The sequence below is a fragment of the Podarcis bocagei genome (genome assembly GCF_964188305.1).
Source record: "Podarcis bocagei genome assembly, chromosome: 8".
NCBI lineage: Eukaryota > Metazoa > Chordata > Lepidosauria > Squamata > Lacertidae > Podarcis > Podarcis bocagei.
In genome coordinates, this window is record NC_138133.1 from 75,981,298 (window position 1) to 76,049,806 (window position 68,509).

General features: G+C 44.5%; 1 protein-coding gene and 1 long non-coding RNA gene across 8 annotated transcripts; one reads left to right on the plus strand and one right to left on the minus strand.

The window, feature by feature from the left end:
* Positions 1-20,614: 20,614 nt before the first annotated feature.
* LOC308593186 lies at positions 20,615-22,839 on the minus strand. The gene is made up of 3 exons (XR_014010826.1): positions 22,804-22,839; positions 21,998-22,130; positions 20,615-21,886 (listed from the first exon to the last, which is right to left on the minus strand). It is a non-coding gene; the product is annotated as an uncharacterized lncRNA (long non-coding RNA).
* Positions 22,840-32,445: 9,606 nt separating this feature from the next.
* On the plus strand, positions 32,446-48,389 carry MED30 (mediator complex subunit 30). 7 transcript variants are annotated; one of them, XM_081205918.1, is made up of 5 exons: positions 32,446-32,601; positions 33,190-33,371; positions 34,465-34,623; positions 35,379-35,489; positions 47,027-47,820. In XM_081205918.1, exons 2-5 carry the CDS (start codon positions 33,198-33,200, stop codon positions 47,039-47,041), a joined length of 459 nt encoding a protein of 152 aa, XP_081062044.1. In that variant the 5' UTR covers positions 32,446-32,601; positions 33,190-33,197; the 3' UTR covers positions 47,042-47,820. The 7 variants fall into 7 exon arrangements, with proteins under 7 accessions (XP_081062044.1, XP_081062043.1, XP_081062038.1 ...); XM_081205917.1 differs by lacking the exon at positions 47,027-47,820 and adding an exon at positions 44,751-47,020; XM_081205912.1 differs by lacking the exon at positions 47,027-47,820 and adding an exon at positions 47,827-48,389 and having other exon boundaries at positions 32,447-32,601.
* The last annotated feature ends 20,120 nt before the right edge of the window (positions 48,390-68,509 follow it).

Sequence of the window (68,509 nt, forward strand, 5' to 3'; positions counted from 1 at the left end):
TCTCTTACCCTTTGCCCAGTCATTCGATTTCACCCTCCAACCTTCCTTTCTTTCGCCAGTTGCTTTCGTTCAGCTCTCACTAGAACTATAAAATAAAAAATATCCTATTTGGCATTTTGCCTCAGGGGCAAAAAATATACCCAGCGAAGCTACAATATAAAAATGCAGTGGCATGGAACAAAGGGAAGACGAAGGAAGCATTGTGTTGTGTGAAGATCTTCTGTATATTGTGTTCTGGGACAGCCGTACATATCCGTGTGGTTGCTGGAACCCACCAGGGTTGCTTAGACAGCTTACTAACAGTGAAGAAGTGACTTTCGCCCTTCCCTCTGGCCTGAGGCACCCAGACACACAATGGGATGTATTCAAGGCTGGCCCAAGACATTTTGCCGCCTGAGGCAAAGGGCAAAATTGCACACATGCACACCCCTTCCAACATGTTGTTGTTGTTTAGTCATTTAGTCGTGTCCGACTCTTCGTGACCCCATGGACCAGAGCACGCCAGGCACTCCTGTCTTCCATTGCCTCCCACAGTTTGGTCAAACTCATGCTGGTAGCTTTGAGAACACTGTCCAACCATTTCGTCCTCTGTCGTCCCCTTCTCCTTGTGCCCTCCATCTTTCCCAACATGAGGGTCTTTTCCAGGGAGTCTTCTCTTCTCATGAGGTGGCCAAAGTCTTGGAGCCTCAGCTTCAGGATCTGTCCTTCCAGTGAGCACTCAGGGCTGATTTCCTTCAGAATGGAGAGGTTGGATCATAGAATTGTGGAGTCAGTAGGGTCCAACCCCCTGGAACGCAGGAATATTTTGCCCAATGTGGGGCTCAAACCCATGACGCTGAGATTAGGAGTCTCATGCTGTACCATCGTGCCCCTTTGCATTAGCAACTCCTACTTCAATACTAGCAATGGGGTACTGCAGCATGAAGCAAGTGGATGCATAAAAGTTCACTCCTTTCAGAATAAAAATTGTCCAGACCCATAATTATTAATCAAAGCTTTACTAACCAGAACTTCTTCAAAAACGGGTGCAAAAACATCAACGATACATCCGGAAAGTTGTACAAAGCATATGCATATTCAAACATAGGTTCTTCTTCTTAAATATATTAAGAAATTATGCCCCGAGCTGAAATCTAAGCTCTGTATGTCCCATAACTTGCTAAATTAGCCGGCATCTAGCCTGATAAGGCTATGCAGCTCCTGAAGAGGCAGCTTAGCACATCCTTCTCTCACTGTGCCTGGGAACAAAAAACAGAGGCAACTCCCTTTCAAAATGGCGAATTTGCAACTGAATACCTTAATCATGTGATCTAAGGTTAAACTCTTCTGTAGGGCTGCCATATTTCAAAAAGTAAAAAAGGCCTAGGCACCGCCTTTGAAATCTTGGATATGAAGGTTAGCAGAGGACATCAACAGTTAATTATCAGCTCAGCTACAAGCCCAGAGAGCTCTTCCAATGGAATTTCCAAGTGTTAAACTCTTAGCAACATACAGACATTCTCTATTTCGGTGTGCAATTAAACAATTATACTTAACAGATGTCTGTTGCACCAGTGGTGCTGCAACACTGCATATGGGCCTAAATGTCTGGGTAGGCTTCCCTAAGCAAAAAAGATTTTATCAGGTGCCAAAAACAATACGGCAGATGTGCCTGCCTAATATCTATAGGCAGGGACTTCCAGAGAGTAGGTGCTGCCACATTCAGGCCCCAGACCTGAGGTTCCCCACACTGACATATACAACTGATGCCTCCATAGGACTAACTTATTGTGGGTGAATTCTACAACAGGTTTTTGAGACAACAATAGAGCGTGAATAGTGTATTTGTTCTGCACGAGTTTGTTCTGCGATGCTCCTCCAACCCTGTTGCAAAAACAAACCAGAATCATAGAATCATAGAATCATAGAGTTGGAATAGACCACAAGGGCCATCGAGTCCAACCCCCTGCCAAGCAGGAAACACCATCAGAGCACTCCTGACATATGGTTGTCAAGCCTCTGCTTAAAGACCTCCAAAAGAGGAGACTCCACCACACTCCTTGGCAGCAAATTCCACTGTCGAACAGCTCTTACTGTCAGGAAGTTCTTCCTAATGTTTAGGTGGAATCTTCTTTCTTGTAGTTTGGATCCATTGCTCCGTGTCCGCTTCTCTGGAGCAGCAGAAAACAACCTTTCTTATGTTTGCGATATAAAAAGTCTGGGGATTTTGAGGAGCACTGGTTGGAAATGAAGCAGTGCAGACCCCCCGAAATGTTTGCAAGCATGAACAGTGTTGAAAGTGTGAATGGGTGAGACTGCCCTGTGAGCAAGGATGTCTGGAAGGACCAAAAATGTCAGCCCTGGTTTCTAGCTGTAAGCTTTTGCTTTGATTTTGCTTTCCCTTGACTGTTAGCGTTTTGAACACCAGGTGGCACTGGCATCTTACAGGTTTTTCGTTGCCCTGTAACTGAGACTCACAGAGCGACAATTTGCTCTTCTGGTCAGTGAGATTCTATGCAAATATCTGGAAAATAAATTATATATCGATCCTTCCCTAATGCGGAGGATTTTAGTAACATCCCAAAAGGAATCTCAAGCTAATTGGTTTTAGAAACATGCACATTGCAATACTGCATTCGACGATGTTTCTCGCTGTCGGATACTTCAGAGAAATTAATAGAATTGCTGCACAATGGATGCTTTTAAAGCGCTGAAAGAAAATTAAAGGCAGTAATTTTATTTTGTGGCATTAAAATGGTCCTCTTTCCTCATCAAGATAGCTGGGAAGCTGCAGAAAGGTGCGAGGCTTACCTTTCCCAACTTACTTTTGAATACCTTTCTGATTTTACGGTTCATATTCCACTGTCATTTCTTGTAAATGTTATCTCTGGTGATTTATTATTCTTCTATATCCAGGTTTTAATATTGATGTTATGCTTATTTGTAAGCAGCCCGGAGGTGGTGACGAAGCTGGGCAAATAAATTCATATACAAATGAAAGCTTCTCTCTAATTACCAGTCAGATTTAGGAAGGGAGACAAATAAAAGAATGGAAATGAAAGGATAGCCAGATTATGTGGCTGGCTATATTAAAAAATAAAAAAAATGTACAGAGGGGATGAAAATATACAGGGACTGGAAGAGAGATGTAAAAAGGCATATATCCGGAGTGGTAAATATCAAATGTAGAAATGGTTTAAGTATTATTTTTATTATTTTCATTTTCATACCGCTTTATATTAATTAAGAAAAAGAATCTCGTAGAGGTTTACAGCACATTAAAACGTCAAATAAAACAATCCACGATAAAGCATTACTGAAGAAAGCCAGATATAAAGTATACATTCAATGCAACATAACTGAAAGGAAGTTAAAATATTATCTTAAGGAGTTCAAAATGAATTATTGCAAAGGAGGTCAAGTGCAGAATGCAGCAAAGTTAACAAAACACCCACCCACCAAAAAACCATTATCTTAAACATTTCAAAAGAAACCATTACTAAAGGAAGTCAAATATAAAATGCACATTTAAAGCAGCATAGTTAAAAAGAGAATAAGATAATTTAATAAGAAGGGAGCCTATCTGCTGCCATTACTGCCAATCCTGCCAATGGTGGTTCGTGCCGGACAGTGGCTATGGAAACTCAGGGTCAATGACTAAGGTGGTCTCTGGCCTCTTCAGCCGCCTCAGCTTTTGTAGCTGGAGTCAGTCAAGGCCGCACCCTCCAACACCAGGTGGAAAACTTTTCTGTGTTAAATGTGCATTCCAAACTTGGCATCCTCTGTAAGGCTTTCTTTTGAAATCTTAAAGATCATATTTCAGTTTCCTGTAAATTATGTTGTTTGGAATGTATACTTTATATCTGACTTTCTTCAGTAATGCTTTATTGTGAATTGTTTTATTTGATGTTTTAATGTGCTTTCTATTTGACCTTCTTCAGCTATGTTTTATTCTGGATTGTTTTATTCAATGTTTTATGTAAACTGCTTTGAGATTTTCCCCTTCTCAAAAATATAAAGTGGTATACAAATGAAAATAATGATGATGGTGGTGGTGGTAGACATTTGCGCTGAAATGCTGACAAATTTTCATGTAGTTTTTTGTTGTCTTTTTAAGCAGAAATGTATAATTGAGAGGAAATTGAAATGTACCGATTTGCCCATCCCTACTGCAGCCACAAAAGCTGTTTCTGCTGCTCATGGTATCCAGAGTCCATCAGGGTGAGATATTATTTTAAGAATTGCTGCTGGTATCAATACTTGCTTTTGGAGTTGGAGTTGCGTGGTTTTTTCTTTTCTTTTTGCTGTTATCTGGATTACGTGTCTATTTATTAGATCTCCTTATGAGTCATCAGTGGATTGTTCCGTGTTATGGTCTATTTATTAAAATGAGATGTTTTCATTAGTCTATTGTTGATATGACCATTTAAATTTTGCATCTCGTAATTGTGAGAGAATTATCTTATGTAAATTCCTCGGTGCCGTAAGCTGCTTTGAGCTGGATTTACCAAGGAAAAGCAGAAATGACAAGGGGACATTTTATTTGCAGCCAGGCTCCGAGCTTTGCATTCTCCAGAGTGCTACTGTACTGTATATGTGTGGACGAACAGCCTCTTACCTCTGCTATGACGAATAAATCAAACTGCAGAATGCCTTCAGTACCTGTCAATCCCCTTCTGGATGGATTAACCAGGCAGAGACATAATCTTGGCACCCATCTCGACTGCTGTTAGGTTGTCTTCAGACATATTGGATTCAAAAGGCTATGGAAAGCAAGCAGTGAGCTAAGTAAGTAGCTGGGCGCAACAAAGCATTGGCTCAATGAGCCCAAGACGTCCCGAGGGGAATAGTATGGAATAGCGGTCCATCTCATAAGTGCATGTCACATAGCAAAAGACAAGATTTGACAAGAATCAATGCAAGCAGGGAGGGAGGGTTTAAAGAAGATCCCCCAGCCCAATGCAGCAATTCTCCAGATGCAACCCTCTTCGTACTTGTAGGGGCTTAGGGGGTTGGACGAAGACCCAGGAGACTAAGGTTCAAATTTCTACTCAGCCATGAAACTTACTGGGTGACCTTGGGCCTGTTGCCATATCTTGGCCTGGCCTACCTCACAGGGTTGCTGTGAGGAGGATAAAATGGGGAGCAGGAGAACTAGATACTACTACTACTACTAATAATAATAATAATAATCTGAAGAAGTGTGCATGCACACGAAAGCTCATACCAAGAACTAACTTAGTTGGTCTTTAAGGTGCTACTGGAAGGAATTTTTTTATTTTGAATAATAATAATGTTGTTGTTGTTTAATCGTTTAGTCGTGTCTGACTCTTTGTGACCCCATGGACCAGAGCACGCCAGGCACTCCTGTCTTCCACAGCCTCCCACAGTTTGGTCACTCATGCTGGTAGCTTTGAGAACACTGTCCAACCATCTCGTCCTCTGTCATCCCCTTCTCCTTGTGCTCTCCATCTTTCCCAATATCAGGGTCTTTTCCAGGGAGTCTTCTCTTCTCATAGTACAGTGGTACCTCGGGTTACATACACTTCAGGTTACATACGCTTCAGGTTACAGACTCCGCTAACCCAGAAATTGTGCTTTTAGGTTAAGAACTTTGCTTCAGGATGAGAACAGAAATTGTGGTCCGGCGGCATGGTGGCAGTGGGAGGCCCCATTAGCTAAAGTGGTGCTTCAGGTTAAGAACAGTTTCAGGTTAAGTATGGACCTCCAGAACGAATTAAGTACTTAACCTGAGGTACCACTGTCCTTTATTATTTCTAATAGTATTATTTCTAATAGTACTTTATTATTTATACCCTGCCCGTCAGGCTGGGTTTCCCCAACCACTCTGGGTGGCTCCCAACAATAAAACATCAAACATTAAAAACTTCCCTAAACAGAGCTGCTTTCAGATGTCTTCTAAAAGTCAGATCGTTGTTTATTTCCTTGACATCTGGAGGGAGGGCGTTCTACAGGGCGGGCGCCACTACTGAGAAGGCCCTCTGCCTGGTTCCCTGTACACCACAAACCGCACAGAATAAAAGAGGGATGATAATAAACAGACAGACATAATAACTCTGCCATCTTAGTCTACCTTGTCCAGCATCTTGTTCTCACACTGTCCAGCCAGACTCCGGTGGGTTGCCAAGAGGAGGAGATGAGTGCCATAGCCCTCTGTACAATTGTGATTTCCAGGTAGAGTGGTGCCCCGCAAGACGAATGCCTCGCAAGACGAAAAACTCGCTAGACGAAAGGGTTTTGCGGTTTTTGAGCTGCTTCGCAAGACGAATTTCCCTATGGGCTTGCTTCGCAAGACGAAAACGTCTTGCAAGTTTGTTTCCTTTTTCTTAACACCGTTAATACAGTTGCGACTTGACTTTGAGGAGCAACTCATAGAACGCAGTGTGGTAGCCTTTTTTGAGGTTTTTGGTGATTTTTGAAGCTTTTCCAAAACTTTTCCGACACCGTGATTCGCAAGACAAAAAATTCGCTAGGCGAAAAAACTCGCGGAACGAATTAATTTCGTCTTGCGAGGCACCACTGTATTGGTATTCAGAGGCATACTGCTTCCAGTCATGAAGGTAAAACATATATGAAGAGAGGGTTTTTCCATCTCTGCAGGATACCCTGTATAATTTTGAGGGCTGGTTCAGCTGCAGCTCATTATAGAGACTCAGAGAAGGGCAGCAAAGTCGATTCTTTATTGAAGGACACAGAATACAAACAGGGAAACCAACGGCGAGACTGGCCCCGGTGAAGTAGTTGCCAGAATGGTCGATCCCCTGCCTCACATTTCCCCCGAAGTCTCCTCCCCTTCTGGCTGTTTCCCCAGCAGTCTTAAACGTCAACAGGAAGGGAATCCCTACGCTCTCAGTGCTCTTTGCTCTGCTGCCTGCAGAGCCCTTCAGGCCCTTGGAGACAAGGGAAGAGGGGAGCTGAAAACAGTAGGACCGGCAGGTTCCTGTGAATCTGTTGTAGCCTCAGCCTCCACCGTCTCCTCAGCTGCCTGTCCTATGTCCACAGTGCTTTCTGCCTCTTCTTCCTCTCTCTCACTTAAGCCTGTTGCATGTTCATCACCCAACCATTCTGCCCCCTCCTCTTCATCCTCTGACCATATCCATATCCATATGCCACCATCACTCCCCTGGCTTGAAGCCTTCTTCTTCTGAGGTTTCCCTAGTGGGTTCTCTGGCTGAAGCTCCCCACCACTCCTCCCCATCCCTGACACTGAGGTTCTTAAACGGCAGGTGGTCCCTTCCAGCCCCTTGCAATGCAAAGGAATTTCACCACAAGGTCTCCCATCCAGTTTAAAACCCTACTGGACCCTGCTTAGCTTTGTGAATGTGCCAGCAGTTTTATAGCTGCTACACTCATCTACACACACACCCTCACGTGTTTATACTCTCACTGCTCTGAAGAGAACTTCACTTGGGAATGAATCCCATCGAACTCAATGAGACTTCTTCTTTCGTCAACATGGGTAGGATTGGGATCTCCCAGCAGCTTTCCGTCATCCTTGATGTTTTTGTCGGTGGAAAAAGTCTTGGGATCAAGTCTGCCTTCTGCACAATTTACAGATGATCAGACGAGGGGTTTTTTCTATTCTCTCCTCTTGGTGCTTGCTATTGATATCTCTCTGCTTCACACATAATCGCTGGGACTTGCAACAACATGTTTCAATCTTATTTTTATTTGGAACACTATGCTGCCCTTCAGCTGAAATTGTTCCCAGAACGGTTTCACAACCAGATATAAACAGCAATACGAAACCTCGCTGTCTGTTCCTATTCCCCAACAGGATTGCATGGGGGCTGCTGCCAGTTTGGGGAACAAGGGGCTTATGGTTGAATAATTCCGGCGGGGATGAATGTTCTGAGGAAAAGGGAAATGGGTACTTCCTCCCCCATCCATGGAACCCTTTCCTTTTATGTGATATAAAGCATTAAACAGCCCTGGTCGCCCCATGCTTGAACACTTCACTGCTATATAACGGTATAGAGGGAAAGGGTGAAGAGGCCCATTGAACCAGACATATTTCAGAAAAGGGCAACCAAAATTATCATGAGGCTAGAACAACTTCCCTATAAGAAAAGGCTGCATTGCGACACTTGTGGCTTTTTAGATTAGAAAAATCTAAGAAGAGAGACATGGTAGAGGTCTACAAAATTATGCCTCACGTGGAAAAAGCAGGCGGAGATATGGTTTTTCCTCCCATAATAATAGAACCTGCGGTCATCCAATGAAGGTGGATAATGGAAGATGCAGGAAAGACAAAATAGTCTATTAAGGCTGCAATCCTAAGCGAATTTACTCCACATGGAGTTCAGTGGGACTTACTTCACACAGAATCATAGAGTTGGAAGAAAGAGGGTTGCCAGATTTTGAAGAGCAAAGAAGAGGACACATTTGCCAACTTCTCCTTTTAGCTATGGATCACTATGACGACTCTACCCTTGAAAAAGAGGACGTGTCCTGGAAAACAAGGACCTATGGCAACCTTAAATCCTGATGGTCATCCAGCCCAACCCCCTGCAATGCAGGAAGCTCAACAAAAGCATCCATGGCGTATGGCCATCCAACCTCTGCTTAAAAACCTCCAAGGAAGGAGAGTCCACCACTTCCCGAGGGAATCTGTTCCATTCTTGAACCGCTTTTACTGTCAGAACGTTTGTCCTGGTGTTTAGTTGGAATCTCCTTTCTTGTAACTTGAAGCCATTGGTTCGAGTCCTACCTTCCAGAGCAGGAGAAAACAAGCTTGCTCCATCTTCCATGTGACAGCACTTTAGATACTTGAAGGTGGCTATCATATCTCCTCTCAGTCTCCTCTTTTCCAAGCTAAACATACCCAGCTTCCAGACACTTCATCATCTTGGTTTGACTATTTTGTGCAGGTTATTTTCTTCCCCTTTCCTATATAACACAATACACCTGAAAACAAAGAAACTATGCTTTTTGCTTCTGAAATATTGTTTTTGCCTGTATATAAATTTGATTCATCAACTAAGACCAATGGTTTGGATGCTAAAACCAATACAGTGGTACCTCGGGGTAAGAACTTAATTCGTTCTGGAGGTCCGTTCTTAACCTGAAACTGTTCTTAACCTGAGGTACCACTTTAGCTAATGGGGCCTCCCGCTGCCGCCACGCGATTTCTGTTCTCATCCTGAAGCAAAGTTCTTAACCTGAGGTACTGTTTCTGGGTTAGCGGAGTCTGTAACCTGAAGAGTCTGTAACCCGAGGTACCACTGTACTTTGGACCCTAGCCAGATGCCTGTGAAGAGAAAGACTCCTCTCATTTGCATCTGGGAGCTGCTACTAAGATCCCACCTGAGGATTCCTCTGGCAAAATGAATTAAGGGAATTTTCACCATATACCTCTGATCTCTGCAAGCCCCAGCCCCATGTCTCATGCTGTTCTGCGAGGTCCCCTGACCCTCCAAAGCAAAGGACATGAGGAGCTGCAGGTAGAAGGGAAATCGGTGGAAGTCATTCCACCTTCTGATGAAAAGAATGTCCCATGAGTAGAACTGAACCAGAGAACCCTAGATAGGATCCAAGTCCTTATAATCAATGAATTACCGTATTTTTCGCCCTATAGGACACACTTTTCCCCCTCCAAAAATGAAGGGGAAATCTGGGTGCGTCCTATGGGGCGAATGCAGGCTTTTGCTGAAGCTTGGAGAGCGAGAGGGGTCGGTGCGCACCTACCCCTCTCGCTCTCCAGGCTTCAGGAACATATTTGCAGCCTAGGCAGCCCTACGGGAGGTCCGGCAGGGATGTCTAGGCTGCAGATAGCAGCCTGCCGCTCAGCGGGCGGGGCGCCCTGAAGCAGAGCGCCCCCCGCGCCAGGCAGACATCCGCAGCATGGGGAGCCTTGCAGGAGTTCCCGGCAAGGCTCCTCACGCTGCGGATAGCAGCCTGCCGCCCCGCAGTGGGGGCGCCCTGATGCAGAGCGCCCCTCGCGTGGGGCAGACATCGGCCAGCCCCACAAGCTCGGGGGACAGCAGGGAGGCGCAGCGCCGCCATCCCGCTGTTCCTCGACCTGGTTTTGTTTCCCCAACCTGCTTTTGGGGGGGAAATAAAGGGAAAATTTTTTTTCTTTATTTCCCCCAAAAAAACCTAGGTGCGTCCTATGGGACGGAGCGTCCTATGGGGCGAAAAATACGGTAAAATGCATCCAGGCAGATGGGTGGGGTATTATTATTATTATTATTATTATTATTATTATTTAATTGGTTGTTGTCCTAGGGTTGTCTCCAACAAAGGTCTACTCAGAAGAAAGAGACCCTTTGAAACTAATGGATCTAATTTAATCATGCCCATTCATGTTGATAGGTCTGCAATGAGTATGACTAACATACTCTAGAAACCCCTAGATATTAACAAAAAGTAGATAATTTATGAGTGTGTGTGCCTCGGAGCTCAGGAGAAAATCCCTTAGGATTAGAAAGCAAGAAGCACATTTCTGGGGGAAAGGAAAATAAAGCGAAAGGACGCAGTAGGAATATACCGAGCATAGCCACACTCGCAATCTAGTTGAAAGGATCAAAGGGAGGAATAGTTTAACTTGCCAGGCCTTTCTAGGCTGCAAAAACATCCTTTGTTAGCATTCTCTGAGGATTGTGGGGAGAGGGGCATGGTATTCAAGAGGGACGCATCCTTTCGCTGAGGCCTGAAAAAGCACTGCAGAAAGTTGCCCCTCTAGCAACGGATGTCTAAATCCATGAAAAAGAACTGTTGGCAGATAAGGATGAAGTTTGGACAATGAGAAGCAAAATGGCAGGTTGTCACAAGCGAGCAGTTCCCTGGCTGCAAAGGCCGTCCCGAATTCTGCAGAGAGGCTCTCGTGCCCGAGCCAATCTTGTTGTTTTGTCAACGTGTCATCTGAGAGAGATTCAGATCAGCTGCTCGTCTTGCTGAATAATAATAATAAAAAAAGGAGAGAGAGGGAGAAAGTGCACTTCAAAGCCAAACAATAGAGATAAACAAATATGCTAACATGAGTTTCCCCACTTCCCTTGACAGAACGGTTCCTGGAAAATTCTGCACATCAGTACAACTGTATTAAATAAAGCAAGGGTGGGACTCTGGCAGCTCATAAACTGGATTCAGCCTCCGAGGCAATTGCATTTGGCTCTTGGTAACCCCACCAAGTTATGGCAAATATATACCGTATTTTTTGCTCTATAAGACTCACTTTTCCCCTCCTAAAAAGTAAGGGGAAATGTGTGTGTGTCTTATGGAGCAAATGCAGGCTGCGCAGCTATCCCAGAAGCCAGAACAGCAAGAGGGATTGCTGCTTTCACTGCACAGTGATCCCTCTTGCTGTTCTGGCTTCTGAGATTCAGAATATTTTTTTCTTGTTTTCCTCCTCTGAAAACTAGGTGCGTCTTGTGGTCTGGTGCATCTTATAGAGCGAAAAACACCGTCTTTCAAGTTTGTAAGATGCATAGCACTTCAAAGCTACATCTCTCGTTTAATTTTTTTAATGTAATATTCTTATGACATTGATAACAACCCACCTTTCTCCCATCACAGAACCCAGAGAGGTGTAGTTTCTAGTTAACACACCACCACCACCCCGCTCTTCCAGGTTGTTGGTATCCATCTGTCTCGAGAGACAATGGAGTGCGCCTCCAGGGGTGAAGTCAAATCGATGGAGAATCACAGCGACTGTTGAGGCTGCAGAAATCGGCAACTCGTAACTGTTGCCTCTGGTGTGGTTTTTGCTGCATTAGCAGCACCGAAGTGATCTCTCTGGGGCGCAAGCCTGCGCAGTGTGTATGGAGGTCCTGGGCTGCTGAGACGACAAGACTCCACTCTCTGCCTCACTGGTGTGGTCCAAAGGAAAGCAGAGCAATGCGTATGGCACCAGCTTGGCTGCGGGAATTGCTGGAAGGAGTCGTACAAGACACCATCCAACTGCCTTAGGGACTCCACTCTGGATTTGTGTAGGGTTTATTCCTTAGCCTTTCTGAAATATACTCAGAGTCGAGAGTGGATTTCATGCTCTTTATTCAGCTCATAGTGGTGAGGAGGAATGGAAGTTCCCCCAGAATGTCTGCTTTATATACATTATTTACACAATGGGCCCCAAGTGATTGGCTAATTCCGGGATTCTCCTGTAGGCCAATCAGGTTGCAGATTCACTTCCACCTGGAGCTGGATTGGGTGGCTCCTGTGGCCCAATCAGACTGCTGCATTCTGGGTCCTATTGTTCTAGGACCAATCAGACTGCTGCATTTTGGATCCTATTCAACTCAGTACATAACACTTTTCTTCTCTCAAAGGTGTCCCACAAGGCAGCCGGTACATATTTTTCCTTGGGCTTTACTCCCGAAGCCTTTCTAATGAGTGAATATTGCCACAAGGGCAGTGGAGGTTTAGGACCAGAGTTTTCCTTCTTCCAGGCATAGATATTCAAACAATACCACAAATGCTTTTACAGGATGTTGTTGTTAATAGTTGTAGCAGTTTTCATATTAAAAATATAGTGCTGTTTATAAAGTGGCACTTTGCACATGCCCCAAAGAATCCTGTGATTTGTTCCTCCCCACTTTTCTCTCTAAAATCATGCTCATTCCATCGGCAGGAATCATGATGCCAGGCTCGTTTTATCAGCTTTTCCGAAAGACCAGTTCCATCAGACACTTCCCATCCCTGAAGTCTTTCTGAACTGCTATTTAAGAACAGGTGCCTGAGTTTGCTTTTTTCCTCTTCCCTCCCCGTTCCTTGCCCCTTGTGTGTCTTTTTTAAAAAGATTGCAAGCCTGTGGGCAGAGACTGCCCTGTTTTAGCTACAGTGGTACCTCAGGTTAAGTACTTAATTCGTTCCAGAGGTCCGTACTTAACCTGAAACTGTTCTTAACCTGAAGCACCACTTTAGCTAATGGGGCCTCCCACTGCCGCCACGCAATTTCTGTTCTCATCCTGAGGTAAAGTTTTTAACCCGATGTACTATTTCTGGGTTAGCAGAATATGTAACCTGAAGCGTATGTAACCTGAGGTACTACTGTAAACATTTGTGAGCAACTCTGGGAGCCTTTTTGGCTGAAGAGTATGGTGATAATGCTTCAGACAGACAACTAAATATCACTGGAAATGTATTCTGTTCACGCTCAGAGGCACTGCTCTCCCAGTCATTTAAAAATATTAAATCTGTTGCTGCCCTCTGAAGGAGAAGATGCTCTGCATGTAAGATGCCAGAATTTGGGCGGACAAAAGTTAACAAGCCAAAGAAAGGTTCCAATTCAGTTGGCAGCTTCGTTGCCGTTGATCAACTCTTTTTTTCTCCTTGTTTTCTGAATTACTCTGAACTTTTAAGTCAGGAAGCCAAAAAAAGGAATCACGAGAAATAATAATCTGCTAAAATGAAAAATGATACAGTCTGAGAAAGAGATTTAGGACTGGGGTGGAGGGGGGAAATCTATAAAGTCAATGATGATTCAGAAGTGCTGGGAGGGGGGAACTGCTGAGCCTTACAACTTTGGAGGGTGATGAATTGGAAATTTGGCAGCATGCATCACACGGCGTTTCAAAATGGTTGTCCACATCCCAATTCCCTCTGCCTCCTGCCTTTTCACTGAAATTGCCTGTCAGCAGTAGGCACCTGCAAACTGACAGTGGGGCTTACTTCTGAGTAAACATGCATAGGATTGCGCTGGGAATCCACAGCCAGACTTTCCTAAAAGAGTCCTGCGTGGGCAGGCTATAAAGTGTCTTACCAGATCCGCTTGCTAAATGAATTACAAGCTTCTTTGCGGTTGATTCATTTTTGCCCGGAGGCTACCGGAGATCATCCCCACAAAAGGCAATTTGCAACAAATGGTAAAATCTCGCCAAGATTTTCCTGAGTAAAAAAAGCTGAAGTGGCTCAACACTGTCAGAGTTCTCCGGTAGCTGCCAGCTTTTATAGAAGACTGGTGGGGCTCAGCTACTTCATCACGCTAAACTGGAATAGAAGTACCGGCAGAAGCATCAGCGGAAAAGCGAGATGCAGATTGATTTTGTAGCTAAAGATACAGTCGTACCTTGGATCTCAAATGCCTTGGCTCCTGAACAAATCGGCTCCCAAACGATTTGTTATGTACTGAGTTGACTAGGATCCAAACTGCAGCAGTCTGATTGGTCCTAGAACAATAGGATCCAAATTGCAGCAGTCTGATTGGTCCTAGAACAATAGGATTCAGAATGCAGCAGTCTGATTGGTCCAAGAACAATGCAGCAGTATGATTGGTTGGCAGGAACCACCCAATCATGCTCCAGATATAAGTGAATCCACAACCTGATTGGCTTACAGTAGAATTCCAGTATTAACCAATCATGTGCAGCCCATTGTGTAAATAATGTATATAAGCAGATACTTTGAGGGGACTTTCATTCATTCCTCCTCACCACTATGAGCTGAATAAAGAGCATGAAATCACTTTGCGACTCTGAGTATATTTCACGATTAAAGCCCGGAAGTGAATGTTCCAGTTTTTGAACGTTTTTCTGTAAACCAAACATCCAACGGGGCTTCCGATTGGCTGCAGGAGCTTCCTGCAGCCAATCAGAAGCCGCACTTTGGTTTCGTTTTGGAACGTTTTGGAAGTCAAATGGACTTCCGGAACAGATTCGGTTTGACTTCCAAGGTACGACTGTATAGGTAAAGTGCCCACAGATGGTTAAGTCCCGTCAAACTTGACTATGGGGTGTGGTGCTCATCTCGCTTCAGGCCAAGGGAGCCAGCGTTGGTCCTCAGACAGCTTTCTGGGTCATGTGGCCAGCAGGACTAAACCGCTGCTGATGCAACGGGACACCGTGACGAGTGCCAGAGCACATGGAAACGCCATTTACCTGCCTGCCACAGCGGTACCTATTTATCTACTCATGCTGGTGTGCTTTCAAACTGCCAGGCTGGCAGGAGCTGAGACAGAGCAACGGGAGCTCACCCCATCACACGGACTTGAACTGCCGACCTTCCGATCGGCAAGTCCAAGAGGCTCAGTAGTTTAGACCACAGAGCCACCTGCTCCCTATAGCTAAAAATATATTAGTAGTGTTACTAGATATAGTATTACAGTGGTACCTCAGGTTACATACGCTTCAGGTTACATACGCTTCAGGTTACAGACTCTGCTAACCCAGAAAGAGTGCTTCAGGTTAAGAACTTTGCTTCAGGATGAGAACAGAAATTGGGCTCTGGCCCCACAGCGGCAGCAGGAGGCCCCATTAGCTAAAGTGGTGATTCAGGTTAAGAACAGTTTCAGGTTAAGAACAGACCTCTGGAACGAATTAAGTACTTAACCTGAGGCACCACTGTATTGCTAGATATTACATGGCTGCTTATTGCATGCTTGCTTTTCAGCATTGTATCATAAGCAGCTTCCAGAGGGTTTGTTAGAGGCCAAAATGGAGGGACAGAAATAAATAATAATAATAAAAACAGGGCTGCAATGTGTGGTTGAATAATCTAATGGTTTAATCAATTGAAAGCTGTTTGAAAAATTAAAACATGCTTTTAATTAATTCAACAGCATTTCTGCAAAGAAAAATTTGTTAATTACTTTTAGTAGAAGTGGTTACAAAAATTGCAGCTTGTGGGTGCCATTTCGAAATAGGTAATGCCTGGTTTAACTGTGGGTTCATTCACACTTATGTTTAGCCCCATGTTTTCTAGGCACAGGATAGGCCTGCACTTTCCTGATCTGTGTCTGGGTGTTTTTTCTTAAGCCCCACTGCTTTCCCCAGGAAACCTGCTCTTTAATGCTGAACTGGAACAAACAGCAAGTGAGGTTTTTCGCGGCTTGCTGTTTGTGCCAAACTTTCTTTGATTGGGTAACAGCCCTAAAAATAAACAGATGTGGTGAAATAAAATAGGAAATGAGGCATTTGCACCAAAGAATGGTTTCCTCACCCCTTAAGTTGATTTTGCTGATGACTAATATCATTTAAAACCATATACCAATGGCATGGGGTAAGACAGCAGGTCAGTGTAGATGGACTCTCCGCACCCTAACTTCCACCAAAAGACTGATATTGATTCATTGGAAAGATAATACCATGTCCCTCTTTGAGCAATGGGTGGAAGATATGAAAACTCTCACAAGATATAAACGGACTGCTTTTAGACCAGGCATAGGCAAACTCGGCCCTCCAGATGTTTTGGGATTGCAACGCCCATTATCCCTAGCTAACAGGACCAGTGGTCAGGGATGATGGGAGTTGTAGTCCCAAAACATCTGGAGGGCCGAGTTTGCCTATGCCTGTTTTAGACACTGATTGTGCATGGATAGCGGGTGGTGCTGTGGGTTAAACCACAGAGCCTAGGGCTTGCCGATCAGAAGGTCGTGGTTCGAATCCCCGCGACGGGGTGAGCTTCCGTTGCTTGGTCCCTGCTCCTGCCAACCTAGCAGTTCGAAAGCACATCAAAGTGCAAATAGATAAATAGGTACCGCTCCGGCGGGAAGGTAAATGGCATATAAATACAATGATATTTGGGATGCATTCATAAAAATGCATTTATAAAAAATCTCAATGTCCTGTTAGTAATTTTACATTAGTTGGAATAACTGTCTAAATATATATATATATATATATATATATATATATATATATATATATATATATATATATATATATATATATATTGTCCAGTAGCACCTTAGAGACCAACTACATTTATCCATGGTATAAGCTTTCGTGTGAAATCTGAAGAAGTATCTAAAGAAGTGTGCATGCACACGAAAGCTTATACCAAGAACAAACGTAGTTGGTCTCTAAGGTGCTGCTGGACAATTTTTTTAAAAATATTTTGACTGCATCAGACCAACACGGCTACCTACCTTAATTCAGAAAAACTGTATTACTTATATGCCTATATTTCATATTGCATCACTGTTTTATATATTTCTTTTCCTTTTTTTCTTTTCTGTTGTTTCTTTTCTCATTGAAAATATTCAATAACACACACACACACACACATATATATAGAGAGAGAGTTTTTATTATGCTGTGGACGCATAGCTCTGTGGCTGCTCTGAAAGAACTGCATATTTCAGATCTCCATCTCCTACTTGGCCTAAGTATTCTGCGCCGCTTCTAAGGTTCCAGTGGGAAAGAGGAAAACAAATTCTTTCTCACAAGAACTGGTCAACAAAGCTGTCAAATCATAACTCTCATAGCTACGGTTCTTTACAGCGGCCCTCCTTGCTTATTGCATTTATTGCATTTTTATCCTGTCTTCTTCCCAAGGGAGTTGAGCTGATGTATGATGTCTCCCTCGCTCCCATTTCTGGAGCTCCCCGCACCAGGACTCTGTGCAGTACTTTAAGATGAGAGGAAGTGCCTGGCCCAAGAATCATAGAGTTGGAAGGGGCCCTGAGGATCATCTAGCCCAACCCCCTTCAATGTAGGGGATCAGACCTCCAATATTGGCATTATCAGCACCACACTCTAACCAACTGAGCTAATGAACTCCGTGGCTGAACCTCTCCAGTCTAAGTTCACTGCTAGGCTACAATGGAAACAACCCCAAAGATCAGTACAGTGGTGCCTCGCAAGACGAAAAGAATCCGTTCTGTTATTCTCTTCGTCTAGCGGTTTTTTCGTCTTGCGAAGCAAGCCCATTGATGGATTAGCGGATTAGCACTATTAGCGGCTTTTAGCGGCTTATCTGCTGATCGGATCAGCTGATAAGCGGCTTAGCGGCTTAGAAAAAGGGGGGGAAAGGAAAAAAACCCAGCAGGAACTGGCAAGACATTGTCGTCTTGCGAAGCAATCCCATAGGAAATTCGTTTTGCGAAGCACCTCCAAAACGGAAAACTCTTTCGTCTAGCGAGTTTTCCGTCTTGCGAGGCATTCGTCTTGCGGGGCACCACTGTACATAGACTTTAATATTCTCTTTGCAGCTGTGGTAGGTGTGATTGCAGCCGATTTCCTGCTAGATGATAGCAGCTCCGAGTTATTTTTGGGTGGGTTGTTGTTGTTGTTTAGTCGTTTAGTGGCGTCCGACTCTTTGTGACCCCATGGACCAGAGCACGCCAGGCACTCCTGTCTTCCACTGCCTCCCGCAGTGGGTTAGAGAGCCCTTAATGAAATCTACGAGCTCTACCCTTTGTCCTTTCAAAAATGGAATCAAATCATGGCTTCCCCAAAGCATTTCTGAAAGCATGGGGCAGCGGTCAAAAGCACACAGGATGAGGCCCTTGGCTCACCTAGTCCAGCATCCCATTCTCACAGTGGCCAACGATATTCCTGTGGGAAACCAGCAAGCAGGACACAATCACAACAGCACTCCTCCCATTCTGTGGCTTCCAGCACTGAATCACAGAGGGATAGGGGGTTGTGCCCCTTCTTCCTGTAATTTGAGCAGTGAATGATGCTGTTGTGCGCGTTTCCGAGCACAATTCAAAGTGCTGGTGCTGACCTTTAAAGCCTTAAATGGCCTTGGCCCAGTATACCTGAAGGAGCATCTCCACCCCCATCGTTCTGACTGGACCCTGAGATCAGCTCTGAGGACGTTCCCTCCCTGCGAGAAGTGAGGTTACATTACAAGGAACCAGGCAGAGGGCCTTCTCGGTAGTGGCACACAATCTGAAATATACTCAGAGTCGCAAAGTGATTTCATGCTCTTTATTCAGCACATAGTGGTGAGGAGGAATGAATGAAAGTCCCCTCACAGTATCTGCTTTATATACATTATTTACACAATGGGCTGCACATGATTGGCTAATTCCGGAATTCTACTGTAAGCCAATCAGGTTGTGGATTCACTTCTATCTGGAGCAGGATTGGGTGGTTCCTGCCAACCAATCATGCTGCTGCATTGTTCTAGGACCAATCAGTCCTAGAATCCTATTGTTCTAGGACCAATCAGACTGCTGCAGTTTGGATCCTATTCAACTCAGTACATAACACAATCTGTGGAACATCCTCTCATCAGATGTCAAGGAAATAAACTATTTGACTTTTAGGAGACCTCTGGAGGCAGCCCTTTTTGGGGAAGTTTATAATATTTGATGTTTTATCGTGTTTTTAATATTCTGTCGAAAGCTGCCCAGAGTGGCTGGGGAAACCCAGCAAGATGGGTGGGAGAGAGAGAGAGAGAGAGAGAGAGAGAGAGAGAGAGAGAGAGAGAGAGAGAGAGAAAGAAAGAAAGAAAGAAAGAAAGAAAGAAAGAAAGAAAGAAAGAAAGAAAGAAAGATTATTATGTTCTTCCTACCTAGCAACAAGTATATCTTTTTTTACTGCTCACCCCACTTTTTGAAGTGGTGAGGTGTTTTAGGAGTGCAGCTGTTATCAAGGTTTGGTTCCCTTTGAAGGAGGCCACTGGAGCCTTACCATTGTTGTTTTGTTGTTGTTGTTTTTGACAATACAGTGGTACCTCGGTTTCAGAACAGTCCGGTTTAAGAATGATTTGGTTTATAAACTCTGCAAACCGGAAATAGTTTGAGAACTTTACCTCAGTCTAAGAATGAAATCTGAATGGTGGAAGGGCACCAGCGGTGGGAGGCTTCATTAGGGAAAGCGCGCCTCGGTTGAAGAACGATTTTGGTTTAAGAACGGACTTGCCCACAGACAGCAAAACCCACTTGCCCTTCAGAGAGAGTGAGTGTCAACCCAACACCCAAAATGCTGTTGGCTTACAGGGTCCAAGCTCAGTCCTCTGTCTTGGGGAGTTTAAATGTATGGAGGGCATGCACACAAGCTCCACTCTCAATATCCTGACATGTCTCTGATCTGCTTTAGATATCCCTGTCTTGAAAGGGAAGGTCTGGAGGGGTGTTTGTCTTGCAAACTTGGTTAACTGAGCATGCTCAGAATTCTCCCTGTGTCTGGGAACTATGCCTAGGGCTGTAGCCTCCCTCGGAACCCACAGATATTGTTCTATTCACATAGAGACCCCTAGATTGCTAGCTTATTCCTAGCTATATGTGGTGGAGAGAAAGCTATTCCCCTTGTTTGCAGGCACCATCTGCCTAAGGAAGATCATCTAACCATTTGTATCCATGGAAGCACATCAATGGAGCACCCTGGGCTACTGACATTCATTTGCCAAGTTCAGGATTTCGGCCAGGCAACCCAGACCTCTGTTCACCAAAACCCATAGCATTATTTGATCATTCTGGGGGTGCTAATTGAGAAAATGGCACTGGGGGGCCGTTAACCCCATCGCCCAGTTCCATATCACAGATCTTATTCTCCCGCTCACACACACCCATCCCAGGTATTCACTTTTGATTGTAACTGCTGGAGATCTATCACAGACCTCTTGATATCATGGTCACACCTAGCTGTGTCCTGAGATACTGTATTTGAGGTAGAGGTCATCCACCTGACGCGGATAGGAAGACCCCTCCTGCCCCCCTCAGCTTTGGGCAAAGACTGGTCTGAAGCCACCGAGACATCAGGATTCCTTTGCAGCACAGAACCACCAGATAATCCTGGGAGAAATCAAAACACAAAATCCTCCTCGTCTTTCATGCAGTTGAGAGATTTGGCTTGGAAATGAAACCCCAAAGTAGCCATCATGTGATGTTTCTTTAAAAAAATAAACGCCTTGACCCCTAGACTGAGGTTGCCTTCCTTGAGTGGCTTTGGCTAAGCCGTTAATTCTCTCCCAGGCCTGGAGTTATTAGTCAACAGACAAAAGCTGCAGAAAGACCCCTTCCCATGCCCTTCTTTATTTCTGTGCATTAGCTAAGAAATATGCTTCTCCCAGTGATGGAAACAGCATCACTGTGTACATTTTTTAAACGATTCAGTACTTTAGGAATTCTGAGAGGAATTTGAAGAGGGGTTGGCGCGGAGGTCAGGCCCACGGCCAGATATTTTGAGATCTGTTCTTCATTTTGTAAGAGTGAACTAAAAGCAACGCTGAATGGGACTGGCTTCCCGCCTCTGCATCCCCTTCTCAGTCTCTATGCCAGGCCATGTTTCCATGATTCTATGGCCCGTGGTATCAAGCAGAGCTTATCCATTCCTTTTATTTGTATGCCATTTTACCACACAGGAGGGTAGGGAGAATGTTCAAAGAAAACAGGAATGCGTTTCAAAACCAAACAGTGCAAAAACCATTTCAGAACAACACAGCAAAACAACACAACAGCAAATCTAATAACATACAAAAACATTTCAGTACAGTGGTACCTCGGGTTAAGAACTTAATTCCTTCTGGAGGTCCGTTCTTAACCTGAAATTGTTCTTAACCTGAGGCACCACTTTAGCTAATGGGGCCTCCTGCCACCTCACGATTTCTGTTCTCATCCTGAAGCAAAGTTCTTAGCCCGAGGTACTATTTCTGGGTTAGTGGAGTCTGTAACCTGAAGCGTCTGTAACCAGAGGTACCACTGTACTATAAATATAACAAGATTATGTAAACAACATCCAGCGTCCAACAGCAAAAATAACAAGGCAGGTTTGCAGTTTTGTCTTTATCCTGGAAGAACACAACACCCAGTGTTGTTCACAGTCCCTCTTCCAAGAGTGGAGGGATCTCTGGTGTCCTGCATCCTAATAATCGAACTTTAAAAGGGCACCAATTGCAGCTTCTGAGGCTCCAAGGCACATTGGGATCCTAAGGTGAGGTTGGGGACTTTAACTGGTAGGGAGCTACAACCCTCTGTTGTAGTCTCGAATCAGTTCTGCATTTTGCACTGCCGGGAGGGATGCTCCTATTTGCTCTAGTGGTGGTTGAGGAAGTGGGGGAGAGAAGCTTGATCCCAGTTGCCAGAATTCCTGGCTTGAGACTCCTTGCATGCACATCCCTTCAAGTATGTTGACTGCCTGACCATTGGCCACCAGCCTTGTAGAAAGATGAGTGGCTTCTCTGATGAGAAGGCATTGCCTGGTTATTTCCCCCTCCAGCTGAAGCATGAAGCGTTGCATGAATAAAATGTGTTTTCAGCTTTGAAGGAAGAATCAATCTGCAGGGATGCGAGACACATACGGTATCAGTGAACTTTAAACATTCCAGATAAAATTAAAAACTCTTTCATCTCAACTATAGAAGTAACAACAGGACGCAGACTTTTTACCTTTAAGCTTGCTTTCAAGACCAAGACTTTGATTCTCTAAAGGCTGTAAAAAGAGTTTTGCTGCATATATATCTATCCTTTAAATTTGATATTTATATATGCTTTTCATGTTACAGTAATTTGATATCTGCATCTGTAAAATACAAGAAAGGTAAAGATGAAGGCTCTGTATTTCTAGAGATCACACATGAACAACTAAAGTTTCTCTAGAAGATAAACCCCATTGCATGTTATGGATAAAACAGCCTGTCCTATCAAGCCAATCTCCCTCTGCTAGGTGTGAACTGGAATATGTTATTCCTGTTTAGATCCTGAATTCAGGATACACCAACAGTTCCCTCTTCCCCTCCCCTTCCTTTTTGTGTTGTGGCTTTTTTAGATTGTACGCCTGATGTCAGGGATTGTGCTATTTTTATTGATCAGTTATCCACTGTGGGAACTTTTCTAGCTGAGTGGGATATAAATGTTTTCTCAATGAATTAATTAATGGGAAATGGTTCCTTATCCCCTTTTTGCTCTGGCACGAAGCCACATTTGGACACTAGCAAGAGCATGTGACCATTTGTTGTGAGTGCATCACACACACCTCACAAAGATGTTTATCCAGACGAGTGTTCCCAAAATGCATTTTAGCATTTCAGAAAGCCCTGGAATTCAAATGTCAAAGACACCATACAACATCCACCTTGTGCCCACTGTGCTTCTTCCAGGGAGTTCAGGGTGATGTAGATGGGGATGTCTCATTTATTTAATCTGCAATACCCTATGAGAGTAAGCTGAGGCGTCAAATGAGTTTCATGGCTCACCAAGAACTCGAGCCAAAGAATCTCTGCTCTGGGTTCAATAATCCACGGTCCACGGAACACACCTGGCTCCTGTGTCTCCCAGATCAAACCTTGAACTCGCAGCCTTTTGCCCAGCATGTTTCTTAACAAACACACAAAGGACAGATGGGGCAGATGGAGAATAAAATTGTCTTGCTCCAATTGTCTTGCTTTTTTTGTTTTTGTTTTAAATCGATTGCTTCTGTGCAAGACCCTGAAAGCAGGCAGGATGGCGGAGGGCCGGTTCCAACATGACCTCCGTATCGCAACGCATCCAGAGCGCTTCATTTGGAGAGAAAACGTGAGCCCTCTGGACCTTTGGTGCTAAAATATGAAGCATAAATCTTATCAAAACGAAATTAAAAGATGCCTGCTTCTTGGGAGAAAAGCAATGACAAACCTAGACAGCATCTTAAAAAGCAGAGACATCACCTTGCCAACAAAGGTCTGTATAGTTAAAGCCATTGTTTTCCCAGTAGTGATGTATGGAAGTGAGAGCTGGACCATAAAGAAGGCTGATCGCCAAAGAATTGATGCTTTTGAATTATGGTGCTGGAGGAGACTCTTGAGAGTCCCATGGACTGCAAGAAGATCAAACCTATCCATTCTGAAGGAAATCAGCCCTGAGTGCTCACTGGAAGGACAGATCCTGAAGCTGAGACTCCAATACTTTGGCCACCTCATGAGAAGAGAAGACTCCCTGGAAAACACCCTGATGCTGGGAAAGATGGAGGGCACAAGGAGAAGGGGACGACAGAGGACGAGATGGTTGGACAGTGTTCTCGAAGCCACCAGCATGAGTTTGACCAAACTGTGGGAGGCAGTGGAAGACAGGAGTGCCTGGCGTGCTCTGGTCCATGGGGGTCACGAAGAGTCGGACATGACTAAACAACAACAAAGCTTATCCTTTGAATTGAGTCAGAAAGTGATACCAAATTTATGAACACGGGTACAAGTAGGACTGCAGAAACGCAACATTATCTGTTTTTAGAAGTGGCTGGAGGGGGTTGGGTTCTGCCATTCCATCAGATCTCACCTGAGTGAAGCTTAAATGTTCCCCGTTAGCCAAAATCTGAACTCCACAGCATCTGCAAGTATTAGCATGCCTATTCCACGCAATGCTGCTATTCAGCATCTGATACTCTCCTTGCTTTGCTAATAAGCATTTTTGCTTCTTCGGTTTTTTTTTAAAAAAATATCTCAAATCTCTAATTACCATCTCCATTCTGGGGGGGGGGGGGTAGAACTTCTGTTCCTGAAGCTGATGAGCATGTGAAACTGCAGCAATGCCAGATTCCCCAGCCACATCAGCCAGCTTGAGCTGACAGATTTTAAGCTCTTGCTCATGTTACATTTGAAATATATATAAAACTTTTATCTGGTCTCCTGTCAGCTATTCTGCAAATGGCAACGGCTGGCAGGATTGACAGCTTGTAGCTAGACAGCTCCCTTTCTTCCTCCTCATGCAAAGTGCAGCAGACAGGCATTCCATATTGCTGCAGCATGAAAGCCAAAAATCCATCCAAAGGACATGGCATTTTGCAACTGGGTTGGGATAGTTCTGTGGGGAGGAGTCCTAGGCAAACCAAAGTGCTGCTTATGAGACAATAATCCTTATTGTCATTGTCCCATACAGAACAACGAAACTGAAAAATCTACGTAAGACATTCAAAAACCAACAAGCCTGCTATCCCAGCTATCCCAGCCTGGTTAGTCCCCTAAAAACTCTGACACCCCATTTTTAAATACAATATACTCCCATAGAGACTCCTTATACTGCATTTAAAACCAAAATCACATATGGATAGAAACTGTTTCTCAGACGGCTAGTCCTAGTCTTTATAATCCTGTACCGTCTTCCAGAAGGCAGAAGCTAAAAGAGATCATTCCCGGGGTGCCCGCTATCCTGCACACTATCTTGTGGTCCTCTGTCAAGGAGGTGGGTGCATCTTCACTCCCAGACTTTGAAATGCTCCTCCATCAGCAACAACCACTAAATCACAATGATTTTGTGCTATCCCTTTCCACATCCTGCAGGACAGGAGCAGTTAATGTGGTACGCTCCAGAGGTTGTTCCCATCAGTCCAGCCACCATGGCCAATGGTCAAGAATGATGAGAGCTGAGGACCACCAGATTGCCCAGCTTTGCTGAAACTGGTCTTCTCTGGAATATCAGAGCACTGAGCCCTATGGTGCAACTCTGTCGCTTCCTTTCCCCCTGGGATTGTGGTTACACACAGGTATCAATTTCCAAGTCTACCCTAAGGGTAGGTTTTGGTTTCAAAGTTGTCGTCTAATGACTAATGAAAATAACACCCTGCTTCCCCAGTAAGAATGAGAGTACCCTTGCCTGTAGCTGTCTATGGAGGAAAAAAGGATATTTAGCTGTTGGACAGTCATCAGAGTTTATGCTGAGTTTATGCATCTTAGCTATGCTGAAACTCAACTGAAATCAATAGGGTCAACTGTGTCCAAGCCTTCCCAGGGTTGCAGCCCTAGAGAGAATGTGACCTTTTATTTAAAATGCATCTCTGGGTTATTTGTGGGGCCTGCCTGGTGTTTTAACATGAGTAGAATGTGTGCTTTTATTTAAAAGAACTGGGTTATTTGTGGGGCATAGGAGTTCGTTCGCGCCCCCCCATAGTCTGGCCCCCCACAAGGTCTGAGGGACAGTGGACCGGCCCCCTGCTGGAAAAGTTTGCTGACCCCTGTCTTAGGACAACAAAAAGTTTAGATAATGGAGGTTTTGCTAGGGTAATATGTAACCAATCAGTAAAAACAATATGTTTCTGTGTTACTGTGTTTTAGATTTGGTTAGAGAAGAGGGTAAAGCAAGCTTGCCATATTTCAAAAAGTCAAATTGCTGACACCCCCCAAAAAAAGTTGTTGAGCTTCACCACAGATGGGATGGGAAGAGGTGTTGCCTTGGTTTCTCAATTAATTTAAACTTAATGCTCCTTTATGCTACTTGCTTAAGGAGGTGGAGGAGTAAGAATGTGGGGCAGCCTTCCACCATTAGCCCCTCGAGCCCCCTATTCTGCTGCGTGTATATCTCTGGCTGTCTGGTGTGATAGGAATTTTATGGTCTTAGATATATGGTAATGTTCATAACTGCACATACATAGATCAACACAGGAAGTCCAACCTGGAACCATTTTGATTCCTAAACTGACCAAATCCTTTCTCTGCAAGGTTAAACTGGAAAAGCCTCCCCATTGTCTCTTTCCTCACAAATTCTGTCTCAAGGATATGTCTGTTTGAATAAGGCGTGAGCCTGTGACCTGGCCCAGGAAATAAGTATTTTACCACTACAAAAGAATGGCCAGGCTCCCCAGGCAATCCAATCAAGTAACTTGCCAAACAGGAGATAAACTGTGACAGGAGAAAAACAACATTAAATTTTCTGTGATGTAGGTGGGATGTATCTGAGGAGTGGTCTTAGGTTACACCCCTTCTGTGATGTATGCATAATGTTTCTGGGGGTGGTCTTGATCTAGAGGATGGGAATTTCAAAAGTCTTTATAAGCCCTTGCACAGCATTTTTGTGGGTCCTCTTCCTCTCCTGCGTGTGAGGGGAGCACCCTGTTGCAACAGATCAATAAAGATCAGGCTTACTAGCTGCTTTGCTTCTCAATATTCTCTGGTTGGCCTCTGTTATTTTCTCCTACCAATAGGGAACCTATGTAAGGACTCTATATGGGCTCTTGGATACCCCATAAGGGAAAAGGGCATATTTTTATTTACAACATGCCTTGGGCCAGGAAGGCAACTGCCAGCAGCAGAAACATCTCTGGGCTCTCCCCATTGGATGTGGATTTCAAGGAGGAAGACACAAAATGCGGAAGCTTTTTCTGCCCTGAACTGCAGATGAGGGACACTTAGTGTCAGACGGCTGAGGAACCAACCCCCACGGCAGGTTGCCAGGAACAGATAAGACAAGTCCTTACCATCTGTTTTTATTCCATATTTACAGAGAGAGGCTTGGGAATGCAGCCTCTTGGAATAATGGTATTGTCCATCTCCACTCCTCTTCTTCATTCGTCATCTCTTCTATCAATGGCGCTGAGGGTCCTTTGCTTCTGAGCCCTTTGCTCTCCTACTTTTAAGGCTCACCGGCTTCTTGGAATGCTTTCTAGTGATAATGTGTCAGCCAGCTGCTCCAACTCTGCTTCCTCCTTCTCTCCCATTATTTCCCAACTTTTCCCCTCATCTGCCACTGAGCTGTGACCTCAACAAACCACTGCTGTATATACAGTGGTACCTCTGGTTAAGAACTTAATTCCTTCTGGAGGTCCGTTCTTAACCTGAAACTGTTCTTAACCTGAGGTACCACTTTAGCTAATGGGGCCTCCCACTGCCGCCGCACGATTTCTGTTCTCATCCTGAAGCAAAGTTCTTAACCTGAGGTACTATTTCTGGGTTAGCGGAGTCTCTAACCTGAAGCGTCTGTAACCTAAAGCGTATGTAACCCGAGGTACCACTGTACTGTCTTCCTCTTCCTCCTCCCTGGACGGGTCAGGATGTGGACGCAGTCTCCACCATTCCTCCTCTGCCCAGTCCTTGACACGTAGCAGGATTTTATGAATAACTGCCAGCCCTGGTGGAGGAGACCCACCAGCTGTCCTGTCGTAGGACCATGACACCGCCGGCCCACTGTTACCCAGCACACATGGATGGCCACTCTGCCCAGCTCTGACAGGAAAATTGCAAAAAAAATTAAAAATGCAGGAAAACCCCAGAAGAAAACTTGGGGAAAAAAGAGAAGTGGCCAGGCTCGCGGCAGCGGCGCCTTCCTCCCTCCCTCCCCCGCCTCCTGCCCCCCCCCACCAAGGGAAGTGACCTCTCATCACTTCCACTGCCGCCAGGGCACAGCCTTCCCCATAATTTTTTTTAAACAAAAAATAATAATGGGGGGGACAGAATACCGGGGGGGGGGGGATTGGGTTGCCATATGTCCCGGAAATTCCTGACATCTCTTAAAATTCAAAAACTCCCCCCGGACGCCATTTCAGGCATCCTATTTCCGTACGTGTCCGGAATTTTCCGGACGTATGGCAAGCCTAGTAAAGCTCTCTACTGTGGAAGCTAAATCCTATCAAAAATTTATACAGCTCTCATCCCTAAATGCTCCTTGACTGCTTTCATCTTTTTTTCCCTTTTAAGTAAGGCTGTGTACCAAGCTGCACTTTTTGATTCGTAACGAGTTACAAGCATTACACACTGCATACAGAAGAATGTACGTGCCGTCAGTTTTAACACAGCAACGCCACTCCAGCCCTGTTCTTTGATCTTGAAACGCTGCACAGTTGTTGTCGTTTTTTATATACAAAAAATAAAATAGAAAATCACTGGTGTATAAATGCCCCCATCTGCCGTCTCATGCGGTCAGTGTCAGACACATTACAACAACTGTCCTAAGTGTGAGAATAATTGCAAAAAACGGGAACTTTGATTCTTATCAGCCTCAGCACAAGAAAGGAATCAGACACTGATTTCATCCCTTCCACCATATGGATGCAGTTGTTTTGACCGTCATTCAAGAGAGTCCCATCAGTATACAGAATACCTTGACACAGTTTCTTTGAACTGGTTGCTCTTTTCATCCAAAAGTCCCCCTGTGGGTGTATGGCTGTCAGCTGAGGGCTGCATAACCATTGTTTTTCCTGCCTGCCCTAGAATGCAAAAACGCAAGAGCTCTGCTTAATCCTTCCCAAATCCATCTAATTCAGCACCAGGCCAACCAGAATAGCCCTGCTACATCAGACCAATGGCCCACCTTGTTCTCAGGGTGGCTATACTTGCCCTTGGGAAGCCTGCAAGCAGGACGAGAATATAACTGCACTCTCTACTCCTGTATTTCCCAACAACTGAAACTCACAGGCATACTGCCTCCAACAGCCTCCAGCAGTGCTGATAGTAGATAACCACAATGGCTACAGTGGTACCTCGGTTTACAAACTTCATCTGTTCTGGAAGTCCATTCTTAAACCAAAACCGTTCTTAAACCGAGGCGCGCTTTCCCTAATGAAGCGTCCCACATTCAGATTCTGTTCTCAAACCAAGGTAAAGTTCTCAAACCAAGACACTACAGTGGTACCTTGGGTAACAGACACTTCAGGTTACAGACTCCGCTAACCCAGAAATAGTACCTCGGGTTAAGAACTTTGCTTCAGGATGAGAACAGAAATTGTGCTCCAGCGGTGCGGCAGCAGCAGGAGGCCCCATTAGCTAAATTGGTGCTTCAGGTTAAGAACAGTTTCAGATTAAGAACAGACCTCCAGAACGAATTAAGTTCTTAATCCGAGGTACCACTGTATTTCCGGTTACGTGGAGTTTGTAAACCAAATCGTTCTTAAACCGAGGTACCACTGTACTAGCCTGATCTTCCATGAATTTGTCTAATCCCCTTTTAACTCTATCCACGTTGGTGGCCATCATATGCCAACAATTCCCTTCTCCAGACTACTGGGACAAACAAGCTAGCCTGTACACAAAGCAATTAATGGACACATAATTGATACTGGAAATGGCATGGCTAGCTAACCCAGCCTCACTTTGGATGCGTGTGTGTGTGTGTGTGTGTGCGCGCGTGCCATGCCTTTCTTCCTGGTTCACACTGAAAAGTTATTTTTAAATGCTCCGAGGGACAGGAGAGATACCCAAAGGCTTCAATTGAGAAATGAATTAATTTAATGTAACTGGGACTGGGCACAAGTGTGTCCATCCCACCCACTCAAAATAGCCAAACAAAAACAGACACCAAACAGGCAAGGACTGAGCACACTCAGTGGGCATGCAGACTGATAGATATAGGTATGTGCAGTGGCGTAGCGTGGGGGGTGCAGGGGGGGCCGGCCGCACCGGGCGCAGCATCTGGGGTTAGGGTTAGGGGGCGCAAATCCACGGGTTAGGGGGCGCAAATTACTTGCCTTGCCCCGGGTGCTGACAACCCACGCTACGCCACTGGGTATGTGTGCATGGGGGAGGAAGAAGGGACCACTGAATGATGTTCAAGAATTCTGAACACAAGCTTTTCTTTTTTTCTGGGAAGGTGGGCTTGGGAGAGCACATCTTTCTTTCTTTCTTTCTTTCTTTCTTTCTTTCTTTCTTTCTTTCTTTCTTTCTTTCTTTCTTTCTTGTAAGACCCCAGTTGTATATACTCATAGATGTGAGCCATGCTTATGTAGCTGAAAGTGTTCCACCCATGCACAAGCCAGAGGTACTGAGAGACTCAGGATGATCCCAAGGCTAGCAGAAATCCCAAAATATTTTCAAAAAATGGAAACCCTAAGCAAATAAAAATGAAACAAACAGGTGGGAGGGGAAAAGAGAATTATGGAGTGGCTGGAAAGATTCATATAGAAACGTTTATAGTGATATGAAGGGTAAAGAAGAACCATTGTTTGGGCAGCTTCACAATGAGAAGCTGTTTTTAAGTGTGCTAAGGAAGAGAATGGGACGTGGGTTAAACCACAGAGCCTAGGACTTGCCGATCAGAAGGTTGGCGGTTCGAATCCCTGCAACGGGGTGAGTTCCCATTGCTCGGTCCCTGCTCCTGCCAACCTAGCAGTTCAAAAGCACGTCAAAGTGCAAGTAGATAAATAGGTACCACTCCGGCGGGAAGGTAAACGGCGTTTCCGTGCACTGTTCTGGTTCTCCAGAAGCGGCTTAGTCATGCTGGCCACATGACCCGGAAGCTGTACGCCGGCTCCCTCGGCCAGTAAAGCAAAATGAGCGCCGCAACCCCAGAGTTGTCCGCGAGTGGACTTAACGGTCAGTTTCTTTACATTTACCTTTCAGGAAGAGAAAGCTGCTTATAGCTATCAACAGCAGAATTACAACACTGAACATTACTGGAGTTGTGTACTAATGTGTCAACCCTCCCACAAATAAAAACCAAAACAGCCCAATGGAGACTAAACCTAGTCTTTGGGCACTGGGCACTGCTTGACGTGGACATGAATACCAGTGAGGGAAGAAGTATTATCAGTGATATTTGTTTATTGTAGGACCATCTTGCCCCAAGGATATTACATGATAAAACTTGACACAGGTGATACAACTGGGGGTGGGGAGAAAGATGATGGGCAAGGGCAAGCAGTGGATTTAATAACACTTGATTCTTTCTTAATAACCTGTGGTGCCGTACAGAGTAAAATTAAAAGAAAGCCTGCCTGCCGGGCCAAAATCTAGGAAGTCTATTAACAATTTAATAATAAACAAACATGCCTTTGAGCATTACAGAGCAAATCTCCCTCCTTTGCTGGCTGAAATTAAACGAAAGGTTTCCAGGTGACACAGCATAGCTTTCAGTATGGTAGGAAACCTAGAACCTACTTATGGATATTATTATAATCTTGTTGCTGGCATCTTTAATAATGATGATTTTTTTTTATACTCCCCTACCTGCCTCATTATTAACACTAATAACTATCTCTCTTATACTCCCCATCCCACCCGCACTGTCTGCCTCTTTATTAATACAATATTCCTTAATTTCCAGACTCACCTACACTGACTATTTCATTAACATCAGTTTAACTAATAACCTTCCTCACATTCCTCTACCCACTGGCACTGGCTGCCTCATTATTTCATTTATCTGCTTGCCCCTTTGTTTCGCCAAAGCGACTGACAGCCAAGCCGATCCGCCAAGCCCCTCCCCTGTCCACAGATACATTAAACCCAAGTTGGGGGCGGGGGCGAAAGGCATTAAAAACATTCCACCCACTTCTAAATAATAACATTTCTTACATTCCCCTGACCTGCCTCTTTATTAGGAATGCTGATATTTCTTAAAACTTCCCATACTATCCTGCTTCTTTATGGATATATTCTTTCTTATATCCCTCGACCCACCTAAACTGCTTCCCTCACCGTGTCGTTCAGCGATCTACTAAACGTGTTAGCTGCTTCGTCATGCCAAACCGAGTTACAGCCAGCCAACACATAAACACATTAAAGCTAAAATTTGGGGTGTGTGTTAAAGAAATGCATTAAAAACACCCCACCTCTAAATAATTAACCATAATAACTAAATTCTCCTCTATTCCCCACCCACACTGCTTGTCTATACTAATATACTAAGTAATATACCCCGCTACTTTATTATTATTAATAATTATTAATTAATAATAACTAAATTCTCCTCTATTCCCCACCCACACTGCTTGTCTATACTAATATACTAAGTAATATACCCCGCTACTTTATTATTAATAATTATTAATTAATAATAACTAAATTCTCTTCTATTCCCCACCCACACTGCCCATTAATATACTATTCTCTATACTTATATACTAATTAAAACACCCCGCTACTTTATTATTAATAATTAATTAATTAATTAATTAATTAATTGTAACTAAATTATCTTCTATTCCCCACCCGGGCTGCCCATTAATATACTATTGTAAATTCTCATATACCCCGCTGCTTTATTACCACCCAGGATAATACGTCATCTGCTTTATGCTCCCAGACCCACCAACACAACCCCCTGAGGGGAGACCCTCCGCTTCCGTTTCCGGGAGGGACACTGGACGGCCAAGGGGAGGATACGTCGTCCCTCCCGGAAGCGGAAGTAGCGTCACGGCGCCGTCGCGAGCGCGCCTCACCCCCGCCCCCCCCGTTCCCTTCCGTCGCTTTTCATCCGTGGCGCGCTCTCTGCCCGGCTGCTCTGTACCGGAAGCGGAAGGAAGCGTCTCCTCCCCTCTCGCGGCGGCGGCCTCTCGGTTCTCCCGGCCCGGAAAGCGCTGGAGTACGCCGGGCTGGCCGGTACGGAAGGAGGCTCGTCTAGGTGCCCCTGAATGTGGGTTGGTGGCTGCTGCTGCTGCTCTGGGCCAAGGGTCCCGAATCCTTTAATCAGGTGCAGAACCGTAGAGAAAGCGCAGAGAAATATAACCCTGCTGGCTGTGGCACACACACGTGTATGCATGCCTTGACGTCCCGTTTTTTGTGGGTTTTTAATAATAATATTATAATAATTTATTATTTATACCCCGCCCATCTGGCTGAGTTTCCCCAGCCACTCTGGGCAGCTCCCAAGCAAATGTTAAAAACAGTACAATATTAAATATTAAAAACTTCCCTGAACAGGGCTGCCTTCACATGTCTTTTAAAGATAGGATAGCTGCTTATTTCCTTCACATCTGAAGGGAGGGTGTTCCACAGGGAGGGCGCCACTACCGAGAAGGCCCTCTGTCTGGTTCCCTGTAACCTCACTTCTCGCAACGAGGGAACCGCCAGAAGGCCCTCGGAGCTGGACCTCAGTGTCCGGGCTGAACGATGGGGGTGGAGATGCTCCTTCAGGTATACAGGACCGAGGCCGTTTTGGTTTTTTTAACCTCTCCTTCCTCCACACAGCAGCAAACATGTCCACCCCTCCCCTGGCTGGAGCAGGGATATCCGCCGGGCCGTTTTCGGGGCCCCAATCCCAGGCCGCTCGGGAGGTGAACACGGCTTCGCTGTGCCGCATCGGGCAAGAGACGGTGCAGGACATTGTGCTTCGCACCATGGAGATCTTCCAGCTGTTGAGGAACATGCAGGTGGGCAGCAGTAGGCGAAGAAACCTGTCTCTCTCTTCCTCACAAACAACACACATACACATCCAGTGTCTTCCCCCATCCACTTGAATGCTCTCGGAATGGGGTCAAATATAGAGGAGGAAATGCAAGCAAATTGCAAGGTGGTATGGAAAGAGTTTGGGCACCTGAAAGGGAGGAGTTGGCTCTGAGGCACTGTGTTGGCCAAGTACTTGTAATATAAAGACAGAAACACTTTAATATTTAAAGTGTACAAAGAATGGTTCAAATTGATACAGATACAAGAACAAGACAAGCAGATAAAAGTTATAGTTGGCACTAAGTGGCCTGCAGCAATGACGACAGTAACTCTCTGCAAATTCTTCTCAGGATACTTTTTTTATTCCAGTATGGAATAAATGTCCTGCGTTGCTTGCTAAATAAACTCAACACTCCTTTAGCTCTGTACACCTTGAGGATAGCAGGGAATGTTCTACTTTGGTTACTCTGAATTTTTTTAAACAGTTCAATATTTTTACTGGATACGCCAATTTATACCTAATACCTGGAAAGTACATTTTAAAAAAAATATTTCAGAAATGCAGAATATTTTCCCTGGAATGTATTGCTCCCTGAGATATTGTTTATATACCATCCTAGGAAAGATTTCTGTCACCAGATTCTTTACTTGCAGAATAATATTCTTTCCTCATAATTGATTAAAAATGGCCTTGCAAAAGCCTTCAATCCTTAGCGTACTAAAACAGACGTAAATTCCACTCATTTCGGTGGGACTCACTTTGCTGTAACAAGTTTAGAACAGAACCAAAACTTTACAGTTTTATGGAGAATATGAGCTGGAATGAAGTACCTGGCTACCTCTGTTCTGTACTTTGTGTGTTCCAGAAATCTCACGAAATTTATGTACACAATAGCTGATTCACATAGAGGATAAAAGTAAATAAATGAAAACAATATTGAACTAGTTGGAACAAGTACTGCAGTTAGCATTAATGGTTGGGGGGAGGTGTTTGCAAGAAATATGCATCTCTGTAATTGTTTAGATTTTTCAGTGTAGATGAAATGTAACCGTAGATTTCATTCATTCCCCCTCCAGCTTCCAAATGGTGTCACCTATCATACAGGCACATATCAAGACAGATTAGGGAAGCTTCAAGAACATCTGCGTCAGCTTGCAATACTTTTTAGGAAACTCAGATTGGTCTATGACAAATGCAATGAAAACTGTGCAGGACTTGAAACTGTTCCAATAGAGGTAAGTGGAGGAGAGGTAAAGATATTTAGATCATGCTGTATATATTTCAGTAAGTCAGAAACATGGTGAGAGATCCAGTTGTAACCGCTTGCTTGACAGTTGTGCAACAGGGCATCTGTTTTCTCTTCTCCCACCTTCCTCACTCCCAACCCATAGTATGTCTCCAAAACCTGTTCCAGGGGGGTCCTCCAATCTCCAGAGCAGGAGATGCTGCAGGGGACAAGAGGAAGCTCTGTAACAAACTGGATGCCTACTTGTGTGTCGCTGGATCTTTCCCATTCTGTGGACCACTTTCTCTGGTTTCATGCTTGAACCAGTGCATTTTAGAATTCCTCTTTTCTGTTTATGCCCCTTGGATGTGAGGGGAAATGTTTCATAGAGCATATTTTTAACCCTTTTGAGATCTTTCCCAGCCTGCATCTGTATTGGAATTGTTTTAAAGGTGCTTTAAAGCTGTTTGATCTCTTCTTTTTATCTGCCCAAGGCTTCTTTGGAAAGAAGGGTGGGATATAAATTTCATAAATAAGAATTAGTATTAAGCATTTGCACAAGAGTAGCTGTCTTCAGTTTTTAAGATGTCCAGCGACAAATAAATAAAATAGAAATGTGATTTTAAAAAGCTAGTGTTTCTGTAATTTCATATTAATCTTGGCTGACAAGTTTTAGGGCATGCTTTTTCATTCGTGGTTCTATGAAAAGCTCTCAGTATATTTTATAGAGCGTGTTTTATACAGCAGCTTTGTTAACCTTTGCAGCAACTCATTCCTTATGTCGAGGAGGATGGCTCTAAGCATGACGATCGAGGAGCAGCCAGCCAGCTTCTCTTTGCTAGTGAAGAGAGAAGGGAAATCATGGAAGTGAACAAGGTAATAGTTGATACAATTTGCGTGCAGCAGAGTTCCTATCAGAAGCTTTCTTTATTAGTTTGCCTGTACAGCCTTAAACATACTTCTGAGTCACGGAAAAGAAATAGCGCCAGATTCAATTAAATACCTGTGGTAGTGAAAGCCAGCGCAACTGTCATGCCAGCACTGGAGGAGGAAAAAACTTAAAACATGTAGCAGAGATTCCAAAAAATAGACCAGAGGCAATTGTGCTTCATCCAGCAGAGCTTTACTGGTACTGAAGGCAAATGAGCATAAATGGTCACAAATCTAAAACATTCAGGATTGGCACAGTCCATAAAAATCCAGTTGCAGCACTTGCAATAAAACTTACAAACTTATAATAAGACTAAATCTTAACACTATAGCATACAGAAACAGAACATAAGAACAAGGAGAGATAGAAGAGAAAGTGAGTGAAGCCCAGGCACCTCCTGGCCCTATAGTCAGTGCAACCTTGGCAGAAAGATAACAGTAACAGTTTAAACCATCTGTACTCAGCTCCCCAGAGAAATAACCCAAACATCAGAAACCTTCTTCCTGTTTTTCTCACATAGTACATACGTACATAATTTTATTACGGTCAAAGACCAGCTCGAAAAGCACAACTGGGACAGCTTTCACCAGAATAAAAAATACATTTAAAACATTTGTACAACAACACCTTAAAGATTAAAATCTGAGATAAACGCATATACACATAAAGACCTAAAATTTGGGCTACCATACAAATTGGCCCTGCCACCATGGAGGCCAGCTTCGACTGTTTTCCTAGTGAACTAATTTGTTTCAGGGGGTGGTCTGCACCTACAAATCTGCGCACAGAATCTGGCGACCATCCAGGTCGTCTTGTGGTCTTTGCCTAAGAGGAGAGAATTGAGTTTAGACTTATCCAAAAGGTTAGCAAGCCTCTCCAGCTGAGGGTCAGTGGTGTATCTGCGTATCTCGTCATAAAAGGGACATCTAAAAAATAAATGCTCTGGGCTTCCTATTTCCTCTAATGGTGAGGCGCAAAGTCTCACATAGTAATAAAACTTCTTTCACAAAGAGAAGAAACCTTCTAGAACCCTCTTGAACTAATCAGAATAGGAAAGATCTCTACACACCGGATCAATACTTTCTGTGCTAAGAAATGCAAACTGACAGCAACAAGCCCAGCTAGAGCTTCCCCACTCTCCTCCCCCAGCACCCCCCATTGGCTTGTGGTCAGAAGAACCCCCAGAACAGCATGTGGGGAGTGGGGAGGAAGAAGAGGGGAGATTGCTCCATCAGTACAAGCATTTCTGCTTGCCAGACAGAACAGTTAGCTTAATGCAACATTGAATTCTGTCCATAGGGTTACAGCCAATGCTCATCCTACTCAGAGTAGGCCCGTTGGAATTGATGAACATAATGTAGTTATGCTGATTAATGCCAATGGATCGACTCTGAGTAAGTCTTACACTGGATACAACCCATGGGGTGGTATTTGCTAGTCCTACAGAATATAGACCCATTGAAGTTGTTGTTGTTTATTGAATTTATATAACACCCTATACCCGGAGGTCTCAGTTAATAAGTTAATAAACATGACCAACTTAGGTCTGCTAATTTGCAGTGGGTCTACTCAGAGTAAAACTTAATTGAATGCCACCTAAATCTTAACAAATTACTAACTTTTTTGTTTTAACCAAGTTGTTGCTCATCACTATCTCTTTGCTCCAGATAGCTGTGATTTTGGCTTGTGTAGAAAAAAATGCATCAGTCCTTATTTTCTGGCATTGTAGCCTATTTGAAAGGAACGTTGTAGTTGAATGTTTGCCTGTGGGACAAAAGCTGAGCTGTCACCAGCAACTCTAATTGTGTCCCTTGCCTAACCTGTCATGTTAGTTTTCTGAAACAGACATTCTCATTCCTATATATAGTTATTTCACTTAATATCTAGAGGCTGAGAAGCAGCTACTTTAGGAAGGGCACGTGTGCTTCTTAAAAATGGCGAATAACAATATCTGCAGTTTTTGTCAAGGATGCTTTAGTTGAGATTCCTGCATTTCAGGAGGTTGGACCAGATCACCCGAAGGGTCCCTTCCAACTCTACAGTTCTATGATTCTGTGCTCCTGGAACATTGAGCCACTTCTTGCAATCCAAAGACTTCTGTCCAGGCCGCAGGCAACCATATTCAAACTTTTGGCTGGGGTGGTGCAGTCTTTATCACAGGTTCATAGAATCATAGAATCATAGAGTTGGAAGAGACCACAAGGGCCATCGAGTCCAACCCCCTGCCAAGCAGGAAACACCATCAGAGCACTCCTGACATATGGTTGTCAAGCCTCTGCTTAAAGACCTCCAAAGTAGGAGACTCCACCACACTCCTTGGCAGCAAATTCCACTGTCGAACAGCTCTTACTGTCAGGAAGTTCTTCCTAATGTTTAGGTGGAATCTTCTTTCTTGTAGTTTGGATCCATTGCTCCGTGTCCGCTTCTCTGGAGCAGCAGAAAACAACCTTTCTCCCTCCTCTATGTGACATCCTTTTATATATTTGAACATGGCTATCATATCACCCCTTAACCTCCTCTTCTCCAGGCTAAACATGCCCAGCTCCCTTAGCCGTTCCTCATAAGGCATCGTTTCCAGGCCTTTGACCATTTTGGTTGCCCTCCTCTGGACACGTTCCAGTTTGTCAGTGTCCTTCTTGAATTGTGGTGCCCAGAACTGGACACAGTACTCCAGGTGTGGTCTGACCAGAGCAGAATACAGTGGCACTATTACTTCCCTTGATCTAGATGCTATACTCCTATTGATGCAGCCCAGAATTGCATTGGCTTTTTTAGCTGCCGCGTCACACTGTTGGCTCATGTCAAGTTTGTGGTCAACCAAGACTCCTAGATCCTTTTCACATGTACTGCTCTCAAGCCAGGTGTCACCCATCTTGTATTTGTGCCTCTCATTTTTTTTGCCCAAGTGCAATACTTTACATTTCTCCCTGTTAAAATTCATTTTGTTTGTTTTTGCCCAGTTCTCTAATCTGTCAAGGTCGTTTTGAAGTGTGATCCTGTCCTCTGGGGTGTTAGCCACCCCTCCCAGTTTGGTGTCATCTGCAAATTTGATCAGGATGCCCTTGAGTCCATCATCCAAGTCGTTGATAAAGATGTTAAATAAGACCGGGCCCAAGACAGAACCCTATGGCACCCCACTAGTCACTCTTCTCCAGGATGAAGAGGAACCATTGATGAGCACCCTTTGGGTTCGGTCAGTCAGCCAGTTACAAATCCACTGAGTGGTAGCAGAGTCAAGACCGCATTTTACCAGCTTCTTTACAAGAATATCATGGGGCACCTTGTCAAATGCCTTGCTGAAATCAAGATAGGCTATATCCACTGAGTTCCCTTCATCTACCAGGCTTGTAATTCTGTCAAAAAATGAGATCAGGTTAGTCTGACATGACTTATTTTTCAGAAATCCATGCTGACTATTGGTGATCACAGCATTCCTTTCTAGGTGCTCACAGACTGTTTGCTTAATGATCTGCTCCAGAATCTTCCCTGCTATTGATGTCAGACTGACTGGGCGGTAATTATTTGGGTCCTCTCTTTTCCCCTTTTTGAAAATAGGGACAACATTTGCCCTCCTCCAGTCTGCCGGGACTTCGCCTGTTCTCCAGGATTTCTCGAAGATGACTGCCAGTGGTTCTGAGATCACATCTGCCAGTTCTTTTAATACTCTTGGATGCAGTTCATCTGGCCCTGGAGACTTGAATACATCTAAACTAGCCAAATATTCTTGTACTGTCTCCTTAGTTATTCTGGGCTGTGTTTCCTTTGCTGAATCATTTGCTCCAAATTCTTCAGGTCGGGCATTGTTTTCTTTATCGGAGAAGACTGAGGCAAAGAAGGCATTGAGGAGTTCAGCCCTTTCTGTGTCCCCTGTTTGCATTTCACCATCTTCTCCTCTGAGTGACCCCACTGTTTCTTTGTTCTTCCTTTTGCTACGAACATACCCATAAAAGCCTTTTTTGTTGCTTTTAACCTCTCTAGCAAGCCTGAGTTCATTCTGTGCTTTAGCTTTTCTGACTTTGTGTCTACACGTGCTGGCTATTTGTTTGAATTCCTCTTTGGTGGTTTCCCCCCTTTTCCATTTTTTGTACACATCCTTTTTTAATCTTAATTCAGTTAAAAGTTCTTTAGATAGCCACCCTGGCTTCTTTAGGCACCTTCCATGTTTCCGTCTCATTGGTATTGCCTGACGTTGTGCTTTTACTATCTCCCTCTTAACAAACTCCCAGCCATCATGAACTCCCTTTCCTTTTAGTATTGCTGTCCATGGGATCTCACCCAGCACTTCCCTAAGTTTTATGAAGTCGGCTTTCTTAAAGTCAAGAAATTGAGTCCTAGTATGCTTGGCTGCTCCTTTCCGCTGTATAGTAAACTTCAGAAGAGCATGATCACTCGCGCCTAATGATCCTTCCACTTCTACCCCACTAACCAGGTCATCAACATTGGTTAGGACCAGATCTAAAATGGCTGTTCCTCTTGTTGCTTCTCCCACTTTCTGGACAATGAAGTTGTCTGCAAGGCCAGTGAGGAATCTGTTTGACTTTATGCTCTTGGCTGAGTTTGACGTCCAACAAATATCCGGGTAATTGAAGTCCCCCATTACTACTATCTCCCTTCCTTTTGCATGCTTGGCCATCTGTTCCAGGAAGGCATCATCTATGTCCTCCGTTTGGCTTGGGGATCTATAGTAAACTCCCACAATGAGGTCTCTGTTATTCTTCTCTCCCTTAATTTTGACCCAAATGCTCTCACTTTGGCTTTGAGGTTCTAAATCTTGGATCTCTTCACAGGTATACACATCCCTGACATATAACACCACTCCTCCTCCTTTCTTGTCTGGTCTGTTTCTCTGAAATAGATTGTATCCCCCCATTATTACATTCCAATCGTGGGACTTATCCCACCAGGTTTCAGTGATGCCTATTATGTCATATTTAGTTTGCTGTACCAAGAGCTCAAGCTCATCTTGTTTATTTCCCATGCTTTGCGCATTAGTGTACAGACATTGAAGTCCATTAATCATTCCCCCGTGTCTCTTATTTAAGGATTTTTTCCTCGCACCACTAGGTCCGCGTGCTGTTTGCTCCATTTGGTCTATGACATTTGGATGATCATCTTCATTAATTGATAGACTCCTACCTTCAGGAGCACTGTCTCCCTCCCCCACATTAGTCAGTTTAAAGCCCTCCTGATGAGGTTTCTGAGATTTTTGGCAAAAACATTTCTCCCAACCGTTGTGAGGTGCAGCCCATCACTTGCCAGAAGTCCATCTTCAAGAAACTGCAGTCCGTGATCTAAGAATCCAAACCGTTCCTGTTTACACCATTTGCGAAGCCAGCTGTTCACTTCCACTATTTTCCCCTCTCTCCCTGGGCCACGTCGTTCAACTGGGAGGACAGACGAGATGACAATTTGTGCATTTAGTTGCTTCAATTTCCTGCCGAGAGCCTCGTAGTCTCTTTTGATCTTCTGGAGGCTATTGCTTGCAGTGTCATTGGTTCCCACATGAACCAAGAGGAAGGGGTATTTGTCAGTGGGTTTTATGATTCCTTGCAGTCGTTCAGTTACATCTTGGATCTTAGCCCCGGGGAGACAGCACACTTCCCGAGACATCTTGTCAGGCCCACAGATCACTGCTTCTGTTCCCCTCAGTAGGGAATCCCCTATCACCACTACACGCCTCCTCTTGGGTTTGGTCGGGGTTCTTCCGTGAGCTGTCCGTTCCAAGGTCGCCTGCACATTCCCTGAGGACTGACTTTGCTGCTCGTCTTCATATACCTGATCGACTGAAATGAGGGAGAGATCCTCAAATGGAGTCTGCTCTTCGTCTTCCATGCTAGGGGAGAGGACCTCAAAGCGATTGTGTATTTCTAAACAATCAGAGTGAACCCTGGGCCTCCTACTTCTTTGAGTCACGTTTCTCCATATATCTGGCTCCTGTGTTGATGAACTAGCCTCCTTCTCAGGGGAGTCCCCTGTCTCCTCCTTGGTGGGGACGGTGTGCTCTGTTGCTTCCAAGAAGAGCTCCAGCTCTCTAATTCTTTGGAGCGTAGCTACACGTTCCTCCAGTTGCTGGACTTTGTCTTTTAAAAGGGCAATCAACATGCAATTGCTGCAGGTGAAGCTGCCTGCAACCTTTTGCAAGATGGCAAACATTGCGCAGGAATCGCAGGCGACTGCAGCTGTTCCCTCCCCTTCCATCTTGAGATCGTGTTGTTGGGGGTGGCTACAGAGGTCCTCCATCATAAAAAGCTTGAAGACAGGACAAATAACTTCGCCCACAAAAAAAAACAAAAAACCTAGGTCTCCCCCAACAAACGTTTGAGACTAGCTCCCCTAAATCTAAAAGATCGATATAACTGCCCTACAAACTCTGATAAGCTCCTCCCACAGCTAATCCCCTGCCTCAACAGAAACCCTGCCCCCTCTGACCTTTACACAGGGAAAACAGCTAATCAGCCACAAGAAACACACACACAAGAAAACCCTTTTTGCTCCTTCTTCTACTGCTGCCCTACAAACTCTGATAAGCTCCTCCCACAGCTAATCCCCTGCCTCAACAGAAACCCTGCCCCCTCTGACCTTTACACAGGGAAAACAGCTAATCAGCCACAAGAAACACACACACACAAGAAAACCCTTTTTGCTCCTTCTTCAACTGCTGCCCTGCAAACTCCTGGAAGTTAGCTGCTGAAACTGGAAGCATGAGCCTCAAATACATACTGTGTTAGCCAAGCAAAGGCCAGACCAATCCACAGGCAGATGGTGTGCAAAGGGGTGTTTTTTGAGATGGTCCTTCTGTGAACTTAGGAGTCTGCTGGAACATTCTTTACAGCCTGGTTCTACGATTGGGAGGTAAACAGTGAGAGTCAGAAGTATTGGCGGTTGCATAGGGCTGCTAGGTCCTTGCCCAGGACTGTCCTTTTAGCTTTAAATGCTCTGATATACAGCAGGTAGATCCTGCCTGTTCCTCATCCATCCTCCTCCCTACTTGCTTGCAGGGGTGGGTTTTTTCAGACAAAAGCAGGAGGGAAAGAAGGATGAGCAAGGAGGGCAGTATAGGAAGGGAATCAGAGCAGCTAGCCTCTCTCTCAATGGTGTGGAGCATTTAAAATTACATTTACAACCTCTGGGTGGGCAATTGGCATCCCTATTGGGGGACAGCCTTCCTCCCATAAGGAAGAACAACACAAGGTCAGTGGCCTTTGTTCACCAATGACAATTGTTCCATGCTTATATTAGTAAGTAGTTGTTAACAACATTTTATTTTAAGTGTTGCCTAATGCAAAATGCTTCTAGGCAGCGTACAGTTAAAACAAAAATTTGCAATACCACAAATTGAATTTTAAAATTGCATGCATAAGAAACATCCTACCAGTCGTTCCCATGATCCGTTGACCTGAGATTCCTTTGTTTTAATGAGACTGCTTTCTTGCATATTTTAATTATGGGTGTTTATATTTTAATGCTTTCGCAATTGGTTTTTATGCCTGTAAACTGCTTAGAAGCCTATCTGGGCATTAAATAGCATTTAAATTAATAAGTAAATAATGAAACAAACATCAATAACAAAATCTCAGTTTAAACAAAGTCTGTAATAAGACACACAGAAGCAGCAGTCCCAGTAAGCCATATTAAACATGGGCTAGGAGAAGATGTTAAAACACCCAAAACACTAAAACAACTACTATGGGTACTAAACGTCTGGAAACCACTGAAGAATCTGGGAGTAGGGGAAGCCTTTGCATGGTGGCAAAAAATAAATAAATTGTAATGTGGGTGCCAGATGAGTTTCCTTGGAGGGCTCATTTCAAAGGCTGGCGGGAGTCCACCACTGAGAATACTTCTTTTGTTGCCACTCTCTGAATTTCAGCAGGAAGAGGCACCTGGAAAAGGGCCTCTATAGATTACCTTAAAAGGGACACGGGTGGCACTGTGGTCTAAACCACTGAGCCTAGGGCTTGCCAATCGAATCCCCATGATGGGGTGAGCTCCCGTTGCTCGGTCCCTGCTCCTGCCAACCTAGCAGTTTGAAAGCACGTTCTACTCTCAAGGACACCTTAAAAAGGGAGGAAAATTGTCAAGACAACTCAAGGTTTATTGCCTCCTACAGCACACATATTCCCTCACCCCTTTGCTCTAAAAAATTGCTGCAGGGGCTTTATTCCAAGTTGCAATAGCTGAATGGTAACTAAGCCTAGTGATTAGAAAGAGCCTTTCCAACAGATATCAAGGCACAGAACTCCTTTGAACATTTGATGCCAAGTCAGGACGAACTTGGGTGCATAGCTGTGAAGGCATCCTCTCTGTAAGTAGATGTTCCATCCAGCGCCTTGTCTTATGGAGCTGCAGTTTCCGGTATAGAAAAAATGATAATGTTGGAAAGAGAGATAGAAATTTGTAGAATGCTGGACGTAGGCTTTCGTGTGAGATGGGGAGTTAGTACTTTAATACACTGTTGGAAATTGGAAATAGGAACCGGAGATTAAAAGCTCAGTAAGAACAACTTATATTTGATGCTATCGCAGATGTACAAGTGGGGTGCAAGGGCTCAGGGATGGCTGGCTGGCTCAGCAGCAACAACACTGGAGGGTGATGGTGAAGAACAGACTGCTCATGAGTCAACAGAATGACAGTGGCGCAAAAGGTCACTGCTGACAAACAGAAAAAGGATTCAAAGCAGAGCTGCAGGAAAGGCAAAGGGACTTGAATGCCAACTATTTGAGGACAGGCTAAAGGCGTGATCCAGCATCTGCTTCCCTGTGTTGGCCATGATGTCATCCTCTTAAGGCACTTCAGCTGTGTTTGAGGAAAGTTCTTGAGGACTCGCTAATTCATCAAGGCATTGACTATACCCAGTGAATCTTCAAGTACTAACGGTCAGGATCCCCAACTAAAATGATTTAGTTAAGATCCTGGATGAGAAGCTGGGAGCATTCTGCCCTGTGATCAATCACCATTCCCTTGCAGTTTACAAAGGGAGGCCTGCTTCCCAGGCGCAAGTGCTGCCTTGTCAAGGATTTGCTGCTATAGCAGCGTTTGTACCGCTACAAGCAAATAGATGAACTGTGCAAAGCAGGGTGGCTCCCTTCAGTCCTCTGTAATGATGGTCTGTAACGATGGGGCATGTGCTATGGCGGATCTCTTCTTCAGATGGATCCCCCCCCCCCTTTGCCCTTTCTCTGCTCCCTTTTCTTTTGCACTTTCAGGATGTGCAAGTGAGTTGAGTTCTCTGGCAGTTCCTGATTAGGTTACTGTGTTCAGCGGTTTGTGTGGGACAACTTGTAATGCCCACCCAGACTCTAGTCCATGCCAGGCATTTGGTATGTGTTTGCAGAATTTAGCGTTGCATGAGTGTAAAGAACTTCTTCCGCTGCTGTGAATAAGGGCAGTTTTGTGCTTTCTTGTGCAGTGGAATAGTGAAAATACTGAATCTGACTTTTTGGTCACCTAGCCCAGTGTTTTCTGCTATTGACTTGTAGTCCATGGACTAAGGCAGAGGTTTCTCCCCGGCCTGGACTGTCTGTCTTGCTAACTTTAGCCTTGCTAGACAGCCCCACCCCAACTTCACCTCACAGCTTTGCATCAGTGTTGCATGTGTTTTGTGTCCCTGATGGAACACTTCAGAGCACCATAGGAAGCTGCCTTAGACCAATTGGTCCATATAACTCATTATTACTACAAGGACAGGCAGCGGCGCTCCAGGGTTCCAGACAAGGGACATTCCATGCCCTACCTGGAGATGACAGGGATTGAGCCTGTGACCTTCGACATGCAAGGCAGATGTTCTGCCATTCAACCTCAGCTCATCAAAGCTGTTTAGCCCAATAACCTAAATATCATCCTCCCTTTGGGGGATGAAACCACTCGCCTCTTTCCTCCTAGGCAGAGAATCCCCTGTCCTTGGATCCTCAAGCAACGGGGTGTCTTCTAATCCACTTCCCTGATGCTCAGTTTGTGAATGAGAACTCAGCTAGGTGCCATTTTCCTTTGGGTACATTCTGTATATCTGGCAAATCAGAAGCAGCTGTGAGATACATATATATAAAATGAACCAGCCAGTTTTGCACAAAGGGCTTGAAGCTTCCTTTTTCTTTTTAAAGCATGTGGTATTGGGTGTAACCTGTAATATGGAATATGCTTGAAATGCGTCCAGTGTGGCCTTGGCAGCATCAGTAGCAGCTATGGAGTGCACTGCAGTGCTCAAAAGTGTTTTCTCCACACTGTGTGAACTGTGTTGAGTGTTCCAAAAAAATTAAAAAGCATTGGAAGTTTAAAAGTCACAGCATGGTGGAGAGTTCTTTTTTACAGTCCAGAGAAAATCCCAGAGAGGTATTTTGGAGGCAAAGCCGTGCAGTATGTAGCACTCAGATCTGAAGAGTTGCACCCCGGGAAGCACATTCATCATGCGCAATGTCCCTGAGTTGGCATGGCTCCTATCTTCTACAGCAAATCCACATTGCGCTTGCTAACATAGGAGGCAAAATGCTATTCAGCCAAACCAAGTTGAACTTTATTAGATTCTGGCTGAATAAAAAAAAAAATGGCTCCAGGAGGGGAAAAAATGAGGATTAAATTCTTTATGTCAAAAGGCCTAAGTGACATCACACTGTGAAACAGAAATTGCAAACGCCTCTGTACATACTTGGTGTTCAGTCACCATGAATGTATAGGCAGAGCAATAATTCCTCCTCTTGACAACACTGAAAGCTCTTTGATAAGCCTTTCACAGCCATGTAAAATACAGCTTTGGAGCAACTGTTTTAATTCATGGCAACACCAAGTTATATGCTAGGTTTGCACAAACTGGTGGCTATCAGCTAAAACAATAGGCAAGTGCAGGTGCAAGTTCCTTGTGTTATCAGTGAAGGCACTGGTGGGCAGAATTGGGAGTGCATTAAGTACAAGGCTAAGATTTATTTGCGGACCTCTCGGAGCTTAATAGAATTCAGCACTATTAGACGTTTTCGCTCAAGGGGATTCGTTTCAGCTGTAAATCAAGCTCGAAGTGTATTGGCAAAGCTATTTGGCAAGCTGGCACGGCTCTTTCTCCATGGCTCCACCCACCACTAGCAATCTTCCCAATGCTTGAACATTATTCCTACACATTGTACATTAGCTTCATATCCAAAGACCTGCTCCTCTGGAATCTGGACCTAGGTCTGCTTGCTAATACAATATTGCAAGAAGAATGAGGTGTGTGTTGCCCTTTTCCAATGGCTTTTCATGGAAATGACCTTGTCCGCAGAAGGAAGATGGGGAAGGATGCGCCAAAAGAGAATGTTCCTGTAATGAAATCTCCCCCAATCTGATCTTCTCCACATGTCTTGGACTAGAACACCCATCGGCCCCATTCAGTATAGCCAACTGTCCAGGATGATGAGGGTCGTAATCCAAAACATCCAGATGACAGCAGGTTGGGAGTATCCGCTACAGTGTGCCCTGACTGACTGCTATTTTCTGTCAACATCTGTCCTTAATCTAGGGCCTTCCACCTTGATGTGCTTCTTGTCTTGCCAAATGCAAGGTGGTTCTTTTAAAATGAGATTCAGAAGCAATACAAAACACAAGTGAGTGAGAAGATTAAAGGTTTTATTCTAGACAGCAAGCAATAGATACATACCAAGCAAGCACTTCAGTCTGCCACTTGGAAACCCTCAAGAAGCGGCAAAGTGACTCCCCCAGGTAGCCTGTTTGCACGGCCCCGCGGCCGATCAGTCCGTTCACGAGCTTCTCCAACGCTCTGCCCACAACCATCCGATTTATAGATAGCTAGCCTATGTGGCTTGTCCAGCTGGCTGTGTGCAGATCATTCATTAGCCACCCCCTCCCAGTGCCTCACTTTCTCAAAAAAATGTCCAACATCAAAGAAGGTACCCAGCGCTATCACTTCCTCCCAACTGATTAGGACATTAAAGGCTGTTCTCATGCCATCAAATAATAAGAGACAGGAAGGGGGAAGGAACAGAGGCAGGAAGGGTAACCATGTCAGATACCTAACTCCTCGATATACAATTGTCCATACGCTTCTTTGGCACTAAGTACAGGCACCCCCAGTTTTGCATGTGTTTGTGCATGCGCCGGCCGTTTTTGGACCCAGAAGGGGGCAGGATGGGCTTATGCGCACAATGACTTGGAATGCAACCCCTGCGGCAAATTGGGGGTTTCCTGTAGTAGACCTCTGTGCTGCCCTATGCCCTGCCACCCCACCCCACCCCCCCAATTTAAATTCAGAATATGTAACCTGACTAGACGCCAGTGTTGACAAACTTTTTCTTTCCACAGAAACTGAAACAGAAGAATCAACAGCTGAAGCAAATTATGGATCAATTACGGAATCTCATTTGGGACATAAATGCCATGTTGGCAATGAGAAACTGAAATATGCTTTCCCTCTTTCTCATTATGGCAGCTGATACTATTTGTTGGGCAGGGAAATAAGTATTTTCTGAAAACATAATCCTTTATTCCTCTGCTATTTTCCCCTCCAGTAGTACACATTATTTCCAAAATACCCAAACTTCTGTACAGCCAATGTGTATAAAAATGAGTGTTCTATACAATATTTGCAACCTGTTTGTTAATATTTTTATTATGAATGCTGAAAGAGTTTTTATTAAATGAATGAATTCTGTATAAAATTAAGCTTTATTTTTCAGGCCAGGGTGGACAGCTTGTGTGGATTATTTGGCAACCCACTATTTTACCCTGAATGGCTGGGGCTCTTTTTCAAGGTAAAACCCAAAGAACAGCCGTGTAGAAAGAGAATAGATCTTTGTTCTCGGCTGAAACCATCCACACAGTTTAGGTTTTGTTGTACAAAAATGTAATAAAATACTGCTACCACACCTTTTTCATTGCTCCCTTTTCTTAGCAATTAAACCCAAGGCAGCTGCAACCTGTTCATCTGTAGTACAAACGCAATGCTAATGACTGAAAAGATCCAAAACTCTTAAGAGAAGCCGGACGAAAATATCAAAAGCTGCTTTAGGAGACCAGTTTTATTTTCATGGCTCAATAGATTTTGAACTTTGCAGCTCTACATTTTTCTTGAAAAGGGCTCCCCCTCATGATTTCTGAATGTACCAAATTCCACATGGGTGGTCAAGTTGGTCTACTGCAACAAAAACACCAGGAGCTGTCACATGTTAAATTTAAACAAGATTTATTGCTGCTTAATCTTTTTATGGGCTGGAGTCTATGCTATCAGATGCATGACGCACACTCAAAATCACATACCGTCATAAATCTGTAAGTTTTGAGATGGTATCAGGCTCTTGGTTTCTGAATGTACTTTGAGAAAAAGGCTCTATTATTTAAAAATAACTGAGACTTCATCAAGAAAATACACAGTCTACATACCTCTTGCCGTTTTTGTTCTTGAGTGGGTCGTAGATTGATGCAGGACTCTTTGTTTTTGGATTCTTGACAGAAGGTTTACCTTTTATTTATTTTTGCCAATTTAATTTTTTTAGTTTTCCAAATTTTTAACGAATTCTAATTTAACACTAATTTCAAAATTGACTTTCCACCCCTCTTTCATGGTGCTCCTTTTTCATCACTTCTTTGCTGTTCACAGTAAAATACTTTTTCTGAATTCCTAATACTTTCCCCATCCATTCCTATATTTCCATTGACTGTGTGAAGGATTCCTTTTTAAAGATAGTTAAATCAATACAGGTGGGAATCTGCTAAGACCCACTGCAAATTGCTGGACTACAACCCCCACCATCCATGACCATTGGCCATGTTGGCTTGGGATGATGAGAGTTGAGGTCCAGGAAAACCTGGGTACACAAGGCTGGGGAAGGCTGACTTAGTGGCACGCATCCTTTGAAAACAGAGATTTCATTAGGGCATCATGTCTGATAAACCGAGTCACGGATTAGACACATTTGTAGATGGGTCTTACCTACTTACACAAGAAAACCGTGGATTTGCGCTGGTCACAAACGTAAGAAAGCAGTTAATGGATTGAGGCGTACCTCCTCTTAACTGGGGAAAGCTAGCAGCCAAGGTATTTCTTGCCGAGTTTTTTAAAAAAGAAAATGTGTTAGAAAATTCCCCCCTTTTCTATTTGCAACTAAAGTATATACAAATCAAGCTGTCTAGCTAGTATGCCTTGCCTTTGAGCGCTCTGGGAATTTGTAAACAAACCCAGTGACAGTTAATTCTGTGCAATCCCAAGCATCCCGGGAAGTCGTGAAATAGCAGAGGAAAATAGATGGCTCTTTTTAAAATTACCATTAGATAACTTACTTATTGCTTGCTCCCATGCATGCCTACTCAGAAATAAGTCTCACTGAGTTCAGTGAGATTTACTCCCAAGGAAGCGTACGCCGGATAGCAACTTCTTATGTGTTTCATTTGCTTAATAATGGGATGTGAAAAAGAGAATCTCCTAGGGCATAATTCTGGACTTTAATAAAAAAGTAGCGCCACTGCAGTCAACTGCAATTTTTTGGATTTATGGTAACGTAACCGAGAGCAGAATTTGATCCATTTGTTTATTCAGAAGGCACAGATCTTGCCAGGCAAAGGACAGTGAATTTTCACAAAGTTGTGTTTTAAATGTTAGCAGAATAAATGTGCACAGAGAGCCCTATATATGTAGCTCCTTGACTTGCAGAAGAAATAACGTATGGCCTGCATGCTGATGAGTAGTGTTCATAATTTTAGCGCAGGAGTCTAGATCTCGTGAGCAAAGTTAGTGTACTGATACATTTAGCATGATTTATTGACTTGGATGCATTGGTGTATTAGATTAGGGATGAATGTATAAATTCACAATTTTTTAATTTTTTGTTTTCATTAAGCTACTTCAGGGCAGGGGGTGAAACAACAACTAAAAAGTGCTTTTCTTCTGCTTTTGGGAAATCCCTTGGTTCCAGACATTTTTCTGGCTTGTTTGTATTCTCAAGTCAAAGTAAAAGATCTCAGTAGTATATTCTGAATCGACATCTATATCAATATACAGTATAAGCCTATCTGTATTTTTATAACCGACCCTAAAAGTACCTCTTTGTGGAAAGAATTTCAGACCATTAAATTGTTCAGGCAACAACAATTTCCTTTACTGCTGTGATTCTACATTATAAAGCAGACACATGGAAGCCGAAGAAAGGAAATATAAAGTTGTGCAGAGCTGTGCGAGATAATCTTCAGAGCGATCTCCTGCTCTGAATGTGCCGTTTGCGTATGCCAGCTGCATTAATCTCCCGCTTTGCTGTTGGGATACATGTAGACTTGTGGACTGAGCATTGGAGGTGGGGAGGCCTGGACTCAAATTCTCATGGAGCCTTAAAGCGGACTGTGGAGGACCCAGCCATATAAGGTGTCTTCTGGCACTTCCCTGAAGCTTCAGGGGCCAAATGATGAAGGGCAGGTCCACACTCACAAGCTTGCCCCCCCCCCGTGTCATTGTCAGTGTCCACCCCAGCCATTCAGCATGCGTACAACTGCCATCAAATTTTGCCTTTTGCTATGGGGACATCATTGGTCCATTTAGCTCAGCATTAATTACACTCCCAGTGTGGTGTAGTGGTTAAGAGCGATAGACTCATAATCTCGTGAACCGGGTTCACTTCCCCGCTCCTCCACATGCAGCTGCTGGGTGACCTTGGGCCAGTCACACTTCTCTGAAGTCTCTCAGCCCCACTCACCTCACAGAGTGTTTGTTGTGGGGGAGGAAGGGAAAGGAGAATGTGAGCCGCTTTGAGACTCCTTCGGGTAGTGATAAAGCGGGATATCAAATCCAAACTCTTCTTCTTCTTCTACTGGCTGGCAGAAGCTCTCCAGGGTTTCAGAGAGAGGAATCTTTCCCAGCCTTTCCTTGAGATGCCAGGGACTGAATCCTGAGAGCTTCTGCAGGCAAAGCAGATATTCTACCACTGAAGTACAGACTAAGGCTGCTCGATAACTGGTCTTCAACATCACACGGTATCACCAGCTAAACATTGCAAGATACTGATATATCACAGTGTCTGAAATAAGGATACAGTGGTGCCCCGCAAGACGAATGCCTCGCAAGACGGAAAACCCGCTAGACGAAAGGGTTTACCGTTTTTGAGGTGCTTTGCAAGACGATTTTCCCTATGGGCTTGCTTTGCAAGATGAAAACGTCTTACAAGTGTTCCGATTTTCCCCCGCTCCCCCCCTTTTTCTAAGCCGCTAAGCCGCTAATAGCCTTTTAGCCGCTAATCCGCTAATCCTTTAATAGCCGCTAAGCCTTTAATATCCGCTAATAGCGCTAAGCCGCTAATAGGGTTGCTTCGCAAGACGAAAAAACCGCTAGACGAAGAGACTCACGGAACGGATTAATTTCGTCTTGCGAGGCACCACTGTACAGCTATCTACAGTGGTACCTTGGCTGTCGAACGTAATCCGTTCCGGGAGTCCATTCGACTCCTGAAACTGTTCAAAAACCAAGGTGCGGCTTCCAATTGGCTGCAGAAGCTTCCTGCACTCAATTAGAAGCTGTGTTGGATGTTCAGCTTCTGAAAAATGTTCGCAAACCGGAACACTTGTAGGTTTGCTGCGTTCAGCAGCCAATTTGTTTGGGAGCCAAGCCGTTTGGGAACCAAGGTAGAGGCGCTGGCTGGCTTCATGGTTTTTCCTGCATTGTGATTTGTGCATAGCACACACACACACAGAGCCATACACATATCATGATTTGTGATATATTGCCAGGTCAAAAATTATGAAACCGATACCATGACTTCAAACCTGTTTTGGATGATAGATCTCCCAGCCCTACTACAGACCTCCCCCAATGTAGAAACAGGCTGTTTTCAATGTTTTTACAGAGAAGAGATAATGGTAGGTGCAAAGGAGAAAGATTGGGATGGAATCCTATCATTGGCCCATTCACTGCTGCGTTGTCTATTCCAATTGGCATCTGCTGTCCAGGGTCTTAGGAAGAGGGTCTTCCACCGCATTTGATACATGATCCTTTCAGCTGGAAATGCATAGGATTAGATTTGGCACCACCTTGTATGTTCTCCAGCACGGGCTGTGGCTGTTCCCACCTGGAGAGAAAAAAAGAAGCAGATCGACAGGACAAATATGTAATAAAAAGTGGGCATGGATTCAAAGGCAGCCCTGGGTCTCAAAAGGTTGAATACTGCTGCCTTGAATCATTGGCTTTGAAGATAATATGAGATGAGAACTGAATAACAAATCAAAGTAATTAACAGCATTTCCGGAGCGTTTTGTAGCGTGCCTCATTGTCTAGTCAGATCTACAAAGTCATTACAAGATAAAAATTAGCTCCAGTAATGGTCACTAGGATGCTGTCAGTGCTGCGCAGTTTAATTTTGAAATCTAAAATGGATTTTGCTGCTTGTCTCTTGTGTTATTAACTTCACTGTCATCACAACAAAGCCATCAGTCTCAATATGTCCCCATTCATTCCCCCTTCCCTCCCCATACAGCCAGCCTTTAGCACTTAGTGCATCTAGATTTTAAAATTACTTTCTTTTTGGACTGAATAATGGTACGGCAGAAGACTCGACAGACAGTAGGCTGCCTTTCATACCACGGCTTCTTGCCACTTTTCGTTTTCGCGGCACGCCTACATATTATTTGCCTAACAATGAGTTTGGTGCATTTTAATATCAAGGGAGAAAACATTGCCCTGCCCTGCAAAAGGGTTTGCGGTTTTAAAAACATGGTGATAACATAACAATAGCAGACGTCTTCTATATTTTTTTAAGAATTGGCTGAAAAACTTTCTTGTGCTGCCAGGCTTATGCAGGCAATTATAAATACTTTCTGTAAGCTGGTGATCTCTCTCTCTCTCTCTCTCTCTACACACACACACACACACACACACATGTGGGTTTTTATTGTGTATTTATTGTGTATTAACTATTGTTGCAAACGGGGGGAAGAGTTAATAATGTAATTGCGGTATACAAGTATTTTATATAAACAAATGGTAGAGAATATTTGAATAAATAACTTGAGAACTCCCTTAAACACTGCTGGCCTTTAGGGACTTTTAGAGGGTTGCTTTGGGTTATGTGGGGTGGTGCTTGAGAGCAGATGATTGCAATTAGTTACAGCCTATAGCTCCCCCACAAGAGCTGTTCCGCCCCCCAAGTATAACAAAAGGAAGTATAATGAGAGAAGGAACAGGGAGAACATTTAACCCTGTCTTCCCCAAACTAGTGTCCTCCATATGTTTTGGACTGGAACACCACGCCACAAGTCACGTTCGCTGATGGGAGTTGTAGTCCACATCATCTAAAGGCCTTCAGGTTGAGTCAAACTGATTTAACCCCTTTTTGTTTGCCTTGATTTTGGTTTTCACTGTGTGTGAGTGTTTTCTAACTCATTTGGAACTTGGGTGGGTTTCCCAGAAATTGGTGCATTGATGGAATTCCAAGGGATTTTAAAAGGACTATTTATGTATGCGACAACAGCCGCGTGAATGCTGCTTGCCCAGAAATGGAAAGAGAAGAAGGTACCAACAAAAGAAGAATGGATAACTAAGATGATGGACTATGCCGAAATGGCAAAGATGACTGTGAAGATCAGAGATCAAGATGAGAAAAAGTTTGAGCAGGAATGGAAAAAAATTATAGACTAAAATACCACTGTAAATATATTAAAATGTTAGCAGGTTTGATACAACATTTATGTAATTACACAATCAGAAATTAAGATAAATAAGAGGGAAAACAGAGTTTGGAGAAATAAAATGAGATGCAAGAAATTATAGGGGGGGGGATTGGAATCCAGGAGAGGGGCGCGGGCAGTCTATATTGTATTTTTGGGAAAGTATTGAATTTATACATTATTCTGATTATAAAATTTGAAAATAAAATATTAAAAACAAATATATTGGGGAACTGAACAGAGAATGAAGGGGAAAGTAAGTTGGGCGATCGATCAATCTATCCATATCTGTATCTTTCTATCTACATACCCTTCAACATTTCTCCCATGAAAATAGAGACGTCCCCTTCAAAATTTCTCCAATGACAATAGGTAAAGGTAAAGGTACCCCTGCCCGTACGGGCCAGTCGTGTCCGACTCTAGGGTTGCGTGCTCATCTCGCCCTAGAGGCCGTGAGCCGGCCCTGTGCGAAGACACTTCCGGGTCACATGGCCAGCGTGACGAAGCTGCAGCTGCTGAGCCAGCACCAGCGCAGCACACGGAAACGCCGTTTTACCTTCCCACTATAAAGTGGTACCTATTTATCTACTTGCACTTTGACGTGCTTTCAAACTGCTAGGTGGGCAGGAGCTGGGGCCGAACGACGGAAGCTCACCCCGCCGCGGGGATTCGAACCGCCGACCATACAATCAGCAAGTCCTAGGCACTGAGGTTTTACCCACAGCGCCACCCGCGTCCCCCCAATGACAATAGGGATGTCCTATTCCATACACTCCAACTTTTCTCTGATGAAAATAGGAATGTCCTACCATATCCTACAACATTTCTCTGACAAAAATAGGGACGTTCTAAGGAAAAGCGGACATTCCGGGATCAAATGAGAAACCAGGACAGCTTTTGTAAATCCAGAACTGTCCCTGGAAAACAGGAACACTTGGAGGGTATCTATCTATCATCTGTCTTCTCCCTGGGCCCTGTCATTTCTGGAACCCTTTCCACATCACCCAAATTCTGGTACCAGCTCTCTATACATCCCTTGGTAGATGCAGAGCCATGCATTTTACTGGTACACAGGGGACATGCTGAGCTTTTCCTCTGAAAGTCAGGAATGTATATCGCCAAGCCAGTGTTGGCAAATCATTCATTCAGTCAGTGGGTCTCTGTTGACTTGAATTCCACCCAGACGGCTGGCCCGTGGGGCTGTAGCAGAAAATGAACGGTGGCGTGACCTGAACCAGCAGGAGCTCAGCTATGCTGCTGTGTGCAGACTTTCCAAAGCCATGCTACGTTGAGATATTACAACTGTGCATTTCACAAGAGCTAGAAAGTTATACTGAAGAAGCGTCGGCTGCCTCAATACCTCTGAGGCATGTGCATTCTGAATACGGGGAGGGGGGATGAGAGAGAAAGCAGCCCAGATCACTAGGAAACCAAACAGGGGTTCCGATTTTGAAACGGCGGCACGTGAACAGAGCTATTTTTTGTGTCGAGCTGTGCTGAACCAGTGCCAGAACTTTTGTCCCTTGTGTAATATATATGTCCAAGGACAAGTGAGTGTTTCGTTCATGTGTGGCCATTTGCCACACATAAATGATGATCATGTTAAAAGACCTGAAATGCCTTCTCCCATGCTTGCAAAGCCTTTCACTTGTGCGCTAAAGAATTGTCTTGACCTTGCCACTGCTGGCAGGCACAGGGCATGCTCCTGGCACTGAGCCCATTGACTCTGTGACATCGAGGGTCTTGTCTAGCAGGAAAACGGTGGAAGTGCCATGCTGTAATTAAAGCACGAGGGCCTGAAGTCAAGGCAGTGACGTCAACTGTGAACCTCTAGAGATCTGGTCCCGAAACTTGATTCTAATAATGCCTTGTAGCGTTCTTCTGCTAGAAGACGAGATCTTTGCCTTTCCCTCTCTGGAAAGTCTGGACTCTTTCGCAAATGCATATGGCTCTTAAACTGATTGCTGTCGCACATTCTCACATGTTCCTGCAGCAGCACATACACACATACGTTCATGAGTTGGAAGAGATAAGGCCGTTATGGATTTGAAAAATAATAAATGCACATCCAATCCCTCCTAAGCTGCTCAGGCATAAATCGAACTAGCAGATGCCTCTGTTATCACTTCATCACATTCCAGCACCAGGGTTATGTTTGTGTTTTGCTTTTGGACGGCTTTAGTTGTCCCCAAAATATTTACGTTCATCCCTAAGCATTTCCTTCTAAGTTCCTTACTTATTAAATGGCTCAGGACCGCAATACCTTAAGGACCTACCCGGACCCTGAGATCATCTTCTGCGGCCCTCCTTCGTGTGCCTCCTCCTCAAGAGGTCCGGAGGGTGGCAACACGAGAACGAGCCTTCTCTGCAGTGGTTCCCATCTATGGAATGCTCTCCCCCAGGGAAGTTTGCCTGGCGTCTTCATTATACAGTGGTACCTCGGGTTACAGATGCTTCAGGTTACAGACTCCGCTAACCCAGAAATAGTACCCCAGGTTAAGAACTTTGCTTCAGGATGAGAACAGAAATCGTGTGGCGGCACTGGGGGCCCCCATTAGCTAAAGTAGTACTTCAGGTTAAGAACAGTTTCAGGTTAAGAAGGGACCTCCAGAATGAATTAAGTTCTCCCATGCCAATTTGGTATTTATAGCACAGTTGTCTTTGGGAGAAGTACCGGATTTACGTATAAGCTAAACAAGCTATAGCTTAGGGTCCCACTCTCTTGCCCCCTCCCCATTAAAAAAAGCACACACCTGAATGTACATTTCCAAAATATAAGATAAAAACAAATAAAATAAAACTTACATACAGCAACAGTGTTTTGTGTTGTGTATGGACCGATTAGGTCCATAAATTACCATATAGCATATGTTCAACAACAACAAAAAAGCAACAATTTGTTGTTGACAAAGGACAGCTGGACATATAAAGGGCCCCATTACCTTCACTAGCTTAGGGCCTCATTAACCCTAAATCCGGCCCAGTTTGGGAGACATATCCTTCTTCCCTTGACGGTCCTCCAGATGGTTCACCCCACCAGATGGTTTCCAGTCCAACCAGTCCGTGACATGGCCTTTGCCTAAGTAGCAACAGTTTGGTTGGTTGGTTGGTTGGTTGGTTGACTGTTGCCAATCTGATGCTAACACATCAAGCCAGAAGCAGAGGTTCACATAGAGATGCGGGTGAGACTGAGAAAAGGGTTGTAGCTCAGAGCATCTGCTTTCCATGCAGAAGGACCAAGGTTCAATCCAGGTAGGGGAATAGACTACTTTCTGAAACCCTAGGGAGCACCTGCCAGTCAGTGCCGACAATATTGAGCTAGATGGACCAATGGGCAACCCCCATAAATTCTAAAACAGGGAATCTTGGGTTGACTACAATACCCAGAATTCTCACCCAGCAATCTGGAGGCTCATGAACTGAAGAAGCTAAACTAGGTTCCTAAATGTCTCATTAGTAGGAAACATCATGGTGTGTGTCTTTTCGATTTGGCAGACGCTGCACAGATAGGTTGAGATTATTCATGTTCAGCACCCGCCAGCACTGCCTCGTCTTCCATGATTGTCCTTTATATTTTCTATTAAAGGAAACGGAGTGGTTTTCCTCCCCCCCTCTCCTCGCACTTCCCCAGATGTCATTGCAATGTGGGACTGTCAGCGCTGTCAGTCACAGCCGGAGATAGTTTGGCATTCTGCATTCTGCTATTTGCATAAAATCAAAAAATAGCTGGAACAAATCTGCCCACCACAGCCTTCCAATTTGTGCCAGTCTGCCAAACCCCTCCAAACAGAGGAAAAGCTGTGTTTAGTCACTTCTTTTCGCTTAACATACTGTGGGTGTAATGTTTGGCAGTCGGGCGGCATTGTATGGAGTTCCGTTTCAGGCTTTTAAGCCCCCTTCAAGTGCACAATGGCGCACAGGCTTGTATGCTCACCTCAGCCACAAAATCCAGGGCATTGGGGTTGGCATAGCTGGGTGCTTAAGCCTTTACAACTGCTCAGATTTTCCCCCCCAATCCATTAGACTATGTTATTAAATAAAAAGTGGGCTGCAACGCTTAGGCCAGGGGTCAGCAAACTTTTTCAGCAGGGGGCCGGTCCACTGTCCCTCAGACCTTGTGGGGGGCCGGACTATATTTTGAAGGGAAAAAATGAACGAATTCCTATGCCCCACAAATAACCCAGAGATTCGTTTTAAATAAAAGGGCACATTCTACTCATGTAAAAACATGCTGATTCCCAGACCGTCTGCGGGCCGGATTTAGAAGGTAATTGGGCCGGATCCGGCCCCCGGGCCTTAGTTTGCCTACCCATGGCTTAGGCAATCGAGCCAATCGATTGCTTCCAATGTTTTGATTGACTAAGAATATGCCCACATTGAATTGGGCACCTGATTTATCATTTTTTGGTGGAAATCGCTTTAATTTCATGCAAGTACTTATGAAAACCGCATATGGCAAATACCAGCTTAGAACAGGCATTCCCTCCAAGGACCAACACTAAACATCACATTGAATTTGCTTTTGCATTTTTTAGCATGCATGTTTTTAAAAATGCAGGCATCTTTGTTTTTGGCTCTGATCTTGCCCATTGCTGACACGTGGCCCCTGACAGATTACTTCCACGGGAAAGTGGCCCTCAGTGGAAAAAAGACTGCCCATTTCTGCTTTAGATGAATAACCTTTAGGAAACTGTGCTGCTGCTAGGAAGTTACTGATAGCATCCTGCCTGAAACCACAAGCAAAAAGAAATCAAAAGTGTTTGGAACCGTGTGGTCTTAGAGCCCAGTCCACTAAGGACGTACCCAGCACACAAAAAGAAAACAGAATTTATCGTTACTTACTAATAGTTCCTCATCTGCAAGCTGATGGCTATCCGTTTATTCCTGTGAAAAGGGGAAAGCATTCTAAAAAAACAAGATTTGCTTTTGGGTTTCTGTGGAAAGCAGAGCTGTGGTACCTGCCGCCAGTCAGTAGATGTCACCTAACACCAATTTTCCCTGTTCTCCGCTGGAATGGAAAATATCCTTCAAATAGCAACATTGATCCCCTAACGATTTTTCTTAGGGGCACAAACGTGGTGTTTGGAAAAAGGAAGGGGGCGTAAAGGGCCCATCTGTCAATGAAGAACGCAAATGTTATATTAACTCTGATGTATATTCAAATGTATTCTAATAATGTTTCAAAACCTTTCTGAGTCTGCTTTACACTCCCGAACTTATTTTCCAGTGTGGAAGTGGGAGAGGAACTGTTGGGAAGCGGAGAGGAAAATAAAACTAATAGACTGCGTCTGGGGGAAGTTTTCAACCTTTCACGTCGGAGAGAGACCCCAAATGCCAAAACCCAAGGAATGAGGGAGTCTATCACAGTTTTCTTCTTCTTTAGTGAGCCAGCAAGGTCTTTGCAATATCAGCAGCCATTATACCAATCCCCACCCTCCTCTCAGCCCTATTTGCATGCCTAGCAACCACAACATTGGGCACCATGGAAAATGGTGCATAAACCTCTGGCCCAGAGGGAAAAAATGAATCAGTTTTTGATTGATACAGTTTGCAATCAGTTTTTTTTTATTGTAGCTTTTTAAGCAGAGGTTGGACAACCTTCTGTCATGGGTGCTATAGTTGAGATTTCTGCATTGTGGGGGGTTGGACTAGATGACCCTCAGGGTCCCTTCCAACTCTATGATTCTATGAAAGGAAAATAGGGAAGGCATTTGTCTGATGTATAATGGGATGCAGTTCTAAAGGGCTGGTGTTGATGCACTAAAGGACTGATTCCAACATTGTGAAGAATGGGCCTCCTGATAGGATGCTATCTGCTGGATGCTCTCTTCTGTAGTGACTACTTGGGTATCTAGGGGGGTGAGACAATATTTTAAATATCTTGCTCCCAAGCTGTATACCAAGCTTTGTACACTGATACCAACATCTTGGGATCGCAGGTGGCGCTGTGGGTTAAACCACAGAGCCTAGGACTTGCCGATCAGAAGGTCGGCTGTTCGAATCCCCGCGACGGGGTGAGCTCCCGTTGCTCAGTCCCTGCTCCTGCCAACCTAGCAGCTCAAAAGCATGTCAAAGTGCAAGTAGATAAATAGGTACTGCTCCGGTGGGAAGGTAAACGGTGTTTCCGTGTGCTGCTCTGGTTTGCCAGAAGCGGCTTAGTCATGCTGGCCACATGACCCGGAAGCTGTATGCCGGCTCCCTCGGCCAATAAAGGGAGATGAGCACTGCAACCCCAGAGTCGGCCACAACTGGACCTAATGGTCAGGGGTCCCTTTACCTTTACTTACTAACATCTTGAGCCTGGCCCAGTAGCTAAATGACAGACAGTGTTCTTGTCTCCAGGCTTGCATGTTGAGCACGCTGCCTTATGGAAGTGAGCCATGGGCAGAGGTAACGCTCCGCTTTGCGAAAGCAAACCTCGCACCAGACATGCAACAGTGTGTCAAGGAGCGTTGCACCTGCTCTCCCTGACCTCTTGCCTTCTTAGCTAGAAAACAGGGTTCCCCCCTGACCGTTTGTCCTCTCACAGATATGTTTACTAGACATAACGCTTGGCTGGAGCATGACCAGGGACACAGACGTAATGAAGTATTGGGGTACATTTTAGGGAAGCACCTGCTGACACATGTATTTGCTAACGCTGGAAATGTGCTTAGATGGAAATATGTCATGTTCAGGGTGGTTTCACTACTGTTTCCAATTGACTTCTGCTAATAAAAGGAGCCTCTACAGAGCTAGCCTGTTTGGACCATGCTTGCCAGCGTGCTTCTGCACAGCTCACCTGCATTCAACCTCCCATCGTCTCCGTTATTCCTACAGTGGGCAACTTGCACCCTCCAGGAGCAATGCCTCAATGCCTCCCATATGTGCTGTGTCAGGGGGACAATTTTGAGTCTCAAAGAAAGATGTGCTCTCCCAAGTCTACATTCCTAGCATGTTTGCACTTCTGTCTCAGCGACGTCTACGCTGGGTTGGTCATGTTCATAGAATGGAAGATGGCTGGATCCCCAAGGATGTGCTCTACAGAGAGCTGGTTTCAGGCTCCAGGCCTGTTGGCAGACCAACCATGTGTTACAACGAGGTCTGCAGACGCAACATAAAGGCTGCCAACATCAGCCCTACCATGTGGGAATCCCTTGCAGATGACCTCAGTGCCTGGGGGGAGACAGTCAGGTTGTGCATCCACAGCAGTGGCCAGAGGAAGAATGATGGTTGGGAGGAGCGCAGAGAGAAGAAACGCCATCAGCACAACTGGACGCCTTGATCTGCAACAAAACATGTCTCTCCTGTATCGATCTCTACAGCTACAGCAGGCACAGTAACTCTCCAATGGCTTGACTTGTCCCCAATAACGCACTCCTCCATTGTCTCCCCAGACAGACGGATGCCAACAACATGTTGCCGAAACCTTCCTCGCTGCACCTTTCCACCCATTGCATAAAGTAAGGAGAGACAGGAGATTGGTAATGAAATATCTGAAAGGCTGTCGTACAGAAGAAGATGGAGAGCACTTGGTTTCTGCTGCTCCAGAGGGCAAAACAAATGGCACGTATCCCATGCAGCGATAAGCAGTGCAAGGATTCCTGCTTGCATCGTAGGACTTTCCCCCCATGTCGTGGTGTAGTGGTTAAGAGCGGTGGACTCGTAATCTGGTGAACCAGGTTGGCTTCCCCGCTCCTCCACATGCAGCTGCTGGCTGACCTTGGGCTAGTCACACTTCCCTGAAGTCTCTCAGCCCCACTCACCTCACAGAGTGTTTGTTGTGGGGGAGGAAGGGAAAGGAGAATGTTAGCCGCTTTGAGACTCCTTAAAAAGGGAGTGAAAGGCAGGATATCAAATCCAAACTCTTCTTCTTCTTCTTCCTGCATGTGCGCTCAACACATTCTGCAGATCTGATTCAGAGGAACAGGGAAAACCCCACAGCAGTTTTCGGGGGAGGGGAGTGGGGGGGGAGCCTGCAAACAAGCCTGCTCTACCTTCTTCATGCGATCCTTTCAGATATCGCATTTCCACTATCATGTCTCCCCTTAATCTCCATGCTCACAGACCCAGCCCTTTCGATGATTCCCTATAAGATTTGATTTCCAGACTCCTTACCATCATGGTTTCCCTCTTCCAGACATGCTCCAGTTTATTATTTACTCTATTTTGCTGTTGCATGTTATATCTGTTCACCTCTTTTCTCAAAGCAATTCTTCGGTGATCAGCCTTCTTTATGGTCCAGCTCTCACTTCCATACATCACTACTGGGAAAACCATGGCTTTTACTATATGGACCTTTGTTGGCAAGGTGATGTCTCTGCTTTTTAAGATGCCGTCAAGGTTTGCCATCGCCTTTCTCCCTAGGAGCAGGCGTCTTTTAATTTCGTGACTGCTGTCACCATCTGCAATGATCATGGAGCCCAAGAAAGTAAAATCTCTCACTGCCTCCATTTCTTCCCCTTCTATTTGCCAGGAGGTGATGGGACCAGTGGCCATGATCTTCGTTTTTTTTATGTTGAGCTTCAGACCATATTTTGCGCTCTCCTCTTTCACCCTCATTAAAAGGTTCTTTAATTCCTCCTCACTTTCTGCCATCAAGGTTGTGTCATCTGCATATCTGAGGTTGTTGATATTTCTTCCGGCGATCTTAATTCCGGCTTGGGATTCATCCAGCCCAGCCTTTCGCATGATGAATTCTGCATATAAGTTAAATAAGCAGGGAGACAATATACAGCCTTGCCGTACTCCTTTCCCAATTTTGAACCAAGCAGTTGTTCCATATCCAGTTCTAACTGTAGCTTCTTGTCCCACATAGAGATTTCTCAGGAGACAGATGAGGTGATCAGGCACTCCCATTTCTTTAAGAACTTGCCATAGTTTGCTGTGGTCGACACAGTCAAAGGCTTTTGCATAGTCAATGAAGCAGAAGTAGATGTCTTTCTGGAACTCTCTAGCTTTCTCCATAATCCAGCGCATGTTTGCAATTTGGTCTCTCGTTCCTCTGCTTCTTCTAAATCCAGCTTGCACTTCTGGGAGTTCTCGGTCCACATACTGCTTGAGCCTTCCTTGTAGAATTTTAAGCATAACCTTGCTAGCATGTGAAATGAGTGCAATTGTGCGGTAGTTGGAGCATTCTTTGGCCCTGCCCTTCTTTGGGATTGGGATGTAGACTGATCTACTCCAATCCTCTGGCCACTGCTGGGTTTTCCAAACTTGCTGGCAGTAAGTGGTGCCCCAGTAAATGGTGAACACTCAAACCAGGGATGGATCTACACACAGAGGGGAAAAACCACACCATAAATAAGTCAGAAATTAGATCGTTATAGCAGCAACAAAACCCTATGGAAAAATGTGTATAAAAATTTCCTGCTCTCTGGTGCCTTCTGGTGTTGCATGTTTATAGCACATTCAAATCGTTGTTTCTTACTGAGCTCCAGGTGAGAATCACATGCCTTTATGATCAAATTAAGATCCTAAAACCTGGATAAACCTTGCCCGGTGCCTAAAAGCTGGGAGTGTTGGTGCCAGGTGAGTTTCCCTGAGGGGGAAGTTAAGTAATGAGGGAGCCACCACTGAAAATGCCTTTTCTGTCATTGCCGCCTTTTGCACCTCCTTTGGAAGAGACACATGGGGATGGATCTCTGGTGCTGAGTGTAGGGCTCAGGCAGATTCATGTGTAGGGAGGTCCCTGAGGAATTTGTTGGTGTCTTCCTGGTGGTGCTGAGGGCCTGGCACATTATTCCACAACTGGCAGGAATTTGGGTGCTTTATAAGAGATTCTTTTAACAGTGAAGGCCACTGTAATGTTAACATTGCGTGCAGCAGCTGCTTTTTCCTATTCTTATATAATGCAAAGCGCTCACTCCTGTTTCCTATTCCTGGCAGGCAAGCAGGTCATCTGAGTCACTCCCTGTTAACAGACTGTGGAATTTTGCACATCATTACTCAAAGTACATTGGTTCATGACATGCAAAATTCCAGATGATGCTCCTGTCTAACGAGGCTGCCAATAGGGAAAGAGCTGCAAAATATAATAACAGGGCATATATATATATATATATATATATATATATATATATCCCAAATTAAATTAAATACTCTACCAGAAGCTGCAGTTAAAAAAAGTAGTCTATCACTAGTCAGGCAGTTATATGATTGGTGTGGTTAGAGTATCAGGATGATGATTTACAGTTATTGCTTTAGACAATAAAGTATCAAGATGAAATGCAAACAAGAGCTAGAAAATATTAAAATAATGTGTAATACAAAACACCTAAAATATTCACCCAATAGCACAATAAGGACAAGTTCTAACTTTCTCCACTAAAAGGTGAACATCACTGAGGAGGTGACCCAAGGCCTGAGTGGATAAAAAATGCCTTAGTCTGGCTTAGAACTGGATAATGTTGGTATCCTTTATTCAATTTATATATTCTCTTTCCTCCCAACAGAGCCCCGGGGTGACTAGCAGTGGGAAGACCCCCATTCACATCTTCACTCGGCCAAGAAGCCTCACTTGACCTGTCGCTCTGTCTTAGCCTAACCTACCTAATTGGGTTGTTGTGAGAACCAACGGGTGGGACACCATATACACCAGGGGGGTGGAAAGCCTTGGGCTCCCCTGATGCGAGTGAGCTACCACTCCTATCATCCCTGGCCATTGGCTGGGGGAGCTGTAGCTCAGCAACATCTGTAGGGCCGAAGTTCCCCAACACCTGATGTACGCTGTCATGAGCTACTTGGAGAAGCAGTGGGATATAAATGTAACAAAGAATTCGTGAGAGCCAGTGTGGTGTAGTGATTAAGAGCGGTAGACTCGTAATCTGGTGAACCAGGTTCGCTTCCCCGCTCCTCCACATGCAGCTGCTGGGTGACCTTGGGCTAGTCACACTTCTCTGAAGTCTCTCAGCCCCACTCACCTCCCGGTTTGAGCCGCTTTGAGACTCCTTCGGGTAGTGATAAAGCGGGATATCAAATCCAAACTACTCCTCCTCCTCCTCCTCCTCCTCCTCCTCCTCCTCTTCTTCTTCTTCTCCTCCTCCTCCTCCTGTATTTGAGGTGGAGCACTAACCAAGAGCTTTATCTGAAGCCCTGCTTAGGATTCCCCTCCCACTAGAGGTTGATGGATGGGAAACCCTCCGAGTGTCCCTTTTTTCCAGGGACAGTCCTGGATTTACAGAAGCCGTCCCAGTTTCTGATTTGATCCCGGAACATCCCTCTTTTTCATAGGACATCTCTAATTTCATTGGAGAAATGTTGGAGGCTATGGAGTTGTGCAACCCACGAGCCAAGGAGATATGTAACTATGCAAACTTTAGAAGACATCTGAAGGCAGCCCTGTATAGGGAAGTTTTTAAAAAATTGTTTAATGTTTTATTATATTTTTATGTATGTTGGAAGCCACCCAGAGTGGCTGAGGCATCCCAGTCAGATGGGTGGGCTATAACAACAACAACAACAACAACAACAACAACAACAACAACAACAACAACAACAACAACAACAACATTATGGAATAGGATGTCCCTATTTTCATCAGAGAAATGTTGGAGGGTATGGAAACCCAGCCAGATGTGTGGGGTATAGATTATTATTATTATTACAATGGTACCTTGGGTTAAGAACTTAATTCGTTCCGGAGGTCCGTTCTTAACCTGAAACTGTTCTTAAGCTGAGGTACCACTTTAGCTAATGGGGGCTCCCGCTGCCGCGCCACGATTTCTGTTCTCATCCTGAAGCAAAGTTCTTAACCTGAGATACTATTTCTGGGTTAGCAGAGTCCGTAACCTGAAGTGTCTGTAACCTGAAGCGACTGTAACCCGGGTACCACTGTATTATTATTGGATGGCTATCAGCAGCAGGGCCTGCTTGGTGGTGGCACCTAAGCTATCTCATGCCATTCATGCGGCAAGCATGTCATTTCATTTGAAACAGCCATTAAGTATATCTTAAGGACCTTTCTGCTGCCATTTAGGTTTGTTAGCAGTTGCTGCTATCTTTAATTATTTTAATGCGTGTTTAGCATTGCTGTTTTCGACATGCGCACAGCACTAAGGGTCGGGTCATTTGTTCCTCAGGCTGCCAGTTCCAAAAACAAACCCCGAGATGAGCAGCCCACCTTTGCGTTGCCTCCTCTTCCCCAATAACCCAATTGTGGAGGGGGGGCGGGGATATTTTTGGCTCCTGTCAAAGCTGCAAACACAACTCAATGATGGCGTCTCTCGAATCAGCCCACTTGTTCCCCCCCTCCAAATCCAATCAATAAAATGGCCACGCTGAGCCCCCTGTGCCAATTTCAAAAACACAGCAGTGCCTGCAAGAAGTAAATCTGCTGCTGATCAGACCTCGGGGGTTCATTTTAGTTTAGCTGCAGTTTTTTGCAGTCTGTTTATATGAGCATCAAGCCAACAGATGTACCAGCATTCTTTAGGAGCCGAAGAAGGGAAGCAGAGCGATCTGTGGTTCTGCCTGTGAAAAAAAGGCTGGTCGTGAACTGCCATAAAACCCACTTCTTTCAGTCCAGGTCTTTCTAATAGGATGCCAGGTTGAGGGATTTCCCTTATGTTGCGGGATTGACTTGCACTTCAAACATTATCATTCCCTAAACAGAAGAAAGAGCTTTTATTTCAGACATAACAGTTTGGGGATTTCCTTGTGCGTGAGCTTCGCTTTTAATTTGAAGCTGGCAGCCCCAACTCTTTGGGATTTTCATCCAGGAAAGACTACTTTATTCCCTTTATGGGTCTATATGAAAACCATGAATGGGACACATGTTGATTGCTATCTACAAATGAATTAGGCATAGCCAGACCAGTGTGTGCTTTAAAAAAAAATTGGACTGAGAAATGCTGAATTCCGCACACAGAAACACACAGTGCATTTTCCTTCACTTGGTTCTTTTCCTTATCAAGGGAGAGGCAAGGATGCTTCCTCCTGAGCCAATGAAAATCTTATTCAGCCACCTCTCTGGCTTTCTGGAACTTCAGTATTCATTGCACCTGCTTTCACAACGTACCTTCAAACCAATAAGGCCTAGAAACGTGGTGGTGGTTTTTTAAATAAATGAAAAGAAAGCTGGGATTATCAAGAGCCTGCCAGTCTCACAACTCCCATTCTAGACGTCTTGAATTCCTTTGGAATTGTGATGCACACACCCTGGATAGGTGTAATAGTATGCTAAATGATGATCTGGAGAAGTCATGGCTTCCTGTCATTGCTATATACTCTCACACACAACATTTTATTCTAGAAATATTGGAGAGTACTTGTTTTTTCTATGCAGTCCATGCATAGTCTCGATCTATTGCATACCTTTTGCCCCCAAAATGTGCTTCTTGAGAAACTCAGACCCTCCAAGTGTCCCTATTTTCCAGGGACGCCCCTGATTTAGAGAAGCCATCCCAGTTTCTGATTTGATCCCTGCTTTTCTTTTAGAATGTCCCTATTTTCATTGGAGAAATATATGGAGGGTATGGAGTTATCCAACCCCTGAGCCATCGGAAGGCAAACCTGTATAGAGAAGTGCTGTGTTTTGTTTTTTTAATGTTTCCTGTTTTATTACATTTTTATATATGTTGGAAGCTGTCCAGAGTGCTGGGGCAACCCAGTAAGATGTGTGGGGTATAAATAGTAAAATTATCATTATGGAATGGGACATCCCTATTTTCATTGGAGAAATGTTGGAGGGTATGGAAACTGATTTAATTCTGAAAGTAAACAGTTTGATTCTGCATTACCCCTGCAGTGTGCCCATGTGTGCATCCCCACCTGCCCAAGGACATTGTTGGTGGACGTGTACCCAAATTGCAATCAGAGTTTCCTTCTTCACCTGGTACATGTGCAGGGAGGAAAAGGGATAACTTAATCAAGGGAAGTTCCCAGTAGTGATGTATGGAAGTGAGAGCTGGACCATAAAGAAGGCTGATCGCCAAAAAATTGATGCTTTTGAATTATGGTGCTGGAGGAGACCAAACATTTCCATTCTGAAGGAAATCAGCCCTGAGTGCTCACTGGAAGGACAGACCCTGAAGCTGAGACTCCAATACTTTGGCCACCTCGTGAGAAGAGAAGACTCCCTGGAAAAGACCCTGATGTTGGGAAAGATGGAGGGCACAAGGAGAAGGGGACGACCGAGGACGAGATGGCTGGACAGTGTTCTCGAAGCTACCAACATGAGTCTGACCAAACTGCGGGAGGCAGTGGAAGACAGGAGTGCCTGGCGTGCTCTGGTCCATGGGGTCACGAAGAGTCGGACACAACTAAATGATTAAACAACAACAACAATCAAGGGAAGAGTTTTCAAATGGGTGTGGAGTAACCACACCCATCCTTTGGAATGGGAGGATGTAGATTCACTCTGGATTGA

What these genes read in the sequence shown, in the direction of transcription:
- MED30 (XM_081205912.1), top strand. Translation starts at nt 33,198, where the DNA reads ATGTCCACCCCTCCCCTGGCTGGAGCAGGGATATCCGCCGGGCCGTTT. An exon ending in AGCTGTTGAGGAACATGCAG is followed by an intron (nt 33,372 to 34,464) that starts GTGGGCAGCAGT and finishes TTCCCCCTCCAG; the next exon opens with CTTCCAAATGGTGTCACCTA. An exon ending in AAATCATGGAAGTGAACAAG is followed by an intron (nt 35,490 to 47,826) that starts GTAATAGTTGAT and finishes TTCTTTCCACAG; the next exon opens with AAACTGAAACAGAAGAATCA.